Genomic DNA, 60,948 nt, shown 5'->3' on the forward strand with positions numbered 1-60,948 from the left:
CTGTTTGATTGAAGCAAAATTTCACTTTATTTTATATGAACAGTAAATTTACTGAAATTTCTTAGAATTATCTGTGTAATCTAATGTAAACTCAAAAGCTCCAATGATGTTTTTCCTCTTTTATGAAGCTCATATTTTCTTTTTCATACATAGCTCAGTCTGCAGCGTTGGTTAAATTCCTCAGACGAACCCAGGACTTGGAGAGATCATCAGTTCTGTTCAGCAGGCGACAATGCAAACCACGCTGAGTCTGTTCCTTTGATTTGTGGCTGTGAAACTGGCAGATACTCCTCATCCGGTACAGAGGTTTTATGATGAGGGCAGCAGGCATGTTCTAAAAGATGGAGCACCTCTTTGTTGACAACAATGTTCAGCAGAGAGTCTCTACTGAGCTCTAAGAATCGTAGTGGTGGAGGAGAAGTTACAGCTATGACAGAAAAACTGTTTACTCGCTGAATATTCCCTAAACATCTCATAAAATAGGCCTAAAATGATTTACTTTAATAAAATTTGTGCACGTATTTACTACAGAAATTACATCATGTTTCCATAATTTTCCCCAAGGCAAAGCCAAGACATATTACATTAACACATATTTTTTATGAATGATATTTATTTTTGTCTGCATAGGACTTGAAAAAAGTTCTCCAGTTTCTTTTTTGCGTGACAGTGAATATCCTCCTGTAAGGTACGATACCTGCTATTTTGCAACTGTTGCCAACCCTTTTCATATTATATCTTTCATTTTAATATATTGCTTACAAATATTTGTACTAAGTTATTAGGACTAGATTATGGTATTTAATATTTTCATCATGTAAAAATAAAAAGATACATTTTATAATATTTTTGTACATTTACTACCAAATAAAATACATTTCATATACAATAACATGTGCACAGTTTTTACATTTTATCACTATAATTTTATTTATTCGTTTATGCCCCTCCTAAAAATGTGTAAATGTTTTATTCTAACATAATAGGGAAAAAATGTTGAGACTCTAGTTGCCAGATGAGTTTTACTTCCATATGTTTTAATAAAAAGCCACAACCATATGTTGAAATCGGTTTGCTCATTTCCCACAAAGAAACTTTCCATTCACATAATGCCTTTTATGGAAATACAATTTTATTTTAGTTTTTTTCATTGTGCTGGTAGTTATCTTTAGTAAACTGGAGAAGCTGGGTTTTGGTCTCCCCGCGCAAACTCCATTTCCCATCGTCCCTCTGTGTCACATCACAACAAACGAGAGAGCGAGAGAGAGACAGCTGGGAGAGAAACCGACAGGCTGCGTGGAAAGAAGGACAGAAAAAGAGAGAGATTTTTCCCCCTCTTCTTACATGGAGCTTTTCGCCGCAGCAGAGCAGCTGAACTGACGAGGAAGAGTCCGCAGAAATGGCCAAAACGCAGGAGGTTGAGCGCATCGCCAAAAAGCTGGATAAAATGGTGCACAAGAAAAACACGGTAAGAGCACAAAGCAGTTGCTGCATCCGCGGAATGAGAGCAGCCATCAAGTGATGGGTCTACCTTTAACCGGAGAGGGAGGGAAGATTCTGGAAACGGGGACAGCGGCTTTTAACGCCGTTTATTCCCGGTCTATCGGAGAAAATGTTAAAGTTTCTGATAAAAACAAGCCGAGTTTTCTGCCTTTTTTAAAGTGGTTTGTTAGTTCTGAATCTCGGCAGCCATTGGTCAGAAAGTTGTCATTTAAATAAACACACGCACCTGGAATTAGTTACGTCATCACTTCAGTTGGTTTACGGTTTTATTTTTCTTACCCTGAATTAACGAATCAACTTGTGTTTGGTTATTGTGTCACTGCGTTGATAATATTGCTTTAAAAGTGTCATGACTAAAAAAAAACAAAAAAAAACACTAACTACTTAATTAAAATGATCAAATTAATGTTTATTAATTATTAAATTGATGCTCATTTCATGTGTTGAAACATGTTTGGCCCTATAAAGTTGCTTAAAGCTAATGCTGTCCGTTAAATTACTAACTTTAGGTTGCAGCTGCATTCAGTGTCTCCATTCATTTGGCTCAGACACAAGAAAACGGAATCAGCCGCTAAACCAGTGCTAATATTTTACATAAGTGCTCTCATGAACCTTTTTAAAAACTGTACTGTATCAAAATATTTGATTGTTTTATTCACCAGCAGGAAGAGCTCATGTGGGTAAATAAATCCAATATTGCTAAAACTGCATAGAACAGTAGAAGTAGAAATAATTAAAAATTCTTTGGTATAACTATGTTCTGTGTTTGGATAGAAAGCTGGTTATTCATCTTGGTAGGTTGGTGTTATATTTAGAGGCTAAGATGTGAACCTAAAGCTTTCCTTCTTTGAAGGACGGCGCTCTTGATTTACTGAGGGAACTGAAGAACATGAAGATGTCTCTGGAAACTCTGCAGGTCAGTCTGACCTTCGTGTTTTCCTCCTCATTCTGCGTCTTTCTGATGCACTTTCATCACTAGCAGGCGCTGGCTGTAGGTCCCAGGATGGTATTTCAGGATGTTTAGAGCTTCTTTTACCATCTTCCTGTCTGCTCTCATGGTCAGCTGACCAACCATGGCAAGTTAGTAGGTTTTTGTAGCATCTTATCTACTTGTCAGAAAACTTTTTGCAAGATGTAGCAATATGACCGATGACTTACCTGAACTTACCTGAAATTCTTGTGAAATGACATATATTCTCTGATGTCTTCCATCACAAAAGGAAAGGATTATTTTGTTGGGGTTTTTTGATCGTTGTTTGATTCTCTCGAACGTCTGAATTCAGTCAACCAGAGTTGGGATGTCGGTGAACGCGGTGAGGAAACAGAGTTCAGATGAGGAAGTTCAGACTCTGGCCAAAACTCTCATCAAGTCCTGGAAGAAACTCCTGGGTGAGCGCCGCCTCTCTGTGGACTAGTCAGTAACTAGTCAGTAACTAACTAGTTCACACATGAACGGTGATCCACCGGTTAGTTTTCCGCCCAGTTAGTGTTCAATGGATCATTTCTCAGACTCACGATTGTTTTGTTTTCCTGATTTAAGTAGTAGAGCGAAAAGTTTTAGATTTGAATCTCCAAAATTCACTTGAAGAAATGTTATTCTTGTGTTCATGTTGGTGGGGTGTGTGTGTGGGGTGTGTGTGTGTTTTCTGTCTGCAGATGGTGCAGAAGGGAAGCCTGATGAGAAGAAGAAGGAAGGCTCTCTTGTGAGGTCGACGTCTACCTCCAAGGACTCTGGCTCCACTGAGAAGAGGTTCTGACCAGCATGATGCTGCCTTTGGTTACAGTTATTCAGAGTTACTGTCTGTGGTGATGAAACTAAATTAAAGATTATATCTTATAGTTGTCTTAGTAGAGTCCTGAAAGTTGTCTCTGTTTCATAGCAGCCATGTTTTATCTCATCATCTCATTTCATAGCAGTGAGAAGTCTGTGGAGACCCCGACCGTCCCGCACCGGTTCACCTCGTTCCCCCCCACCCCCGTTACTACGGACAACGTGCGGACCAAGAGTCGAGAGCTGCTGGTGGCGGCTCTGCAGACCGGAGGTGAGAACATCTTTAATCTGAGTTAAACCTCGACTTTAATCCCTGAGTTATTTGCTACGTTGCTTAATTTCTTGTTACCTGCTCTCTTCCTAAATTGGTTAATTGGTTTTACTTGACCCCTCTCTAAAAATGTTTTTGTCAGTCCCTGATGAAATAATAATAATAATAAAAAACCATGTTGTGTGTTTCAGATGACTTCAAGGCCGCTGGAGTTGACTGTGAACATCTGGCAGCACAAATTGAGGAACATATCCTTCACATTTAATTCATATTATAGAACCAAAAATTAGAAATTTCTCCTTTTTATTCAGTTATTTTCTAATTAAACATGAGTGTTTATATGAGTGCCGTGCAGGATGGGGCAGTTCTGACTGAGCTGAACATAAATCTGACCCAAAATATGATAAAAGGTAGTTTTTATCAATCAGGACTTTGATTAGACCACAGTAACATTTTGAATCTTTAGTTTCTTAAGCCACAATAATTTTTTTTTTTTAGTAAAGTTGGATCCAGTGCTAAACCAAGTATGGTCCATCCTGTTTTGGGTGAATAATTCAGTTTGCAAGGAGCTGATATGTCTGGAACGACCAGCAGGGGGCACAAGTGGAGAGTTCATAAGTAGAGCGACTCCTGGTTTTCTAATCCTACATGCTGTGACTTCCTAATTGTGGAATAATGATATTTAACTCTCTACCTGAGACCTGCTGGGATGAGACTTGATGCTGAGATGATTTTAGTTTCTTTCCTTATTGATATTCTGTTGACACATGTTTAAACAGTCCAGACTGGAACTAAAAAAAATGATTTGCCTTTATAGAAGTGTTTCACTTTCTGCTAGTCAGTGCTGATACTTTTATTTAAATGTTTCTGAAGCATTTCTTTTTGATATCTGATTAATCTTATTGGTTCTCCCTGTAGTTGGTTTTCTGTTACTGGTTTCATACCAATCATCGATTATATCTGCAGAGGATCAATGGGGCTGAGCTTCCTTCCGTTCAGGAATTGTACAGACCTAGACCTAACATCTCAGCAGACCCCACACATTCTGGATACAAAGAGTTTAAATGCTGCAGACATCGTCCCCATTCCTTCTCAGTGTAGATGTGTTTTAGTCCTTGACAGCTAACTGTCCTCACGGATATTTCAGGAGTTCAAATCCACAGACATGAAATACAAGACGCGCCTGCGGAGCCGCATCTCCAACCTGAAGGACCAGAAGAACCCGGAGCTGAGACGCAACGTCCTGTGTGGGAGCATCGCACCTGAACGCATCGCCTCCATGACGGCTGAGGTGAGTCCGGCACACTGCAGACGCTGATGAGTTCAGTGTCAGCTGGTAACCGTGGGAGACGGCTGTTGTTGTGGGTGTGATTCCAGGAGATGGCGAGCGCAGAGCTGAAGCAGATCAGAGAGGCTCTGACCAAAGAGTCCATCAGAGAACACCAGCTGTCTAAGGTCGGCGGAACCGAGACAGACATGTTCATCTGCAGCAAGTGTCACGGCAAGAACTGCACGTACACGCAGGTACGGAACCAGAGTCCGCCCTGGAGGAACCCCAGGCTGCGTTCTGCTTTCATCCGTTGGTCCGGTTTGTTTCCAGGTCCAGACCCGCAGCGCCGACGAACCCATGACCACCTTCGTTCTGTGTAACGGCTGCGGCAACCGATGGAAGGTGAGGAGACGTTGGGTTTTCTCTTGCGGGTCGCTTCAACATCCTCTGAGGGCAGTTTGATGTTTTACCACAAGGTGGCAGCAGAGACTGAGCTCACGTTTCTTCCTCTTCACTCACCTTCATGTTTCTCTCTTTCATCTTTCTCTTCATGTCCTCTGTTCCTGTTCTTTCCTCAGACTTTTTCCATTGTTTCCCCCCACCGCCCCTCCTTCCTCCTTCTTCTTCAGTTTCATCGACTCGTCCTTCTCCCTCCTGCTTACGTCTCCGACCTCTTCACTTTCCCTTTCGCCCCCCCTCAGTCTCTCCACCTTTCCCTCCATATTAGTCCTTCCTTTCTTTTCCAGTCCTTCATCCCTCCCTTATTTAGCTGCTGGCTCTGGGTCGAGGTGAGCTGACTGATTTCACTCACTGATCCTCCGATAGAAATGATCAAAAAGCCGATTTTTAGGAATTGAAATAACCCACCAGCTGGATGTTAACGTTATAGTTGGACAGTTTGTCACAGTTTTTTCGGTGCATCTCTTAAGCGGTTGAGACTGCAAAGGTTGAGTTTCACTTCTGAGTCTCAGAACTTCACAGAACTGCTTCCTTTGAGTGAAATTGTTTTAATTAGTTCAGCGTATTAAATCTGAGATAATCACTCCTAACCTGCAGGCCATCAGCGTTATTCTAGTTCTACCTGAATGTTCTTAGACGACATGGAGTCTTCTGCAAGAAAATCAACATTTCTCAACATTTTCTATTACAAAATGAAGGCAAAAACATTAAGGAAATGTCATAACCCCATTAAATTAATGTGTATTAGAAAGATTTCTGTTCAGTGCCTGACATTTGCTATGTTATCACAAACTTCAGCACACAGTGAACCTCCAGTAAAATCTGCAACTATCCGAGACTTCCTCTCAAAACTCTAACTGCCTGTTTGAACAGTTCAAACACCAAATATAGTTTATATATATATAACTGTCTTAGCAGTTTCAAGAAAATGTAAAATTTTCTTGAAAAACTTCGGTAATTCGAGTTCCAAAAGTTGTAAATTTTGAGACTCAGAAATTGGTTGGCAGTAATTTTAGAACCGATGTCTCTGGTTTTATTGCATTTTGAAGAAACTTTAACTGCACCAACTTGTAGGTGCAGTTAATTAGGCGAACTCTAATCACCCCGTTTTCTCTTTCTCTTCACAGTTCTGTTGAAGATGTGTATATGTGTGTGTGTGGTTGTGTATATTATTGAGTAAAGAAACAGTCAGTAAATAATTAAATTTGAATTTGCAAAATATTTTTTATTTTGTAGTTTCTTTTTACAAATATAAGACTAACAGTTGTAATATACTAAGATGAAAATATTGAGAAGTTTCTGTTTGATTAGTTTTGTATGGAGCGAGCTTGAAGCACATTTACAGTTAGGCCTGGTAAAAGTGGTGATGATGATGATGATGATGATGATGCCTTTCTTTGCCTTGTTTTCCTGCCACGTATTTTTCTTCTCACACTTGTATTAAAGTTTCTTTTGGATTAACAACCAGCCCCTGATCTATTTTCTTTATTTGTTTGCTTTTATTGAAAGAGTGAACTGTTGGAACCGGTGGAATCCTGTTCCTTCCCAATTAATCAGATGAATCGATTATTGAATTAATTGTCAACTAATTTATTGATCAAATACTAATAATTAACTGGAGTCAGACTCCAATAAGGCCGTGTGATTAAAGAAAATAAGGCAGAGCAATAATTTAAGCCAAAACTGTTCAAATGTATATAAATTTTGCACTCAAGATAAAAAATACCTTGTTTGTAAATATGTTCTACCCAGAACTATAGTGGTAGTGTTAGCTTCACCTGGTTCAAATTATAAAAACAAATAATCTATTAAGCAACTTTTGCCTTAATTTTGGTTAATCCAAATTCTTCATAGGTTTTTTTTTTTTTTTTAGCTGCAGATGCATCCTTTGCTTCAAATGATCAGGCATTGGCTTAAGTAATTCTGTTATTTCATTTTAGGACATAAAATGTTTTCTGACTTTAAAAAAAAAAAACCTTCATGCATTTCTAGTGTGAAATAAGCTTAACTCGTTAAACAATAATTCTTCAGAACATCCCGGGTTTTTTTGTCCAATTAAATGCTAGAATAATCAGTTACTAAAATAATTGTTAGTTGCAGCTCTAGTCAAAAGAGTAGGAAAATATATACAATTTTAACCTTCAGAGCAATACTAATATCGGATATTAATATTGGCTCAGATTTTTGTATCGTTGCATTTCTACTTCTTTTCAGACATTTTAAACAGAGAGAGCCAATGTGTGGTGGATAATAATATATATAAGTTAAAGACCAAGTAAGAATCAAAATTCTAATAAACTGCTTGAATTTTTTTAAGAAAAGGCTGCAAGAGCTGCTCCATGCAGGTGTCAGAATATGATCAGTCCTTCAGAGGATACTGACTGTGACTGTAAAAAAAAAAAAAGAAAATATTAAAGTGACAGTTGAAATAAATCACGCTTCCAGGAGAAAGCCCAGTGACGCTGGCCGTTCCTCTCAGTGATGGCGGCGGTGGCGAGCGTGTTGACAGAGGAGATGAGAAGTGGTGAGAAAGCCGAGCGCAGAAAGTTCCTGCAGTGTTTGTTGTGGAAACAGCGCTGAGCTCTTCCCATACATGAGCATGAGAGGAGGAGGCGGAGGGAGGTGATGACTCTTCCAGGCTCAGGGCTCTGATGTTCCACGCTCTGCTCGCCATCTTCTGCCTGGATGGAAACGCGGCCGACGGCACGCAGTGGACGACACAAACCAACCCACAGCAACTGTTAGGCTGTTAAAGAACGGCTCGAATTGAAGAAACTCACAAATGAAGGTGACTTTTCCAACCATGTCTGAAGTCGAGTCGCAGCTGAAGGATGCTAATCCTTGTTTCTGGTAATAACTGGCAATACGTTTTCCCATCCACCTCTGCTGACCCTCCACAGGGTTCAGCAGGTACGGAAAACAAACGCTCTAAAACTTTTCCATGGCATCACCCCAAACAGCTTCAGCTTGTTCTTAGCTTATTGCATTTATTTAGCATAAATGCTGCCTCATTACTACTGATTAAAGTTGGTAATAAGGTATCAGGTATTGACTTAATCAAATCAAACATTTTGTCAGTTCTCTCCCAAAATAAGAAGCAAACTGGATTCCATTAATTTAGCAAGGAAAGCAGATGCACAGAAAAACCATTAGAAGTTTTGAATCTACGATCCTGTTCCTACAAATCAATCCGACCACTTTAGTTGTTTACTTAAAACAGTTTATGCTTAACTTATTGAGTAGGTCAAAGGAAAGTAGTTTTTGAAATATTTCTTTACACGGTGGGTACTTTCGAGCTGAAGCTTTTGGTCCACATAACAAAAAGTCCTGCTTTAGAGGCTATAATAACAGGTTATTAACTGTTTATAAAGTTAATCTTACTGTAAAGTGGCAGATGAATAACTCAGTGAAGGTAATTGTGATATTTTTTCTCAACAGTAGAGCAGTTGAGAAAAGCCTTCCAGCCACTCATATTGAAATGACTGAATAGATCAGCCATTTGCATTAAAATACCACTAGAGGGCCAATATTGCATCAGTGTGTGATTTTGACACCAACGGCTCTGGGTTTCCTCCTCCATAACTCGATAAACCTCAACTGTAAAAATTGTCTATCCTTCTGATGACATCATTTCTTATCCTGTCCAATCAGAATCCTACCGTTTCACCTTTTCCTTTTCAGCCATCTTTCTGTCAAAGATCACCAGCTGTCACTTTTTTTCTCCATCCTCTCCACCCTGCCTCTTCACGCCTGACCTGCTGATTCCGATTCTGTCCCATACCAATTTTTTGTGTCACTAAATATAGTCGCTAAATTGACAAAAGTGAGTTGACTAAATAGTGCGCGTCTGTTTCATGGCGGACCAAATGGAGATGGTGGCAGGTTTTCAGACCTTTGTAGAGGCAGATAAGATCGTTTTGACATCAGTATCAGCCCAGAGGTTGTATTTTGCATTTTTCCAGGCATATATTGGCTTTTTACAGCACAGTCAAGTACGATATGTTACCTTCAGTTGTTTTAAAAGGCGCCACATATCAAATATAACTTAAAACAAATTTGACACCTTAAAATTGGGTATCTGTCTCTTTAAGAAACTCCTGCTCTTTCCAGCATGTCATCACAGCTTTTTACAGCCGTTCATTAATGCTCTTAGGTGTAGTGCCTAAACTATCTTTTAGGCACCCCAAATGGTTGCTATGGGAGATTAAAGGATTTGTCAAACATGCATGAAAACATGAGGGAATCATATTATAACATGGTGTATAAAAGTTGGCTTTAAAAAGCACTGTCCCTTTAAACTCATCCACCTTCCGTACCTGCGCTCCTCCAGGACCTCTGCTAATGAGCTCAGATGATCTGATCAGTTTGCATGAGCAGAAATTAAAGCTTTAGGTTTTATTCCTAAGATATCAGCTGTAAAGCTTTTACTACTTGTTGAAGAAAAACAAAATCTGCCTCTAGTATTTTGATGTCTTATCCAGCCATTTTGCTGCTACTCCATACATGCATGCATGATGTTTGGACATTTGTGTATGTGTGACACACGCTTGAGAAATCCCAAACAATAGCAGCTCAGGTTACAGTGAACTGTGGGAAAGAAAACAGGCACACAAGCTGCAAAATGACAGTTTGATAGGTTGTGTGAAAGAAGGTATGTGCTGGTTTCCTTCAGGAGCGCAGTGTTAGCAGTATAAACACTGCTAACTCTGCTCAGTTCATGTTCACTTTCACTTCAAACACGACTCACTGAAATGGCACCTCAGGAAATGGACTACAGCGTTTTTTCTCTGCTGGAAATCTCAGAGACCAGTTTTAGATTTGCTTCTGGCCTAATTAATCTTGTCAGAACTGGTAAAGTGAATTTAAGCTGGTTGCTTTCTGGAAAGCAGCCATCTTTTATGCAGTCAACACAGGTTTAATAGGGTTGCGTTTGGGGACGCTGGGAATTCTAGTGTTCGTTATTCTTTCCCAAAAAGGTTTTTGTTCATTGGAGGAAACAGGAGTACCAGGAGAGAACGCAAACATGCACAGGGAGAGCCTGCAATCCAGAACCTTCTTGCTGCAAAGCAACATTTTTCCAACAGCGCCGCCATGGCAACAGCAAAATCACCAAAAATACCTGAAAAAGAATATCCACATTAAATCAACCGCTGCCCTTTAATCCAGTAGAACATGGCTTCCAAACTTTTTGTGATGTGGGACAAAATTCTTGAATCAAAAATACTGATGGGCCAATAAGACAAAACTAATTCAAGCAAATAAAGTTGCCCAATTTTTTTACAGTTAAATTGATTTTGCATGTTTGCTTTACTAAAATAATGGCATCCTGTTTTCATATCATTTTAGGCTCAGTTAAACAAATTTATTCTCAGTTATAAGAACAGGATTTGAGTCACTTTCTATCAAACCTACTCTATACAGTTAAACTGTAGAATGAAGTTGTGTCTACTTGTATTGCAAACTTCATTTAAAAAAAAAAAATCTCACAAGGAATTTTCAGGCCGTTTCCACACTTCTCCGTTTGGATCAGATGATGTTGCTTTGTTCAGTGATGTTGTGCTTTAACTGCTGCATCACTTTTAGAAACACAATGAATTCATCCTTTCCTTGAAAAAGCCGTAGTAAAAACTGAGAAGGAATCTGACTAGCATGACCAGTAAAACCAAAACGTCTTCTTCGTTGGAGACCAGAGTATTTTATGTTTGTTCTAAATAATCAGATTGAAATGTTTCTGTTTTATTAAAAACACCAATGCAGAACAAATGACACCGCTACTCACTGGATGCTCCAGGGTTTCCATTTATATCTGTACAATTAAATCACAGTTTTAACAAAATATAAAATAAATAACATTAACAATACTAAGGTAAATGCATTCTGAGTGACCAACCTGGTAAAAGACTCAGATAGCTCTCTTTTTTAATATTTAAATGGTCCGTCTGCCGTTACAGGCACCTACAAACGTTTGTTCTCCTCACACTACATTTCCCAAGAAGCACCGGGGTTATGCATACCATCTCATACAATAGTTACCTTGTTTTCATCTCTGTATGTTTTTTTATCAGCTCTTTTTCGTGAAGTTTTTTTTTTTTTTGCACCTGGGATTTTTTCTCCCACCCCTCTTTCTGAACTGACCAACCACAGATCAGCCCGCCTGCAGCCAATCAGGAGCAGACGTGCAAGTGGGCATCAGACAGTGGCGTGGTCAAAGGTGAGAGGTTACAGAGGTCAGCAGCAGCAGTGCCCAGGTAGGCCACCCTGGTGTGTGTGTGTGCGTATGAATGTGTGTATAAATATTTGAATTACTATGCTTACTGGGACTGTTCTGAAGTGTGTTTTGATTTTTGGGGGATTTTTAAAGTGCAGAACATTGAATCATCCTTGTTTGTTTTTGGCTAATTAGATCTACATGAGGGTTATTGTTCACATCTGTGAGATTTTTAGGCTGCAGTAATGTTATCCGCCAAAGGTTGCACAATAAACTGGCCACTTTTCTAGAAAAGACACAGAAAAGATGTGGATTTCTGCAGCTAATTAGCCAGAAACCTTCCCAGTCTGAACCAAACTGGTGTGTGTCCCAGTAATGCCTCTTGATTCTTCTTCTATACACACTGAGGATTGTACTGGAAGAACCTTTCTGCCATCTAACAGTTGGAGTTATTCTCAGCCATGTCTAATTTCTTTGACAAATTACACTCATAACTACAATCTACTTAACCTAGCATCTGCTTGACAGAAGAAAAAAAAACACAAAATTTTTTCTTTAATATAAATGCAACTAAATTCAGACTGGAAGATGTTATTCCTTGAGGCCACCATACTGAATTTTGAGACCAGGTTTGGAAAGAAATTAGACTTTAAGTTGTTTTCATTAGACACTGCAACACTAAATAAGCACATCATTTTTATATCACAAACCTTACATAATATCAGGCTGCAGATAGATTTAGCCTCCATGTCAGGGCCGTCCAAATGTTTCGTCACATTGACCAAAATCACTTGAGTCAAAAATATATAGAATTTTTAAAACAATTTAAAATAATTTTATGACCTTTTTTCCTGCTCAACAATAACCTAAACCTACAATAAATAAAGAAAACTTCCAATTTGTACATTTTTTCAGCTTCACTGGGACAAAAAAATGATTTTAGTCTTAGATCAAATTTGGCCATATTTAGATAAGTTTAATCAATTATCTAAACGCAGATTTTAGGGAACCAAAGTCTACATAACCAAGTCACTACATAAATGTGTTCCTATTTCCTATAAAGTCAAAGAGATTGCAAAAAGCATGGTTGTAAAAAGATGAATGCTTTCTATTTCATCAAACATTTTCCCTCATTGGAAGATTTTAATTTGTTTCTAATAATTTTGCCCTAATTCAAAGCAAAAAGTCTCAATTTGCATCAACCACCTGCACAAGTTAGCAGCCAAACTAATGTAATTTTTGAATTATATTTGGGGGCCACACCAAATCATCCCAGGGGCCACATATGGCCTCGGGCCGCACTTTGGACACCTCTGCTCCGTGTCTAATTTTTTCATGTTTACTAGATGGACTGAAAAGGTCCTTAGTTAATGTGCAAAGTTAGGATTCATAAAAAATAAAACACAAGAAGAGATTATGTCAACACTAATCATATGATCAAACTTTTGATCATATATGGGATGAATTAATCAATAAAGCTTAAAAACAGGCTTTCTTTAAAAACCAGACAGTTTTGCTGCCAGCTTCGAACTAAACTCTGCTGTTCCTGAAAACCGTTCAGGAAGTTGGTTTTGGTCTTGTGAGGAATATGAGTCAAGCGATCATCTGCTGCCTTCGCTTCCATTTCAACGGTAACACACTCACAGCTCCAGCAGGAAAACCTGAGTTTAGAGAGTGACCGTCCCTGAGAGGGAAACAGGAAACGCTCAGAGCAGACTTCTGTTTTTCTCCTCTTTAACTCCTCGGGGTTTTCTTCATCACTGGGAATTATTTAGTGAATTAACTCATGATTTCTGAACAATCCCTGTGCGCAGAGTGACTCAAATATGATCAGTGTGTGACTGTTGTCTGGACTCCAGTGTTTTATTGCGGTGGTGTGTGTGTGTGTGCGTGTGTGGGTGGGTGTGTGTGTGTGTGTGTGTGTGTGTTGGGTGGAGATCAGTACAGTTTCAGAGGAACTCTCCTCCGCTTGCAAAAAATATCATCATTCAGGTGAGGGATTCAGTAGGAGAAATAAAATGAAAAAAAAAAAAAATATATATATATATATATATATATAATAAAATTGTTTCATATAGAGTTTTCTCTTAAAAAATAGACTCGTCGTCTTTTTGTAAATCAGTAGTTGGAAGGAATGTCGTCCTTCCTTCATCCGTCTGTTTATGGCAGGTGGGAAACGATTGATCCAGAAAACTTTGTGGGTTTTTTGTTTTAGTGGGAGATGGAGCGAGCACCCTGTTATTCCAGTTGAACGGAGGAAAAACGACAGAAAGAACGGGGGAATGATTCAGCATCCGTCTTTTCCTTTCAGCTTTCCGTCCTTCGTCAGGAAGAGGTGACTGCAGGTTGAAAGTCTGGGACGTCCTCCTCTGATTGGCTCGTTACGGTGGCTGGAGTGTGTGAGGAAGGACGAATCCACCAAAGGTTCATGGCACAGACGAACGGTTTTCCTCTTGAAATGCATCAGACTCTCACAAAGTAGTCAAGTACATCTCCACATAACAGTAGATCCTAACTCATAAATACTTAAATATCCAGGAACACGTCCTTCTCCGGTTGCTCACAGCTGAGGAGGAGAGCAAAAAAAAAAAAGGAACAGAAAGAGGAAGAAACTAAATCTGCCTTCATGGATGGGCTTGACCTGTAAACACGAGTGAGGATCATTGAACTTGAATATTTCTGGCAATAAATGTTAACTGATTCTACTTTCCTTCACTTGGATGTGCAGAACATTTGTTTTATTCAAATTAATTTCAATTTTCAAGGCCTGAAAATGACCGGAAGGTGATGGTGGAGAAGAGAAGGGAAGGACGTCTTGGCAGTGATTCAAAGACTACGTGATTTGAACAGAGGAGTGTGTGACAGAGGAGGTGAAACGCTCCTGTCCGAGGAACACGAGGCAGCATAGAGGCGGACGAAGGGCTTCGGGGGGGAGGACTAGCACTCTGAGGAGGTGCGGGACCTGCCCAGAACCAGGGTCTTGTAAATATTGGAGGAGAGGAATCGTGGGTAGGAGTCCCTGTGCATCAGCGTGTAGATCTGCAGCTGGGCGTCTTCAAACGTGTGAGGCGTGGGGTCCTGCATCTTCCTGTTGATCACCTCTCGAACCCGGGCATCCAGACTAACCTTCAGTTCAGAGCAAACAGGAAACAAAGACGACAAAGATGTCATTAAAGGTCGTACAAAAAAAACCCATCTGTTCCAAACAATTTACAGTAATAAGATGAGAAAAACATATGATTGTTTAATATTGCACTGACCGTATCCACTAAATGAGTTTTGCCCACATGCTGACATGTTCTGTATGTGTACAGAATATGTTCTCTCAGCTTTGCATGTCTTACTGTTAGCTAAAACCCACAGTTACTTGAGACTGACTTTAAATCGTTTAAAATGCCTGTTTTGATTTATAAAACACCAAATATACCTTAACATGTTCAGTGGAAACCGTCTCAGCGCTACCACTGAAGCTAATATCTACGATCTTCATCTCAGCTCTTGGGCTACAGCCAATCAACAGCAAGGAAAATTAATGGTGCTCCTGGATTGGCTGCTTTGCCAGAACCAGCCAATAGAAAGTCAAGCAGCTGATCTTCAGCTTCCAAAGCTGCTTTCTTAAAAAATATTTTAGATACTTTAAAAATCTGCAAATTAAAATAAATAAATAAATTTGCAAAATATTTTTTTTGCTAATAATTTAGATATTAGCGCCAATATTTTAGATACTGAATTGTGATTATGTGGGGATTTACTGTAACGAGACTGGAAGAGTCTAGAAGAAACCTAAAGACAGCTGTGTTCTTATTCAACTGATGGTCAGATTTTATAATTGTATTCCTGTCATTTTATTAAATTATCCAGAAATGCAGAATAATAAAAACAGTGATTCAAAAATGCCTCGCTTTTTCCAATCTTCCTTTCTTAAATGTGCAAAAATAAATGATAAAAAAAAAATATTTTCCCGCTTCCAGAATTCTTGTTTCTTTTCTGCCTCATAGCAGAATCAATAGGTCACTAAAATTGCACCCGTCTGGCAACACGAAGTAGGCTAAAACCTCTCAAAAAGCAAAAATGTGTTCATGCATGCAAACCATCCAATCTGATGAATTTAAAGCGACTCAGGTTGGTTTAGAATAAATTATATAAAACCTGCATTCAGCATTTACTATGGTTATTCCTGTCTAATTTTAGCTTTTCATTTTGTGAAGCATTGATGTTTGGGAAGCTCAATAAAAGCAGAAGAAAATCTGGAAGAGCAAAAACTTCTTCATGTCCCTGTTTTTATCCAGCAACAGTTGACCCTATAGGCTGACATTTTGTACTCACTCAGATGTTTTATCATTAATCAGCTCTCATAGAGGCAGAAGTACAGTGAGAAGGCCTGAAACACACACACACACACACACACACCCACACACACGCACACAGAAGCCCTCTAGGCAGCACTAGATATTTATAGAAAGACAAGCTTTCTCTTATGCTTTCCCTCTGCTCTTATTTAGGGAAGACTATGTGTCCCTCTAACACACACACAACCCACAAATAGAGAGATAGGCATCGTACCAAGGTCAGATGTGCAGACAGACAGCCTGGCATGCATCTTCTGTGCCAAACTCGCATGGCTGGATGTCTCTCTATTTTAGTGTGTGTTGGTATGCGCGTGCGAACGCGCGTGTTTGTGCGTGTGTGTCTCTATAAAAAGGTTTTAGTGCCTGAAGGTGATGAGAGCAGCAATTTATAGCTTCCTGTAAACACACTGTACAAACACACGCTGTGTCATACATGTACACACGGACATGTCAACACATTGTGACGAGCCGGTTGACAGAACCAGACAAGAGAACCCCCGGGCTCACACATACACACACACCCACACCCACCCACACACACACACGTCTGTCTGTCTATATTCATATGGACTATGCATTTACTTCCATTCATTTTTCAGTTATTTCTAAAGTCTAACTTCGACCCTTACCGTAAAACACAACTTCTTCTGATGGGACCCAGGCTTTGGGCCCCATATGGCATTATGTGTCCTCGAAACAAAGTTTGCTGGAAAAATGGGCCTTACAAGTTAAGAAATGCTAACACACACACACACACACACGCAAACACACAGTACAAATGTGTTGAAGTGAAGAAAGCCTCCCTCCTCCCAGGCCTCCACTGAACAGAAGGGACATCTCTTCATCCAACAACCAATAATCACTGGGTCAATCAGCACAGAGAGCACTGAGCATGTGCAGAACATCTGGCACATCAAAGCCTGGACGTGTGAAGCAGCAGAGTGTTTCAGGAGTTCCCATTACTGCCGTTCAGTTTGGTGACACAGAAACTCTTAAACTCTTTGAACCTTTTGGAGTTTTTCAGGTCGTCAGAAGAAACTTTACCTCTTTTGGCGATAATATAGAAATATAGTCTTCGTAGATGGACCGAGCTTTTTCTTCTATGGCACTCTTGTTGATTTCTTGTTTGAGGTCTTCGCAGGCCAGCCAGAACAACATGTTCTCCTCGCTGTACTCGGTCCGCAGGAACTCCCGGAAAACGTTCCGACCTGCGGGGTTCCTCATCAGCTTGTCGAACGACTGAGACCACATCCGGATCTCCTCCACCGAGGGCTTGGGACTGTGGGACGAAGAGTGGAAAATATCTGTTTGTTTTGGTTTAAATAGAATTTTTTTTTTTTTTTTAAAGTAATGTTTTTGGTACCGCAGGGAGTCCTTGTGAAATACAATGAGGTCATGGAATTACGAGTTAAAAGAACAAAACAGAGGGAGAAATTAGAAACAATTAAAACTCATATTGTGTCATTAACAGCTGCACTTTCAACACACCAACACTTTATCAAGACAAACAGCTTGACTTACACATCCACAGAAAGAATATTCAGATACTGCATCTAGATTTATGCATGTTAAGAAAAATAAAAGAAAATTGTGCAGATAATAGCTGTGATGGAGCTTATCATCTAATGAAATAACTTTGAAGTGTTGCAGGTCAAAATGGCAATTTATCAGATATTTACATGCAGCGCCACAAATCTGTCAAATTTGGCCTTTAGTGATTTATTTGTTATTTTTTAGTCCTCAGTGATGATGCAACAAAACAAAAGTTATATGCATAAGACTGAAGTAATGGTACATTCTCTCACCCTCCAAAGGAGACTTGGTGAAAATCTAAAGAGTAAAGATTTTCATAATTTTGGGATTATTTATATTATAATTCAATAGAAACGACATAAGGTGAGAGAAGAAGAGATGCCCTCATTAAAATGTTAATTACCGATATTCTCTTGTGTAGATTCAGGACCTCCTTTTATGCTGCTTTATAAATAACTTCCTGAACTTTTTTATTATTTGACATGACAGAAATAGTCATAGAAACTAGTAATTGTTTTGTCTGTTTTCTTGCTTTTCTATAAATGTTGCAGGATTTATAGCCTTGAACTTGTTCTACGTCTATGTTTTGGCGTCGGAAGTAAAAAAGATTTGAGAATCACAGTTTCTTAGCAGTCATTCTAGCGCAGCGTACGTCTTTACTAACATTTACTGTTATATTAGTGAGCATCAACGCCTAAAATGCTCATTCAGAATCAGAGCTGTAATACAGGAAGTCATGTGTTGGCAACAGTTGCAAGGCAGTAGAAACTCAGGGATTTTTCAACTTCTTCTAAAACTGAGAAGTTCTGTATTTTCTTTGTTCTTCAAAACAACAAAAACTCCCACTGATGCTTTTTCACGGTGTCATACAAAAAGAAACAAAAAAAGTCAGTTGAACAAAATCAGTTTTTATATGTAATGCACTCTCACCAGGTTTCAAGTTTGGTTTCTATCTTGGTGTCCTGTGATATTCTCTTCCTCCTTCTCTTCCGTCTCTCCTCTTCATTCCTGACGGTGAGACTGACATGATAAAATGGCTTTCAGGCAGGAAACACACACACACACACACACACCCACACCCTCAACCACAGCTTACACAGATGTAATTGCTTGTAGAACTATAAACACATGTACAGTCACACACAATGTTGTATTATCCCTTTTAATGACAGCATCAGCCACAGTTATGTTAACGGCAGTAGTTACAAGTGTCTTTACTCTCACTGTGTGTGTAATTGAGAGTGAGCTATAAATAATTTGTGTACCTTTGGGAACTACTGAGCCATAATCACTGCATGGCTACTGTCTGACTGCTGGATCAAATCTTCATCAACTATTTGTCTTTATAATGAAATAGGTGTTGTTTCAAAATGTACTGTTAGTACATCATAGAAGATCAAGAGAAAACTTATAGAAGAGAAACTAACATAAAGCAACCTAGTTGTCCTCTTTGGTCAGTAATGATCACATTGGAAATGAAAACTAAATTATTTCTGCTTCGCTACTGAAAGACAATTCTCATCAGGATTTATATAGTACCAGAACTAAAGCAAAAAAACTTTTACCAAACTTTTCCTCCCAACATGATAAGAGGTGTGATGTGGTATCACTTTGCCTAAAACCTGCATCAGGATGCCTCCCCATAACATTCTTTTCAAACTCAGTGTAAAGACGCTGCTGTTGGTCGAGAAAATACCTGAAAACTTCCAACTCACTTGCCACATCTATGATTTCACAAAGTATGACAAGAGGCATCTTTATCTACCTTGAAGGGTTTTATGAAAGAGGCTTTAGAAACATGTAATAACATGCAAGCAGAGGACCGAAAGTCAAGCCCATCGTGGACTGGTTTATGACCGAAAAGCTACCAAATGTTCGCTATCCACTCAAACAAAACCTATCCACTCAATGCTTTTCCAGCCTGTGTGCCAGTTCAGTGCTTGGCTCAGAGGCTAAACGACAGATCAGTAAATAGTGAGTGTTAAAGTTCATAATATTTTTACATGATCTCAGCTAGCTGCTTGTGCTCGTGTTAGCTCTGTTTGCCCAGTTTACTTTGTATGCTAATGTTAGCACTGCTTGTGTTGTGATCTACAGTATATGGCTCAGTATGCTGTGCAACTATATGAGACAATGGGTCAGTTATGTTTGCACGCTACCTATCTGTATAAACATAAAACGTCAGATGTAATCTACTTCCCAATCTCAAACAAATAGGTTATAATTTACATTAGTTGTTTTTCTACTAGGGTTCATTTACGATGCGAAGGGAGAGAGACAAAATAAAAGAGCAAACCAACAACCAGAGCCTCCTACAGATAACATCTCTATTATATGTCACCGAATAACCATTTCAGTCAACTTGACTTCCTTTCTGTAAGTTTCTGATGCCAGTAGAGATTAAAGTAGATGAAGACCAGATGAAATCATCTCAAGAAGGACTCAGGAAACAATCGCTGTTTTCTAGGCAGCTATTGCAACCATGTTGCAATGCAGCAAAGCCACATCTGATTCAACCAACTTAAAGTGGTTACCTCTAAAGTTAGTGGAAATAAGGCACTCTGTAGGGAATTGATGTTGCAATTAAATAAATGCATAAATTGTGCAAAAAAAACCTTTTATCATAAAGTAATTTGCAAGTTTGTGTTTTATTTTGGAGGCCAGTTAGAGAGTGAAAAGGTTTTTTGAACAGTGCGATGCTTGCTGAAGTGTTGACATTTGTCTGATGGATGGGTGGATTTTTGAGGGTCTGTTTGCTCCTCAATTTACAGCTTTGTAACACAAAAGGTTTTTCCTTCAAAGGATCAGCTTGCTTTGAGACAAGCAGAGAATAATTGTTGATGTTTTCTTCTTTTTATTGCTACGCTTTCGTGCTACTATAAATCTGCATGCTAGTAATTCTAGTACTTAGAAAGTTCAAAACGGGAACTGGACTAGAAAGCTACAGTCACAGTGCACCTCTTAAAATAAATGTGCAAGTTCACAAAGTCTTTGTTTTGCATTTGCAACAAATGCATTATGAAAATCTGATCTGAATATAAACCTCTGAATCAGTTTCTCTGAAGTCTGACAGTTAAGTTTCTTGTTAAGAACTTTTTAAACAGCTTGTAAGCGCAGATTCTCGATTCTGCTGACAAATCCTGCTAAAGTTACAGACACGCTGCTAATGAGCTCATTTCACCAGTGATTAAGCAGTTTCCATTCCTGACTTGAAGCTGAGATAACAGGATCCATGCTTCTCTCTCCTACCTCAGTGTTTTATGACAGAAGCACATGTTGGTTTGTGTGTGTGAGCGGGTGTGTCTGTGTGTGTGTGTGTGTGTGTGCCTGCTCATTTCTTACCATGAACAGCTGCAGCAGCAGCACCAGCAGAAGCAGCAGGCATTGGGCCGCTGGGAATTCTGGGTAGTGGTCAAACCCCGGGCCTCTCCTGCCCCGCTCAGAGCTGAGGTCTCGCTGCGACCTCCGCCCATGGCCAGCTCACCACCCTCCTGCTCAGCTGGAATCGGACCTGTGTACTGCACAGAGACGGAGACCCAATGTAATGCTCACTTCTGTTACAGTAGCAACACCTCAGCGTTGAGCTGACTAAAATCTAAACATGAACTCAACTAAAAGTTGTTCAATTGTATTTTTAAAACAAATCTTCAGCAAATTTCACTTCAAGTTTTCAAAATCAGACAACTGGAGATCATTGATGCACATACTCCTGATCAAAGCAGACCTAGAAAGAAAAACTATTTGCGTTTTGTGATGGTGGTTGTAAGTAGAGGTTCAGTGTGCATAAAGAAGAAGCAACAGACAAATCAAAAAAAGCTAAAGCTCAGACTACACCCATAAAAGTCAAAAACTGAATAGTGAGTGGAACACACGGGAGGCTATTAGTTGTAGTTGTCTAAATGACGACGATATCAGCACCTTTGCTGAATCTGTGAAAAAAAGGTGTATAAAGTTACAAAGTGCTACATAAATCAGTCTTTCCTGTCCTTTTCTGTCAGTTAATCACCCTGCCATGACCCCATTGAGCTGCTTTTGCAACAAGAAATGGCATATCAGTGACTACTTGTGGTTTCATGGTCAGGATCTCTTGGGGGGAGGTGTGAACAGCAGAGTGTCTCATTAGGAAACCTCCACTTTATTTTCTTCGGCTCATTTGTTTACAGATGACATGATTCTGTTCAAGCCCTGATCTTCAGTGGTCATTAATGCAGTTCTCTGTAAAATCTAAATAAGTCAGGATAAGAGTCAGAGGCCACAGACTCCCCCTGGGAGTGTCCCCTGTACAAAGGGAGGGTGTACATTTCTTCTCTGACCTGGGAAACCTGGGGAACCCCCATGACAATCTGGTGAATGATGGAGCGAAGCATGGCTTTTCTTGCAGGTTGTGCTCATGTGCTTGCAAAAAGTATTAGCTCCATACAATATTTTTTTTTTTTGCAATAACTAGAACTGTTTTTCTGTTCTTGAATTTCTTCCGATTGGGGAGATCTGTCAGACAGGTTATATTTAATTTAACTAAATTCCACTGAGCGGTACTGCAGGAGTATTCAGGAGAGCGTTTCCACATCCAGTAGGGTTAAACCTAAATGGTAATGTTGCGTCATACTAGTGCAATGACAAATGTGACTAGCAAGTCTTGTGATTGTAGCAAACAGTTACATTTTCCTGTCCCCATATCAATGGACTGTGTTGTGTGACGCCAGTAGCTCCGCCTTAACCGTACCATACTGTTGTCCCATTGGCCGACAACTGAATGTAATACATAATAATTATGAATCATGAGTAAAAATGAGAAAAAAAACCCATTCTTAAAGTTTATGTTTCCTTACAGTTTGTACCATTATCTGCGGGTTTGCAAAAGGAATCCCTGCCCAGAAGCTAATGCTGTTTGAAGGAAGAAAAGTTTAGAAAGCCTTGCTTTGGAGACAAAACACAGGAGCTAAGTAAAAATTTAAAAAACAAAGAATGTGTAATACAATGCCCAAAAAATGATTCAGAACAAGACTTAAATAAGCCTAAATATAATAATTAAAATGTGAACCGAGGAAGTCTAAAGAAGATGAAAGATCAGAAGAATAACTGAATGACTTCAAGGCATTTCTTTGCAGTTTAACCTCCTTTAAAAGGTCTGAAACAATGCAAAGCTGCTAATCTACAATAACTTTGGGTTTAGACCAAAACAGCACTAAAATAATATTAATATGAACAACAGTTAATTGTATGTTTGTTTCCCTCATTTTCAACTCAAGCACTAGTGACTGGAAGGGGAAAGACGCAGTGATAAGTGAGGGCTGGTGAGTAAAGAGTGAGGGCAACACACAGACAGATAAAAGATGTTGGCAACGGGACCGGAGTCTAAAAGAGGAAGAAGAAAACAGGAGATTTTACAAACAGAGGACTGGAGAAACAAATGGGAGAAAGAGCAACATGATGTTACACAGAGGAAGTGAGAGAGTGGGTATGGAAACAGACGAGGCAATGTGATGCATCATGTGATTGAGCTGAGATCACACATACAAACACACAGATCCTAATGCATATGGATGGACTTTGGAATATGGACTCACTTGGTTTTGTTCAGATTTGAAATATTTGTTCAAAACAGGATAAAGTTTATCTCAAGTTAGACTGCAGGATGTAAGGATATCGATGTGCATCCTTTGCCACTTTCTACACACATTAGATGAGGACAAAGCAACTGTGTCTGATTTTTACTTCTATGTCATTCTTGCTCCCATCAGCAGACTCTGTTCTCTTTGCAGAAGGTAAACCAGAACCAATCACAGCAGCAGCTGGTGTGAGTTACTGTGAAAATGTACATGATACTTCTTCCAAAAGGTTTCAGACATCATAGGTTAAATAAAGAGAATCATCAATATTAGATACAAGTTAATAATAGTGGAACAACAACAATATATCAAAGGAAGTGCAGTCTTTCCTTTTCCCCTGAAAGTTCCCAAGATGCTCCAGGTTAAAGTAAAACAGGAACCTTCGGTCTGGTCGGGATGTTGTTACCTTTCAGGTTTTTAAGCCTCTGGCACCAAAATGAAACTCCTTCGCATGAAATTAGTGGTAACAAGATCTCAAACTGTTAAATCTTCAAACTTTTCTCTTTGAGGTGACTGCTATCTCGTGATCTTTTGTGGCTGTTCCTGATGAAGTTGTAATTGAAGATTCTTCAACTATACTTAAATCATTCTTTCGGCAGAATTTTGGATTTCAACACACAAGCAATGTGCAAATAGAAAACAACCAATGGATAAATGTCTAGGCAACGCTGAGCATCACTACAACAACAGTGCACACTGTCAATAGCAACAGGTAAATGTTGTACTGCTGACTATGCATAGTTTAAGTACTCTCAAACATCTGAAGAGATAAAAAGGTTTGTTGATCAGTTTGAGTTTGTGGCAAAATCTATACAAAATGCAGAATAAATGTTTTTATGGAGTATGAATTTGATGGGAACAGTTTTCATTAAAGTAAAATTAAAATCCTGTCTTATCTTGTTCTCCTGAACTCAATATTGTGGCTCATTTTGTCTTGTGAGTTTTAGGTATAGTTACCCCTCTAGAAATAATTACATTAAAAATAAGGTCAGAGGTGCAGCATTTAACAGACAGAAGATGCGTGGGCAGGCAGGAAGTGTTGGCTGGTTTAGACTAGCAGGGTTTCCTGAAACCCAGATATGAAGTTATTTCACGTCAACATGTACAGTCGAAACCAGATGTTCACACGTTGTATGGAAAGACCTGTAGCATTTTTCAACTGTCTGAAGATTAAATCAAAGTAAAATTATTCTATTTTGGGTCAGTTTGTACCAACACTATGATTCTATGGACCAATCATAGTGTTGGTACTTTTGGGCTTCTGTGCAGAATTTAAAACTGTTGAGCATGATGTGATATGTTGATTTCTTCAAGCCAATATGTAACTTTCAATGGAGCCAAGAGAAATCACATGAGGGGTACCACAAGGTTCAGTCCTGGGGCCCCTCTCAGTATCTACATACTCCTGCTAGCCCAGATTGCAACCAGTAAAAAAACGCAGAGCAGGAGCGATCAAGAGTCTGCATACAGTTTCAGCTATAACAGCTAGAAACTAGTGATCAGACCTGAACCTTCAGAGACACAGAGATAATTACAAAATCAGTCTTCTGAAGAACATTAGGTATATGTTGTTTAATGATGGCAGGGTTGTTCATTTGAAGACTTCCAACTGCAGCATGTAGACAAATATTTTATGCAATCTGGGCAAAAGCAACATCAGAGCACAAAGTCTACAAAATATGAAGGAGCAACATTCACCTCAGCCCATCTGGACATTTGGATTCATGTGTACACCTTCTACAGGTAGATGAGGAAAGGTTTGTGCTGCAGCCATTGTGAAGATAAATAAAGACGGTGAAGCAAGGTCCGTACAACGATCACGACACGTCACAAAATAAACAGCTTCTGTTTTTAGTTTTTTAGTTTCTGTTTAAAAGAAGACGACCAATGGTGGAGTTGCTGACAAATGCAGAGTCTGTGTGAGTTTACTCGCTGCAGAAACACACACAGGCAGGCATAAAAGTCAAACATAATCAGTCATGTTTAGGTACACACACACACAAAGTTTACCTGATATGTCAGAGAAAAGATAGGGCACTCCCTTACCTTCAGTTATCACCCACCCCATCTTATGTAACACAGAGATATCGTGTTGCTGCCTCTGTGTGTGTGAGTGTTTTTGTCAGCGAGTGTCTGAAGCAGAATGAGGGCAGGACTGTACAAAAAGTAGGTAAATTTATCTCTTGGAAAGTGACTGACTGGAGAAACACTGATTAGAAGGTTTTAAATGCCAGAAAGATGATATAAGGGTGAAAAATGTCTGTGATGAAAATGATGAAGAGAAACAAAAACTAAGTAAAGAGATGAAAAATGAAAGAAAACAAAATCCAATGTAATCAGAGGCATCACTTCCTCTTTTACTCCATGCGGATTTTTAGAGTGAGTGTATTTAAAGGGATCTGGGTTGCCGTGTTAATCTGATTAAACTAGGTGACATTTAAATTAGATGAAGATAATTTACATATGTGCACCAAGAGGTAACTAAAAGGACAGATAATGACTTAATTAAAGGCACAGAATACCTATAAGTGAAGAGAAGAGCAGCTGTGTCTTGTGAGCGGTCTTGTTTTAAAAAGTGAAGTATGAGGAAAAGTGGTGAAACGAAGTGGTGAAACGTCCTGCCGCAGGAATGAACTGATGTATGACTGATATGAACAGTGAAAAAACAGTTTATATCTGCAATAAGTCGGGCATAAAACCAACAAAACTGTTTTGGTTGTAGTGGCAAAGGGGTAAGATTACCAGCTGAGGCATCATTTAGCAAACAAGCATTTCAAGTTCTTCCAAAGTTTAATGTAAACAAAAAAAACTAAATGAAAGATTAGCTACTCAATACAGCAAATCTAAGCAACGCAATGAAATCCGAGTGATCTATTACCAACCAACACAGGAATTTACTGAATGTATCTCACCAAACTTAAATAATATGATCTTCAGTAGAATAGGTGGGTATAGACAATGCCCACTTATTCGTGAAGGAATTGGTTTTATTTTAAAATTATTTTATTGCACTAGAAGTGTTATTAAAATTCTTTCCATAATGAAGCAGTCCTAGTGACGAGTAAAATGTAAAATTGGAATTTTGCCGTTGGGATTAAGAAGATTTCAGATTCTAGATCAAGGTTTTGCCGTAGACAATGCTGCACTTAGAACCTTCAACAAATGGCTGAATGAAGGAAACCCAACACACTGCTGCCAGAAGCGTCGCCCCAGTCTTGATACTCTGGAAAGTTTTCATCCAGAATATCTTTGTAAATTGCTGCGTTGGGTTCCCGGTCTCCTCCCTCTTCTCGCTGACCGCTCGGTTTAGATGGTCGGCCAGCTCCAGAAAAACTCCTACTGGTTCCAAACTTCCTCCGTTTACCAACGATGGAGGCCACTGAGCTCATTGGGACCTTCGGAGCAGCAGAAATATGTCTGTGTCCTTCCCCAAATGTGTGCAAAACACTTTTTTTCCACATCATCATCATGTGGTATTTGTGTATAGAATTTTGAGGAGAGATTAATTCAATGCAGCTTGGAATAAGGCTGTAGTGCCACAAAATGTGGAAAAAGTGAAGCGCTGTGAATACTTTCTGGATGCTCTGTACGCGTTATGTAGGGAGGAGATGCACACCATCGTTTATAGTGTCTACAAATAGACTTGATGGGAAAATCTGAGGGCACCCTCATTTTGTCTGTCTTTTTTTTTTGATAGCATTCCGCATTTGTTTGTGAATGACACACAGTCGAATCCGGATGGGAACTATTTTGACTGCAAGGCAAACGACACTACAACAGAAAAACCTTTGTCCTAGAACATGAACTGATGCTTCCTCCATAATCTTTTGGTCCAAATTCCATCTTTTTCATATTTTTCTTACATTTCTCCAGATATTTTCAGCCCCTGAACTCATTTAAATGTTGGGTGTGAACCAATTTAGCATTTAGATGTGGTCTACTGTCCTATATTAATGGGAAAGTCATATCTGGTATATATTTTCAAAAATATCTGACTTAGTTTAGAAAACAACAACAACAAATAAGCTCATACATGGTGAAAGCTATACAGTAATCACCTTAGTGTTGGTGAACTGGCACACCTCCTGTCCCTCCATGCTTTGGCAGCACAGATGGATTCGCATACCAAGCCAATAAAGCAATATGAAATTCAGATGAAGAGCGAGACGGACAGCCGGAGCCTTTTTTTGGTACAGCGTGTCCATCCGTCCACCAGCTCACACACGTTCCACACACAGCTGCAGCTAACAGCAGGCTTTAAGTAATGAAGCGCTCATTTTCAGTATTAATCTGAGAGATTACGCATCTATAATCTCTCCACCTGATCGCCAGCAGTCCACTGAGTGTCTGAGTGACGACTCACGATCACAGATCAAAAGACAGTTGAAAGAGAAAATGTTTGATTTCTTTGACAGTCCTTTTTTTTTTAATGTTGGAAAAAGCAGGAGAGGAAAACATGATGAAAGTTTCCTACAATTATCACCCACTATGTTAGCAGTAAAAATACATTCACATAGCTCAAGAAAGTTTGAGCTCATTCAATCAAAGCAAAAATGCTTTTGTCAAGTTAGCAAAAAAAAACTAACAGCACATAGGTTTCTATTAAACCTATGGAAGTACAAACAGCTGGTATCCACTAATACTTGAGAGCTCAGAAATGCTTCAAACTGCTTAGTTTAACAGTTCAAACACCAAATATTCCTCCAGTCGCACTGCCATCAAGTATTTCAGCTTCTCAAGCTGCACTTTCTGATATCGTATTTTTGATATGCCCCAAAACAACAAAAACAAATCTGTCCACAGACAAATCCTTGAATACAGAACCAGGAATAGGCAAGTGACCACTGTTTGCAAATATCAGTGGACATGAAGTAAAAAACGTAGATCTGAAATTGATAAAATTAATCAAAATCCATTCCTTTATGCATAAAAACTACTGTAAAATAACTGTTTTCACACCTTAATCATTTATTTTGGTTCAAATCAGTTAACAAGTTTGTATCTTTTAACTTTTTCCAGAAGTTTGGTTTCTATTCACACCAAGAAAACCAAGTGAACCTGCAGCTACAAACCAGGTGAAAACATTCAGTCCACTTATTAATCAGAAGCTAAGCTAGAAGAAAACACCGAGTTTCATTACATCATGTAGTATTTCATTTCTTACCTTCACAGTTTTAGCTTAATGAATCCTAAGTTAAGGTGTTGCACTTTTTGCTTCAGACATATTGGAATAGGGTGACCGTTTTCATCTGCTAGATCAGGGGTCTGCAAATTTAGGCTCTGTGCATCACCCAATATATTAAATATAGTACAACTATTTACATGCAGTTCTTATTTGAACCAAAATCCTGCATCTTTCTCATAACGATAAGCTGGTCTCCATTTGGTTTTCTAAACCGTTGTTGCGTTCTTATAAAAGAACGTTGTGTTCTTATAAAAGAACGCAACATAAGTAAGCTTTTATAAGTAATTCTGCTTATAAAAGCTGTCTGGATTTTCCTAAATGACAAAAACAAGAGATTATGAAGATTTTCTTTTCTTTTTAAAGAAAAATCTGTAATGAATCATAATTAATCAATACTAAATGCCTATGATGAGAATTGAAGCTTCCATCACCAGGACTTGGCCAGTTTTGAGGCTGCAGTTGGTATAACTGCTTCTTTGCAAATTTATGATTTTTTGAAATAAATTACATGTAAACATTTTTAATGTTTATTGCTATGAAAAACCTGAATCATAAAAATGTTAAGAAATCTAATTTTATAATGAATTCTGTTTAATGTGCAATCACTTAACATTATTGTTATGCTATTTGGGTGAATTGATTGTCAGTAACCAGGGAGACTGGCTGCTTTCTAGACATGAAAGCCATTTAAAGTAACCGATAGCTGCTGCCCAGGATCATTCTATTCTGGTTCAGTCAGAATTTCACAGTTTTTGTTGTTTTTCCAGAGAGCGCAGGTTTCAGGGAGTCGGAGCCAAATGCAGCGAAGTGAAGAGGAACAAATAGTTGAAGGAACTGAACTTCTCCAACCTCCTGCCCTGACATGTTGGGCTCTGATAGAGCTCTGCTAATGTCCCATTAAAACACACACACACGCACACTCACACGTGCTGAGCTGCTTTTCTGCTTGATCTATCCTCTTCATTTTTCACTGAAAACTTCCCACAGACCACCTTGCTTTCCCACTTTTCAACAGTCACACAGTGAAGCAGACGCGCAGTAAGTGGCTCCATAAATCCAGCTTAGCACTGCATCGAGGTGACACACTTCATGTTTTTCACCACAAACCAAATCACCCTCCACATTCAATTCGAGCCCTTATAAGGAGAAGTCTGTTTAAGGACTAAATGCACACAATTAATATTCAGTTTGTCACACGTGAGAAACTTAGAATCCGTTAACGTGGGGCAACATGCACACAGTCCCTCCAGACTACAACTACCAACAAGCCAGAACAAAACAAGGCTCTTTGGCTCCTTTGACAAAAAATACATTTAAAAAAATGTCCAGCTTTAAAAGGAGATTTTCAAACAAGTTGCTGTCAGAGCCAAAAGATGCCATTTGGTCATAGGAAGTTCAAGTTTCACAATCTGGTGGTAATTTCCTGGATGGAACGATCAACTTTAACATTAAAACCACATGATGTTTGTCATGGACAACATATGAGATTTTTTTTTCTTTTCCTGAACAATTCAGATACCTTGGAAAATCTGTGACCCAACTGAAGAAAGCAGAACCAAGCAGAGAGAATCTGATGGAACGTGTTAATATGTTTAATGTATCAGCCTTAAATACGAAGCTGCAAGGATTAATGAATCAGAAACCGAGAACGTTGTCCAATTTAAATATTAATAATGATATAATTTCAAAGTATATCACAATAATAATAAAGCCAGATGAGAGGTTCTACAATTAATTGCATCCTGGTGGCACAATTTTCGATCCATCAGTGCACCAACTCTATCTGCTGAGCTACGAGGTCAAAAACTTCAGCGGTAAAGCTCACCAGAGAGACGATTCAAGCCTGGACCAGCAAGGGTTTACTGAATGACAGAGCGAACAGATGTCTCTTTTTGTGATGTCTGCTCTTTCCCCGGTGCTGATTCTGTGCGACGACATGCCTCACCCTCCAGCAGAGAAGGAAGAGACGAGAGGCGGCCCGGAGCAACAGGAAAAGACGGGGAGGGATGAAGACACCGAGGCAGGAAACAGTCAGAGGCGTTGTGACACACAGGGCTTCTTGGTTTCTTCACGAAACTTGATGAATCAGACTGGGTGTCCACAGAAACACCCACACACACCCACCCACCCCCACACACACACACACACACCCCAGCAGCCAGCACCATGTGGGCCGAGCTAAGCTTCGTTTGCATCAATAAAAGCAAATCAGTAAAAAAAAAAAAAAGTCAGCGTTTACATTCCAGCTCCATCTGAACTTCTAGACTAGACTTGTTAATGTTGGTTCCTTTCACAACCACAGAATAATTTACAACCTGCCTTATCTTCACGCTAAAGAAAACTCTGGAATCCATGGAACATGTTGGAAAGATTTTCAACAAATATGACCAGGTGTTAGGTTTCATGTGAAGCAGTTAACACCTCCAAAACTAGAAATGATCGATTGTCTTAAATCTCTACTCCATTGTCCACATCTTTATTGCTTAAGATGCTGGCAGGTGTGGATATTTAAAGCTGATAAATGAAACTGTTAAATATTCTTCTAAATCACTGACTGACACTTTTCTGAGAGTGTGTAAAGAAAAGGAACATCCTCTCAGCTGAACCAGCTGACAAAAATGATAAACTGCAAGTGACTCAAGTATTTTTATAAATATGCCAAAACTGTGCAAACAAGTTGTTTTACAAGCCAATATTCAAACTGTGGAATCTGCAGCTTCACTGTGACTTCCTACTAAATGAACATGAAGTTAAAATTCACATCATCAAATTTAATGTCATGTTAAACAGTGATCCAACTGGTGTCACAATGTAGACACTAGGTGGCGCTTTACAAGAAACCGACAGCATTTACTTAATGTCTTGTGATGCAGGGTAATTTAACATTTGTTACACTCTGGTAGAGCAGCACAATATGTCAATTCACACATGCTGACACTATTATAGACACTTATGGCTTGCCATATACACCCAACTTCACTGAGCACATATCCCTGCAAATGTGGTGTCAGTGGGTGCGTTTCTATTAACTATAGAATTGCACAAATTAATTTTATAAAAATAAATTTGCTTACTGGAAACTTTCTAAAAAAAACAACTAGTTTTTGTACAAGCATGATGTGATTTTCGGCCATATTGAAGTAGATGTTACGTAAAACTGCAATGGAAACACTTTTAGTGATGGATATTTAAAAAGCAGCAATTAGAAAAAAGAGAGAATGTATAGATAATACACATGCAAACCTTTTTATTGCAATTGAATTGAGATTTCACACGTTAAATCAACTCATCTGAAGAAAACAGGAGCAAGAAAAGGAAGAGGTGAAGTAGATTTACCAGTACATCCGCCATGCCGTGAGTGTGGGCAGTCTGTTAGCGTGCGAGTCGTCAGGGATGTTAGCAGGCTAGGACACATGCATGTCATCCCCCCTTCTTCCTTGGACCTCTCCTTTACAAACACACCCACCCACACCCACACACACGCACAAACACCCCCCCCCCCCCCCCACACACACACAAATGAGTCCACAGACATGCATTCGCACAAAATAGCCAAACACAAGCGCACACCATGCAAATGTATTGTAAAATAAAAAAAATTACCACAAAAGTTCCACACATGAAGGAGCACGCCCACACACCCACACACACACACACACACGCCCACACCCCCCGCCCCCACGCACACCACAGCAACAGATGTAGCAGCCACATCATGCACCAGAACCCCAATGATAAGAACATGGGTGTCCACCGGCAACAGCACACCCCCACACACACACACACACACACCCACACACAGAAACAAAGGAAGAGAAGAAAAAGGCCACAGTGAATGTGTGTCCCAACTCAAATATGGTCAATTAATCACAATAAGATTTCATTTCAGCAAAACTTTTGGTTTACAAAACAAAAAAAAGAAGTCATGACTCTCCTATACATCCCAAACCTGTCCTCTTGGTTTTTCTGACTATTCTTTTCTTCCAGATACCAAGTCAAGGATCCATCAGGTATTGTGCTTGCATTCCACTTTTGCTAAGTATAAAAACAAGAAAATCTGTTTTTACTAATAAAAATGTGGGAACTGTATTGTATGTTTATAAAGACCATTTGGTGAAAATGTAGCAGCAATTCTTGTGTCTTTGCACATTTCTAATTATTCTGTTAAAAAGAAAGACAGACATTAAGGAGTTTTGTCTTTATACACAATATTTTGTCACTAGTGGCCTTCATCATTAGTAGTTGGACAGGGTAGAGAAAGGAAGGGAAGGCATGCAGTGAGTGGTCCAGGTCTGGGAATCGAAACCATAATCCATAGTGGATTATGTGTTCGGAGCTAATCTTCAACTTTTTAAGAATTTTTAACATGAAGTTCCAGTTTATTTTTCTAAACCAAGGCTCAAAAATCAGGAATTTTGGCAATCAAAGAAAAAAGAAACATGTATATGGTCATTAATCAGTTTATGGTGATCACACACACAATGTGTCCATCAAATATGCATGATTTAAAATCATTTTGGTCATCATGAATTGGAGAAGGTTTTTTTCCTATAAAGCAGAATAAAGCTGGAGTTTGAAAGCAGCTGCCCTTTAGATAGTTCAGCTTTAAAATCCCACATTGAAACCATGAGACAGAGATTAGTAGCAAGGCTGTTGCTCATCAAGCCAATTAGCTTGAATACAGAAAGCTAATGATGCTAAGAAGTTATTTAGAGAGAAAAAGAAAGGCTCTCAATGCAGATTTCCTGAGCTGAGATTTACTGCAAGACATTTTTAATTGTTCTTGTAAATTCAGGACTTTTTAAAAACTTTTCCTGAGTGATCTCAGTGCATTTCACCCGGTTCTGAATAACAGGTGGAGAAGTTTGCTCTCATGTTTTCTTCTTAATTGCTGCTTAGGCAAGAAAAGAAGATTAAACACAACTAAAAAATAGGTGATGTCTAAAAACCAATTATGTACAGAATAGAAACTAAAACTAAAGGAGACAATGACTGACACAGACAAGGTGTGGAAAAGAGAAAAGCAGGAAATATTTGTGTGAATTAAGATTACTGATCCTACAGCAGTCATGGTCGTCCTCTGCGTCTGTTTCAGACTCGCAGAAAAACACGTTTCTCTGAAAATTCTACCACACAATTTTAGAGAACACCAAATAATGTTCCCAGCCTTGTCTATGACAGCGCCGAGTTGTATTAACAGCAACAGACAAATAACATCTTAAACTGTTCAAATTTACACCTTACAAAATTTACAAATATAAAAAAAATATTAAACAATTTTAACACTTCTAGGTAAATTTTAAGCATCATTAAGTTTCAAAGGTTAATCGTCATAGATCCAATGCTGGAATTAAAAATGCCAAGTTCCTGACAAATTGAAGAATTTATAGTTTTGCTTTAAAAAAAAAAAAAAATAAGGGCCTCAAATGCATCTTGTACTGTATGTAGCTAAATTTGGGGATTAAAAAAACAAAAAAAAACCAGGAGTGAAATCTAAATGTAGTACGCTGACTGCCATTTATGTTTTAATACAATCATAAGACTGTAAATGAGTAAGAATTGACCAATTTTCTGTGGAGAAACATGCATAAATATTAAAAATAATTCAAACTGGTACAGTGGACCCCAGGATTCGCAGTGGTTAAGAACCACAACCAAATACTTCAGACTCCCTCCAAAAATGTGCATAAGTGCCTAGATTAATAGTTCAAGCACCAAATATACTGTAAAATCAATTAATACAGCTGAAAAACTGCCACAGAAACCAACATCCAGGGCTTTCCTTCCTGCTGTTGTGGGTATAACCAATCAGCTGGAAGGAAAATGAATGACACTCCTGGATTGGCTGCTTAGCAAGCGCCAGCCAATCGCATGACAAGAAGCATTGTTCAAAGGTATTTCAGCTTTTCCTTTTATGGTTAATGTTTGTTACATTTCTCAGTAAGACTAAACGTGAACTCCAGTGCAGGTTTGGATTCTCAATCTTGCCTCCAAAGAGTCAAACTTTCTCAATGTCCTTTACAGTGACATTGTTTGAAACTTAAAGTTTTTCTTTGGACTTTGACCACTCTTCATTAATTTTCAGTCCAGTAATTGGCCACTGACAGATTGACTGCAGATATGAATCTCTGCTGTCTTCAAATAACACAAATTTAGCAGAAGCATGATATAAAATGCATCTTTAGGCTGTTTTTTTAACAGTGACTTACAAACTATAACACAATTTCTCCTCCTGTGTCCAACCTTTCATTTGTTTTTAAGTTTTTATGGTAAAGACTTCACTCTTAGGAACTGCTGCCTATAGGCCTGGTGCTTCTTATTTTGATGACTTGCTGCACATTAAGGACTTTTGTAAATGATTTCATTTACAAAAGTCATTGTAGTAAAAATATCTATTCAGAAAGTACTAAAAAAAAAAAGCAGAAAAAAATTCTACCTCAAAGGAGCCTGTAGATCAGGGGTGATCAAGTCCAGCCCTCAAGAGCTACCATCCTGCAACTTTCAGACGCTTCCCTGCTCCAACACACCTGAATCAAATCAATGGCTCATTAGCAGGTCTGTTCAGAGGCGGTAATGACCTACAAGTTGTTTGCCAACCTGCCATAAAACAAAAAGAAGAAGAAGAAGAGGTCTGTTCAGAGCTGATCCTGGTCTGTTGGAGTAAAGATGCATCTAAATGTTGCAGGACAGAAGCTCTTGAGGACTGAGCTTGAGCACCCTTGCTGTAGATCACAGGTGTCAAACTCCAGTCTTCAAGGGCCGCTGTCCTGCAGTTTTTAGATGTGCCACAGGTACAAAACACTGGAATGAAATGGCTTAATTACCTCTTCCTCCTGTAGATAAGTTCTCCAGAGCCTTGCTAATGACCTAATTATTCTATGCAGGTGGTGCAGCAGAGGCACATCTAAAATTTGCAGGACACTTGAGGACTGGAGTTTGACACCCCTGATGTAAATCTACCGATTGAGACTTTGAATTGAAGTTCAAGGTCAGTGCTGGTTTGAGAGTTTTGAACAGTTTTGTGCATCACTACTAACAAGCAGACAAAAACATTAGGACCAATAAGAACTGCAAATCAGGAGGAGAATGCAAGAAAGAGATGAAGAGGGAAGGAGATGACCAACTTGAGAAAGAGGAAGTAGGTAACAGACAAAATGAAGAAAGAGCCAGGAAGAGGAAGTGTGAACCAACTGGCAAGAACAAGAAGAAAAATACTTTGAGTCTTCCTGAAGTCACTGAAGACATGCACCACAGAGTGACAAAGAGGTGCTTTAATAATAGTAATAAATACAACCTACTTTGTTCTGAAAAAGTCAAAGTGACTAACAACCTTAACTTTTACATTTGTAAACAAATTTCATTTTACTTTTTAATAATTCCCTCGCAGTTTTTGGACTGTGTTTGTAATCTGACTCTGCCACAGGAAGGAGCCGGAGAAACACGGATTTCTGAGGATAAAGGGACATGGCTGCTGACATTCGATAGCCAGGAGTTCCTCCTGCACAGACCCACCAATCTGAAAGAGATGTACTTCCAACTCACTCTGTCAGGTCTTCCTCTGTTCTTTAACCCAAAATTCATCTCCTTGTTCACCCAAACACGCTTAGTATTACTTTATTAATGATCTTAGATTAGATCAGCTGTAAAATCTGATTTATTTGCTCAGATTAAACATATTTTAACACAACAGCACATTCGTTTCTGCTTTCTGTCTCTTCCTGTTGAGAAGAAACCAATTAAAGGCTTTAACCTTATATGGCTATAAATAGGCTTAAAACAAGAATCCTACAAATTCCTAGAGATGAGGTATTCCACATGTTTTGTCAGTTTGGGCCTTAACATGCTTTAAAGGACATTGAAGTTCCCATAATTAGCCACAAACACAAAAATAGCATGGTTTGTGACTGAAGTTTAGTTTTCTCTAAGAAAATGCACTAATTCACAGACCAGGTCAACTTTCTGACCTGTAATCTGTTGCAACCAGGAAACGTTGCAGTTCTAAAAGCTTCTCCTAGTAGAAAAAGAACATGTCCAATAACTTCTTTAGGAAATGTTGTACATATTTAGACGATGCAGGAAGGTGATAATAAATGTGGCATGTCTATGGATAAATATTGTAAATGGAGAGAATACAACTACAGTGGATCCCTCGTTAACAAATGAATAAGACCTGCAAACACTCGAGGCCCCCATTAAAAAGGTTCAGAACTGCCTAATTTAACAGGTAAAACACCAAACATAACTAAATATCTATTAATGTGCATAGTGGAAAAGGTCTACTATACTATGAAAACTCTATGGTCTTCCTTATCTCTGCTGTTTGTGGCCAATCAGCATCAAGGAAAATAAGAAGTGCTTAACAAGCAGAAGCCAATAGTGTGCTAAGTAGCAGTCTGCCAAGGTATCTGAGTTTTCCAAGTTTCTTTTTGAATATTTTAGATATGCTGCATGAAAAAAATCTGCAAGTACAAAATTTTTCACTAATACTGAACTACAAATAGACGAGGGGACTATAAACATGTAATATTGCATTTGTACAGTTCAACTTTTATCATTTCTATTTGAAAATGCAAACAGAAACCTCACAGCATCTGCAGTGCTTGACTGCATTTAACCTATGGAGGCTCTCACCAATCTCCACCTAAAGATTCAATATGGCTGCCGCAGGAATAATGTGTAGTGATGGTTGCAGGAAAAACTGTGTATGAACTTAAATCCAACACATTTACAGTCCTGCACAACATCTACCAGTGAACATGCTGTTACAATGTTCAATAGTAGCTCATAAATTGGTACAAAAATGTGCATGTCCCTACTGACTTTCCCAACTTCCAACTGGAACATATTTATGGTTGGGGTGACGTCATTCCCAGATCAGAGGTAAACACCACGCATCACAAGTCTTGTTATGAGTTATGAGTGTCTATTGCACTTCTGAAAACTTTGCATAGAAACCTTTGTTCTGCTCATTGCTTAAGGAAGTGTGAAAACAACATCTATCAGCAGGGGGCGACTTTAAGATATTTCAATGTTATTAGTTCTTAATTCTTCTCAAGAAGACAGATTAATGAAAACTATGTTAAATACAATGTTTTAAGCACATATTAGACAAGAGTAGACTAGTAAGTAAAATTATGTGTGAGATATTAACATTTTTATCATGATTTTTAATTAAAAATAAATAAAGATAAACAAACTGATGTACAGTGGTTTTAGTATGTAGTTATAAAAAGGTTAGATGTGCTTCTACTGCATTTTCAGTGTAATTTTGGTTCATCATCAGCCCTAAAAAAAGAAGTGGCCATTAAAATTCTTTCTACATTAACGCTGGCCAACTGCAGTCAACAAGAGTCAGGGTCGAGAATGTTTTAGATGTTACCCTGGCTCAGCAAAACTGAATCAAATGAAGGGTTTATTACCAGGCCGCAGCAGAAGTCAATGAAAAGCTGAAGAGCTAATTTAGCCATTAATCCAACTGTAGGAGCAGGGACATCTAAAACGGCTCTTAAAGGTTGGAGAAGGACGCACGTAGTCTAAACGGTCAGTCCAAATCCAACAGTACGTAATTCTGCTTTCATAGCGCCTTACATTTTTACTGCGTTCCCAAAGGTGAAGTGTAGCTCCACACCATGAAGGGCACCACCATGTTTTACTCTAGACTACAGTTACTGTTAGACTCGCCTATCCTCTGTTAAAAAATGTTGTGATCACTTAATATTTGCTCGAACAGGTATGAAATGGAAATGCATAGGTAGAAAATACATATGCAAATTAGCAAGGGGCAAATTGACTCATTGACCGATTAGAAAGAAACTACATCAAAGCCAGTTTTAAAGTCTAACCAAGTCTAGACTGGTAGTAGGACCCACTGTATTGTGAAAAAGTCACTCCCTGGATATGATGGTATGCCAGACATTATGGGATAAAAAAACTTACATTTTGTCTTGTCAGTCCACAGAATATTTCCTCAAAAGTCTTGCAGATCATTTATATAGGACTTTTAAATCTACAGTACACCTTTGTGTTCTTTTTGAGCCGCAATGCGTCGCCTTACATCTGTCTCATGGATGCCATTTTCGTAAAGTCTTTTCTTAGCTCTGAATCATGAACACAAACCTAAAGGAGTGAAGGCTGTAGGGTTTTGGATGTTGCTCTGAGTTACTTTAGCACCTCCTGGGTGAGTCGGCGCACTTTTGGAGTAATTTAGGTTGGCCGGTCATTCCTGGGAACATTCACCACCATTCAGTGTTTTCTGACCTTTATGATCCTTTCGAAACCAATGGATAAACAACTTGTTTCTCATCCATTCTTCAATATTTTTAGATTGAGGCATGACGTGTTGCTTTAAGAGACCTTTAATGTCGTCAGAAAGGTATTAATTTTAGTGCTTTCTTGAATCTGGCAGTAACCAAACGTCGGTGTGGCTAGTGAAATTGAACTAAGCCTGACATAAATTTGGTTAAGTTACTGTTTGGTCCACTTTAATCCAAACCTAGTTTGTCTATTCAGAATGTCTGGCTTTGAATTGTGCACAAGCTGTGAATTGTGCATTCACAGCTTTAGGGAAGCTGTGAATGCAAAAAAAAAAGCAAACTCTGGTCGGCCTACAAACCTACAGTACAGACCAAAAGTTTGGACACACCTTCTCATTGAATTCAATGAGAAAGTGTGTCCAAACTTTTGGTCTGTACTGTAGGTCTCAGTTCAGTTGAAGTGAATTCTGATTAACATGCATATGTGAACGCCAGCCAGACTGGAGATAGCACCAAAAGCAGGAAGCGGACCACAGCGTATGGCATTCTGGGTAAATACAACCAAAATCAACGGGCAAGTAGCGCTAGCTTAAGAAATAGCTTGTGGTCTTTTACCAAAGACAAAAGAGAAATCTGACAAACACTAAAATATTACACCACTTTGTTTTTATTTACACTTCCTGCAGAAGGGAGCTGTGCCGAGTGTGTTCTTCAGTGGTTGTTGGTGCAGCCTGTGGTGGTGCAGCGCCACCACCACAGGCTGGGGGCAGGTTTTTTAAAGGGTTTTGTTCACTTGACACAGTGTAGTGTGAAAGTGAACCACACCAACTGAAAATGTAACAAATGTTGCAATTTGAAAACACCCTCAAATGTTTTCACATAGCGCCAGATCTCCTCTTACATCATCATATGAAAACCTATTTACTAAGAATATATTTGTCTAATGACACATTTTGTTTGATGATCTGAAACATTGCAGAGAAAGTAAACAGAAAAAAACGGATGCACATTCTTTTTCAGGAAGATGTTATGGAGACAAAAAGGTGGCAGCCACACGTGAACACACTGTCCTTTTATGAGCCAGTCACCTACAACACATACTAATGTCTCCTGAGGACAGGAAAAAAAGCTCACTTTATGGTGCAACAATTAACTCATCCGATTGACGTTTCTCTTTTTTGATACTTATTGTCTTACTGTTACGCGCAAAACCTTTTGAAAGTTCATTAAAATGAATGAAAACTGGTGCACAAATATAGTTAGAGTGCATGACAGTAACTTTAACGCAGAAAAGTTGATCTATAGTTTTCTAATGTTTCTCAGAAACTAATCGAAAAGACGTGACAAGTGACAGAATGTCATAAAACTGATGGAGAACCAAAGTGCCATTGGTGCTTTTTCCTAATGAGCTGCTCGTGTTACATGATACAGAAATAAAAGCCGTCAAAGAAGAGGTGAGAGACTGGACGGCCCCCAGCAGGAGTCCTGGAGTCAAGTGTCATTAAGAAAAGCGTTTAAATTAGGCGGGAAAGGCCGAAGAGAGAGACTTCTGTCGCCTCTTTCACTTCATCTTTACCTCCACAGACTAACTACTGCAGAAAGCGAGGAGGTGAGAGAGGGAGGAAAGGACGTAGCGGGTTGGGGGAATGAGGGAAGGAATCAAGGAGACCGACCTTTCCCTTTCCACCGCGCAGCGACGAGCGAGGAGAAGCCCCGCCGCGGAGCCCTCAGAGCGGCCAGGTTAAACTGGAACCAGCGCCCCCTTCCACTCTTCCACTCCTCCACCCCACTTCCCGTGTTCCAGCCCGTTCCACGAGCCGAGCAGATACTCACAATCTTGGCATTAATCAGGTCCGGAGGGCGGTATCCGCTGCGCTTTCGGAGACACATCCGCGTGAGGTTTTTTTTTTTTTTCTTCCTCAGCCGCCCCGTACCACCAGGTTTGGTGCGGTTATTTTATTATTTAATTAATTTTATTTATTTATTTATTTATTTTTTTCAAATAGCCTGACTCAGTCGCTGAATCGGAAGAAGAAGGAGACCTCCTCCTCCTCCTCCCCCTTCTGCTGCTCTCCTCCTGCTCGGGTTTTTCCCAGAGAGAGAGAGAGTGCGATAGAGAGACACCCGCGGAGAGTGCGCGTGCGAGAGAGGGAGCGAGATCACCGCCCCGGTGGACACGGGCGGCAGAGCGCATGCGCCGAGCCATACGTCCTTCCCAGCAGGGGACCCGGGGTTTTCTTTAGTAAAGCTACTTTAAGCGTGTTTTCTAGATACGTATTTCCCTCATAAGCACTGTAGACATAATTTATATTTTCCAAAACTTATCTAAAAAAAGTTTCAATAACTAAATCTTTGTTTCACAAAAGCATATTTACTTGCAAAACACATAAATGCGCTTTATTTTTTATTACAAATGCTTGAATACGTACCAAAAATATAAGATAGTAATAGGATTTCGCCTTAGCTTTCTACTTATTGTTTTTTTTTAAAGTTATGTTTTCAGTGCATTGTGCTGTGGGAGGTAACACCAAATATGTGTAGAAAAATGGCCTATTCTTTTTTTAAAATTATTCTTAAGGCATATCTTTATATTCAAAACATAATGCAGCTTGAGAAGCTGAAATATCATGGCACAATGCTGCTTGACATGGTATAGGCTGGCATTTAAAAAGCAGCCAATCAAGGAGCACCATCCATGTCACTGATATGAACGAATGCAACCATGACAGAGCCACTACCGTGTTTTACAACTGGCTGCAGACACTTGCTGTTAGAACTCTCCTTGTTGTTGCAGCGGTTTCCACAGTTGAGCTCATAACCCCACAGAGTCTGAAACACAGTCTGACATCAGGTCAGATTAGAAAGTGAATGCTGTAATAATCTTTATTTAAACATATAAAACCTCACTGATGTTTTCAAGAGGCAGGTGGTAAGATAGCAGCAATGTTTACAAGTATCAGCATTTACATTCAAGCAGTGACATTAATTAATTTAGCTTTGAAAGCATCAGAGCATGAACACTAATAGCATGTGCGGTTGTGCCTTAATTTATTTGGCTTATTTGGGGTGAGAAGCTATTCTCAGATCCTCTGTTGGGTTTTGTCTAGATTTTTCTTGTCACTTTCTTTATGAAATGACATTAGAATTGCTTTTATACAAAGTCTATCTCATTTTAATTGTGACAAAATGTCGTTTCACAGACATTTTTACAAATATACTGCACACTTTGCACATTTTATATATGTTGGTCTTGACAAATAATTGCATTTAGTGCAGAACAATGTAAAGTATTATAAAATCTATCAATTCGGCATGTCCTGTTGTTTCTAGATGCTAGAAATGCAAAATTTTCAACAGGCTTTGTGTGAAGCGCCTAAAATATGATTTAATTTAACTTTAGAAAGTCTTTTATGCCCCAATGATACCTAAGCTGTCAAATGGGGATAAACATATTCCTTTGACAGATATTAAGAAGAAACATGTTGAATGTACAAATACTTGTAATATTTTTTTTACATTAAAATACTACTGACACTAATAAAATATTGTGCTAACGAGACCATGTTACTCTGTAATTTAATCTCTTCATACTTTCACATATTACTTTGGAAGACAGTCATATCAGTTACACACTAGAACCAGTATGACCTTTTCCGTCGGTCCGTCCGTCTGTTGTGTCGCAGCTTCATGGAGTTGATTTTGTCCTTTCTGTCCCGCCTCCTGCTCTCAGTGAGATTATTCAGAGACTTCATCTGAGGCCAGTCTGATCCTCATATTCATTCCTGGATTTGCAACATTACAATGATCTTTACATCTACAACAAGCACAACAATGATCATTTCCAAAAGAGCATTGGCTGCAGGAAGATATTTTGACATGTTACTATAACACCTAATGATATAAAAGGAGTAATGGAAGCATGAAGTGTTGCTTCCTTCTGACTCTGAATCTGCAGCAGAAAATTTACGTCTCTCTCTTGATGCAGCTGGAATCTCTGGAAAAGAAAGATGCTGTTTATGTCTTACAAATCTTTGCTTAGTGTTTATACTAAATGTGAAATAAAATTACATTTATAAACACCTCTTTAGTGTTACAGATTAAGAATTGCATTTTTTTTTCTTTAGTTTTTAGACTGAAAAATGATGTGCAGGGATACATTGAAACAGTAGGGGGCACCACATACCACGGAGAGAAATAAAGAGGAAGACAAGAGCAAACAGTCATACAGATGAAAGCATATTTTAAAACAGAACAAGGACAAATTTGATCAGTTTTTTTTGTCTTAACAGCTGATATTACATACCATAAGTTAGGTTAGGTTATGATTTATGTTCACAAAGTCTCACCTTGTAAATTATAAAATCTTTTCATGTTAGTTAGCAGTCAGATTCAAGTCAGTTTCTTTATGTGAAAGTGTAGATAACTTTGTTTGCTAAAATCTTGCACATGCATAATGTTTTTAATGAATCACATTTCTGAGAAGTTTCTGTGAGGTCCTTGAATCTGCCTGCAGAGGTTTTGGTCAGAAAGAAACAAAACTTTGTCACGTAGGAAGCATTTGGCTGTAACAACTTGCAGTTGTTTTTCTAATGCAGCCTGACTCAGACTGTTCAGGCTGGCCTTTTTTATTTCAGCGACAGACTCTTATCAGATTGACCTTTGATCCATGATATAAGTCTGAGTCACATCTAGTGGCACACATTTCCTCTGACACAGGTGTGCTCTCAGCTATCAAGTACATTGTTGTTCCTAAAAATGGCCTTTACTTTACATATGGATAGTTTAGAAAGATTACCCAGAATATCTCAAGTGCACCAACAAAAAAAGTATGGGGTTCTCTAGTGGACAGAAAATAATAAAAGGTAACGTTATAATTTAGCAACTGTGCCAAAATTGTGAAGACTTCACACTTTTTCTGCGAAATTATTTTTATTTTCTGTTTTAACGCCTTACTGGACTGAAGCTACTACTTGTCGAATGCCCTGTGTTTTTCTCTGAGGCACCGCTGGGGGGCACTAAAGCTGCATGTTGACACACTGCACTGATGGGGTGCAAATTGTCAATTTTTGAAGGAGATATTGACCAACAGATGCAATCAGGATTCTTTTGCATCATCTACATCCAAGTTCTGATTTCTCATCAAAAGGCAGCACATCTGTGCCCATGCTGTTTGCTTTTTCTAATTTGCTCCCTCTGTTGCATTAAGAAAGTCTCATTGGATCAGTGCTGTTTTGTCTAAAGATCACTGTGATTCAGTTTCCCTCTGTTGGAATTGCCACCTAACTGCAGCCTGGACAGGCAGATTAGATGTGGTGGGGGAGTCAGGACTCAAAACTGGATGAGACCGGTTGATCTTCACAGCTGTGCTTAATTCCTCTCTTACGCACAAATGAACCGATTCATCAAGAGCAGCAAGAAAACTGTTTTGGTGAAAACATTTGCAGATTTGTGCAAGATTAGAAATAAAAGCATCAAGCGGGCCGGATTAAATTTTTCATGCAGAAGAAAGATGCATATTTGATGAAAACAAACCCAAATGAAAGAGTCTCTGTATCATCAGATGTTTGAGAAGATTTGTTGAAATGAAAAGTCCTGTCATGTGACTGCTGGTTTGTAACATTCACACTGCCGGCTTCAGTTTCTTATGTTTTTTGAAGTCATCCTCACTTGTTAATGAGCACAACATGTGTCAATACGTCAGTAATAAAATATAAATTCAGAAGTTGAAATTGACATTTGGTTAAGGCGTCTCTTCTCTTCTCTTGCCTTTCACCACAGGCGTGAGGATGTTGTCAGGTCGAGGAGGAAGTGAAACCTCTGCCCATATTTGCGAAAGAGGAAGCACAAACACACACCCACGCATGACTAAGAATTATACCACCACATGCACTGATTGCAATCAACACCAAAAAGCACAAACTTGCATATTACTATCTGTCTTTGCTGCTCATATTTTCTTGACCTCATATTCCTTTTGACTTTCCTACAAATATCAATACAAGTAGGCATTTTATTTACATTTCGTGTGACAGACAAGCTAGCATATAACTGTGAAATGGAAGGAAAAGGATAAATGGTTTTCAAAAATCTTTTATTTTAACAGTAAGACTTGAGCCATACATTCCCATTCAGTAGAAACACCTTAATGTTTAGACAGATTGGTTGCAGAGTTTCTGTGAATGACTTTTTTCTAGTCTAAAAACTGATTCCCACTTTGATTTAGGTCTGAACTGCTGGGCCATTCAGAGACAGAGGTGGAAATTAAGTAATCAGAGGAAAAGTGGTACAGCTGTGGCAGGTAGAAAGCAGAGAGAGAAATAATTAACACAGAAGAAGCTGAAGTAAGATAAAAAAAAAACAGAAATCAAGGAGAAAAGACAAACAGATCCAACAGAGCCAAATCCCAAAGCACAAAGTACAGAAAACAAGAATAACCTGAGAAACTGAGTACAAAGGAATGAAATGTATGGCAACACCATTCTAGCAATAATCCATGACAAATGGCTAGAGCTAATGAACATAAACAAACAAGGAAATACATAAAACGCCAACAGAAAAAGCCCCAAAACAGATTTACCTTTGATCTGTAATTTGTCAAAATTGTGAGCCATTGTTTAAGGAGGAGCCTGGAGCGATTCATCACTGAGAAAAACCCAATTCTGGAGTCACTGGTAGTGAAAACATCATAGCAGCAAAGCATCACCTGCAGCCGTCATGGAAAACAGCAAATATTTCAGTATTTAGCTATAATTTTAGAATGAAAAATGTCCTCTATAAAATAAAGATTGGGTCCTTATGAACATTTTTTTACTTTCCTACCCTCTGTACTTTTTCTGTGTCGTCTTCAATCTCTCTCTTCAAACAAAATTATGTACACTCTGAAAACTTTTACACATTTTCTGACAACCACAAAGGTCCAAATAGAACACTTTTATTATCATTTTATGGGAAAAACCAACAGAACATAATGTAAGTTACAAATAAAAATCACTTTACTCTTTACTCGTTTGACTGTTTCGATTGCTTTTTCAAATCAATCATGATCAATCAAACTAGGCCTTTCGATAAAAATCCCACATGTAAAGCCAAAGTGAAAACTGATTTCTGCAAATAATGACAAATAAAAATATGTAACCTAATAATACTATTACATTTCCCTCTACAGGGATATGGATCTGGTCAAAGTTGATGAGAAAATGGAGATAGGAGAAAACCAGTTAGATGTATCAAAAGACTTCAGAGTGGAGCAGAAATTAACGTTTTTAAAGTCAACCAGATCTACAAAAAACAGTTTGGATCAAAGTGCATCCAGTGCAAATCTAATGCAGTTGAGCATCTGTGTTAAAACCACAAAGATTGATGTTCAGAGATGCTCTATGTCTATTTTTAATGAGCCTGGGAGATTTTGACCGAGAACGAACCTGCAGCTGTAGCTTCAGTGAAGGATGTTTCTACAAAGTATTGACAGGAAGAGGTTGATTAAATTGTTTTATTATAAAAAAATATCAGAAAACACTGAATCATTTCCTTCCACTTCAAAGTTCTGCACTACTTTTCTGATGGTCAAAAACAAAACATACTAATGAGAAAAGTGAACATGTGAAAAAAATGTGAAATAAATATTATCCTCCTTTGGAAAAACAGATCTTTCCTGTTATCTGGAATAGCTTCAGATGCATCACAGAATCTTTTTAATGAGACTCCTTGTTGTGCCAAATCCCCTGACGGAGGATTGTAAAATTTGTTGTAGTTTGCTGGTTTCCTTAGGGAAGCACCATTTAACAAACTGGTTTCAGTCATAGTTGAATTGGATTAAAGTGGAGCCCATCTGTTATTGTATTGAATGTAACTATGACTGTGACTGAAATTAAACCATTTTTTGTTTTTCCTACTTTGTTTTTATGTAAATTGCCTTTAGCTGTCACTTTGTTTTGATTCAATGCTACAAGATTAAATTAACTTTGATTCAAAGTCAATTTCACTGACTTTGATTCTCTAAATTTTCTCTAAGCTGAGTTTGAATAATCTAAAATATTTTGAAAACTCAGCATTCTCGGTGTGGAAAATGCTCCCCGTTCTGTATAGAAAATGGGTAGCAGTTCTGTATGGAGCAGAATAGTGCATTTTGCATTTGCAGTGGTTGTGTGAGGTACCTATGAGCAGTCAGTGTCTTACCAGCAGTAGAAGTGGTTCAGCATATCCAGAGTCTGGAGTTCTGACCAATAAATTAAGTTAACTGGCTCCTAGGACTGAGTTTACCACATTTTTGGCCATCAGAAATAAATAAACTTCAAACAATTCTTTGTGTTTCTGAGGATTTTGACATTTGTTTGATATATTAAATAAATATGTGTGACATATTTAGTCTTTCTGATCGGCCATAATGCACAGTCCAAGTATGAAAAGCATGAAATTACTATGCTGCACTGACAGGGGGCAGTGCTGAGCCCCAGAGTCACAAAGGCCAACAAGCATTCTTCTTCTGCGCATCAAAAATACTCAAAACAATCAGAAAAATACAAAAATTCATTCAGACTAGAACCATTACAGGACGACTCTCCTCCTTGGTGATCAACTCCATCAAAGCAAAAAAAATGTTTATAACAGACTGATGGATATGTTCATGGAGAAGAAGACCAGATGCACAGACTTCATATTCAAATAAAATTAAGAACATGCACAATTTTTAATTTGCTTTAACTGTACATGACAAAGCAGAGTGACGTGTAAAGCATACTCTAAGCCACTTTGACCGCAGCTTTGCAGAACAGACACAGATGAAATCCTCTATATGCTTTATCTTGTAGAATCTCCTCAGAGAAGCAGATAAACTCTCAGACGCTTTGCACACAACGGGTGCAGGATTGCACAAGGCGTCTTTGGGTCAAACAGATGAAACATTTAAAAACTCTCACATGCTTTCTTGTCTTATCCAAAACTTTTTTTTTCTCAGTTTGAAGAGTGGATAAATGATTTTATACTACACTATTACATATATAAAGGACATTTAGGTGTTGTAAATCTGATAAATGGCTTACTGCATTGTATTTCATTTGCTTTATCTTGTTTATTTTATGCCTTTGTTTTTAACCTCTGTTTTTAAACTCTTACTCTTTATTTTGCTGTAAAGCTTTTTGAATTGTCCGTACAAATAAATTTGCCTTGATTTGCTTAAATGTTCATTTGTTGTTCATATTTTACTCTTGTCGTCACTTTTTCACCCAGTTACCCCAAATGCCACCATGCAGTTGAGGTTTTTAATTAAAAATGTGACGTTCTGCTCAGAGCGGCATGGCTTGAGGTGTTAGTTGTGCTGAATAATATTTACATGGCTTATTTCACATACTGTGAGCTGATTCTTAACTTGGTTTCTGATTCTCAGCTTTTCATTCTGGCTAAATTAAAAAATAATTGATGTGTTTTTGAAGAGTGTGGGAGAAATGTGATCATCTAGCTTGAAATCTTCCAGACCTATTTCCCATCTTACATGAATAACTCTTAAAGAGAATCTCTGAAAGACATTGGAGCCCCGCCCCAGCAGCTGAGCTGGCTGTGTTCTTGTGCACACACATTTGCCAGCTTTCTTACACACACACACAAACAGTTGCATATCCATATGCTGTACAAAAAACACCCTTCCTGACATTAAATAGGACTAAACTATAAAGCTTAACTAAGCAATAAGTCAACAATTTTTTGCAGATAAAGTGTATAAATTGGTCCTTAATGATGCTATCTTTATGCTGCTGTGTAAGTTGTGATATTTTCATGTAAATTTGTTTAATTCTGCAATATTTGACCTAAAACTTTGTTAGTGTTGCCCTCCTCGGGTTGTAGGGTGGCTACTGAAGTTGAATTTTTCTATTTGTTAAAATGATAAAACATGGTTGATGTCTGTGTCACACAATCCTGTTGGTGTATTAAACCATGTCGTTCAGACATACGCCCCCTGGTGGTGTGTCAGGAGCTGGAATTGCCAGAATGGTTGGCAATTGCTTCACATGTTGTCACCAAAGCTTCCAACTACATAGAAAGTTGCTAGATTTGTCGCCAGTTGATTTATTGAAAAAATAAATCATAGAGGCGTGTGGAAAATGTGGTTGGTTTGTGGAGGTGTGAACGATCGAACTCCGATGCGGAACAAACAAATGAACTCTGGTCTGTCTAAAAAACCGCGGTCTGGGTTCAATTAAAGTGAACTCTGGTTTGGTTCAAATGCATATGTGAACGCCAAGTGGACTGGAGTCCGCTCCAAAGGCAGGAAGAGGACAACAACGCAAGGCATCATGGGTAAATACAACCAAAACAAACACCCAAGTCTAGCGCTAGTGGGAGAAATGGCTCGTGGTTTTTTAATAAAGACTAAAGAGAAATCCTACAACCGCTAAAATCTGACGCCACTCCATTTTTGTTTACATTTCATGAAGAAGGTAGTTGCGCTCAGTGTCTTCTTCAGAGGTTTTTATGTTGTTTCCTTCAGTAGTCTTTGGTGCAGCGCCACCACAGGCGAGGAGGTGAACAGATTTTTTTAAGTCTTAGGATCTTTTCACTCAGTGAAAACTTTTCACAGTGTGAAAACAAACTGCAGCAGCTGAAAATGTAACCAATGTTCCAAATTTAGTCCTCAGTTAAAGCTAGTACTTGACTCTCCAGTATGAAAATGCCCTGATTGATAAAGACAAAAAAACAAGAGAAATACTCTCCACATTAAAACCAGCTTTGATAATGGCAGCAAGAACACAGAGGAGGACAGAAGGATTAAAATTTATGTTTCCAGGAAATTACCCTTGAAAGGTCATGTAGATGTTTTCTTTTTCCGAGCCACTTTTGCTTTTCATCACATCGTGTTCCATCACACCATGTTCTGAGTTCCTTCTGCTCCAAGAACAGTTGGTGTGTTTGTCATGTTGTACCAAATTAAAGCACGCTCCCAGTTGAGAGGTGGTAGACCTCCACAATGTTTTAGTCAGACAGGAGAAATAATGTGACACTTTAAGCTGCTGCATTCAGCCCAGATTATTCTTTCTGCAAGGCCAAATGTGAGACGTTATCCAGCTGCTGGTGGCAGCACAGCTGCAGCCGCTCACAGCAACAAGCAGAGCCTTGGCTGGAAATGCTCTGATTCAGCTGCTGCAGGTTCCATCAGAGTCATTGTCCTCAGCGATGTCCAGCTGTTTTAAAGTGATGGGCTTCTGTCAGAGACATGACTAATGAAGGAACTTCAGCGAAAAATCAAACCATGTAGATGTAAAACCCACTTAAAGCTCAGCATGTTTGGCTTTTTATGAACAAGAGAAGAAAAACAAATTGTATTGTTCCTCAAAGAACAAGCCTGCATCGCTCGCTGACTCATCTGTGCCAGGATTTCTGTCATCAGTTACCCAGTCAAGCAAGTACAGTCAGAGTTTCGATTTTTCTCTCCCCATTTTCAGTTTGGTTTCACACAGTGTGTGTTTGAGGCTGAAACATCCTGTTGGTTGTTGGTGGAAAACACAGACTGAGCCAATCTGGACAGGATCAACATCCCCAACAGAAATGAAACGACCCAGCGTCCCCCACGGAGACTAATCCAGTCTGAAAGGAGCCTGTAATTTGTCACAAAATGACAGATCAGATATCTCTGCCTCTGCAGACGAATCCATGGAGAAGGCCGTAGCTCGGTCCACCATTCCCAGAGAGCGGCAACGTCCAGCAGAAAAGTGATGCTTACCTTCATTAAGGAGGAAATTATTTTGATAGAAGGAGTAAAGGTAAGGTGCTCGGGTTGATTTAAGTGGCAGCAGCAAACAACAAGAAGTTAAGAGGTCAGCACATCAGACACAAACATCCTCATATTTAAATCTAAATGCTTTCTTATATCTGATACATGCAAAAAGCAACCACAAATAAAACCTTATTCATTTAATATACTTCAACATGAGAGCACTATACTGAGAGCAGTGGTCATCGTCTTTAGATGGGAAGAAATAAAGCTTTTAATTCAACCCACTTTATCTGCAGTGCATCATTCATTTACAATATAATTCAAAGTGCTTTATGGAAAAAATTAAACACAATAAAATATGTTCACGACAAGAAATACATTAAGAAAAAAAAAGGCTGAATCCTGTCCTGGCAGCTTAGAATGATGGCTCAGTAGGAGGATTTGATTGTATATGTGAACAAGAAAATGTCCCACTTACACCTTGGCTTCATTAGAGGGGCCAAGCATTATGTACAATCAAGTAAGAAAAATGCAGTATGTATCAAAAATAGCTCAAAAGAAATTTGACTTAACAATTTGACGCTTTGAAATTGGTCTCTGTCCCTTTAAGAAGCTTCTCTTTTCCGACGCTCTGCCTTCAGCAGGTCATCTCAACAACGATCCTTTATTTTACCTTTTACAATCGTTTCTGGAGTGTTGGACTGAGAAGTATGTAGCATATTTGTAAAGATAATATACTGCAATATATATCAATGTAAATGGTTAATGAATAAAATTCCTCAGAATTAAGATACGACTCATGAAGTTTGCAGTTGCGAGTGCCTTATATTTATAGTGAGGAAAACTATATACATATTTACAACATCAGTGAAAACATCCAAATGACCATTTAAAATGCGCAAAGGAGAAAAAGAAAACAACAAAAAAAACAAATTAATTAATCCTAGAGTTCCATAATTAATGAACCCTTCAGTTCATCCACCCCAAGCTAGGGTTGGTTAGAGGTCCCAAGCAAGTTAACTATAAAGTGCTTGGTGCAGTGCAGGTGATGGGCTGACAAAAGTCAGATCAGGGTGGGGACAAAATTGTTCGCTGGCTCCAAGGAGCCTCCTACCAGCCTGGCAGGAGAAGCAGAAGTCTTTGCACAACAAAAGTGCTTCCTCTTGGGCTCTAGGCCTGGACCTTCAGCTCGCCACCAAAACCTGACCAGACCTGCAGTTTATATCTCACACAAACAAGTTTTTTTCCATCTCATCTCGGCTCACAGTAGTTGGCTCCTGCAGCTCTGCTCCTCCCATTCTTTTATACTTTCCCGTTCCAGCTAACATACCCAACAGATAGGCTACCCTAATACTCAACAGCGATTGGCTGTGTAGTAGTCTGTGTAGAGAATCGCTGGTATTATATTAGAACTATCGCTAAAATTTACACCCGGGTTACAAGTAGCTCCTATGATGAGCTCAGCAGTTTCATGAGGTGTTTACTAATTGCTGCAGCCGCTAGTCTGGAGGAACTGAGACGCAGGGGTGCTAACATGATGAAATGCCCAAAAAAGTCAATTTTATATAACACCTCACCTTTAAATCAATAACAGCACAACAAGGTGCAGACAACAGGTGAGCAAATAATACACAGGAGTAAATAATACAGGACGAAAATGAAAATACAAGGAGAATATGCTTTTACAGCAGGAACGAACTAACTCAAGTTTAATTGATCAACATTTCTGATAACCTTCCAAACTGCTCAGTGTTTAAATGCATGATGGACCTCTGCTCCTCCGTGTTCCCTCCTGTCCGTCACACCTGAGCATGTTAGCCAGAGCCGCCTCAGCTTGGTGGGTCGCGCTAAGCTAAGTGCTATCAGTGTGACTCAAACCAAATCAATGAGCATGTGTGCGAGTTTGTGTGCATTGGGTTTCAGCTTTAATTTGGGATCCTCCATCCTCCATTATCTTCTCCAGCCTCTGTCTCAGGAGAGGAACAAGTGTGTGTGTGAAGTTACAGCGGCTGGCAGGGAAAGTTAATTACAAAGATAGACTAAACCTAGATTGACAGAGCAGTCTGCTGCACAAAGTGGAAGCACTTATTGCTCGTCTAGACAGAGTCTTTGTGTAGCATGTGTTAATGCAGAGGTCGAAGCAGCACCCCCAGATCCAACTTATCACAGCTAAACAGCTGTTTTATAAAGAGCTGTTGAAATAATAATACAGTGAGTGTGCACTTGAGACCGTTCACTGGCTTCTCCGAAGTGAAAAATACAGAACTGAACTGTAAGAAATGCTGAATGATTGAGAGATGCCGTGTAATGACTTCAATCATCCAGGTGAGGCTGTTCCAGACATCCACCGTCTGGACCTCTGATTGTTGGGATTGAGATTTAACAGCATTCTGTTTATTCTGTTAAATAAACAGATGATTCTTGCAGCCAATTAAGAGAAAGTTTGGTGAGAAACCAACCAATGGATGACAGTAACAGGCACAGTTGCGTCCATCTATGGAGTCGGGATTCTGACTCTGATTTAATCATCTAATTCCAGATCCAGTTATACATCAATGATTACATACATGTTTCATTTTGAAATCCTGGTGAAAGTTTGAGAAAATAAATCAATGCTGAGGTAAAGCAACTGTGCTGGTGGCAACTGTATGCTTTATCCTCAAACAGAGAAAAAAAACAGAGACAGCATGTATTTTCCATCCGGTAGAAATCATTTACATTTGGAATATCTTGCAGAAGGCTCAGCTGGAGAAGATACTACCATGGTCATGCATTGAATACGCTCCGCAGAAAGAGTTATTCGAAAGAGGAAGTCAACACCTGACTCCCTGGTTGGTGGCAAGACCAGTCTGGGTAAAATATTCTGTCAGAACATGTTCATCACACCGTCTGTAATCCTGTCAGTCTGTCTCCATCTCGCACCCAGCAGGAGCCCGGGTCGTACTCACACCCTGTTGTGTGACGGGATAATGATACGCCGTGACAGATTCTGTGTGTTTGTGAGGCTGTGTTTCCCAAAGAGGAAGGAAAAACTGTCAAAACACTTTATAGTTTAGCCTGCGAGCAGTTTGGAGGCCCCTTGGCTTAATTTAGTTGTGTTTTTATTGATCTGTGTGGCGAAGAAAACAGTTGAAGGTCAGAACAGTAATGCTGGAGTAGATAGAAAAAATTATGCAACAAAGACAAAAGATAGAAGAGTACAGCGCTATCTGGACTTTGACTACACCACTAACACATACACAGAAAACAGAATATTTTTTTCTAAACGTTTTGAGGAACATGGAAATGTTTTTTGGTATTTATGTGTCTTTTTGATTTCTAAATCATGAACATTCGTCCTGACTCAGGCAAGAGACATTTCATTTACCATTCTGGGTTTCTTTGACTTCCTGGATGAATATCATTCATCCACTCTTTGGTAGGCTAATCACTTCTGAAAAGGTTCACCACATTTCTATGTTTTCTCCATTTGTGGTTTACTGGAGTCTCAAAGCCTTAGAAATTGCTTGGCGATCCTTTTCCAAACTGATCAAAGTCACTGATTTGTTTTTTATCGACTCTTTATGTTAGGCCATGATGTGTTGCTTTTTGAGATATTTCAGCCTACTTCATGTTGTCAGACAGATACTGTTAAAACGATGTCTTGATTCTATAGATCTGGAAGTGATTGTGTGTCTTAATGATAATCAGAAAGCTTTAAAAACCCAAACAGAAGAAATCTGGGGAAGTGTTTTTTAATGACACTCATAGTGGAAATCATTTGACATTTGACCTTCTGTCCCACTCTTTTCTCACTTCATGATCTAACTTGTCTTTTTCCCACATTAAGTCTAAACATTTTCAATATTTTCATTCACTTTTATCCCTATTCCTTCCTGTGTTTTCACTGTCTCATAACCATTATATTCATCTGCTGTCTTTATCTCATTACTTCTTCCACTCTTGTCTCCATCTCTGACCCTTGACCCTTTGACCCTGTTTTTCTCCCTTTGTTTTGCTGCTTTATTTTTTGCTGCATGATCAAAATTGTATATCTTTATACTCCATAAATGCGCATTGATTTACAACTGTGAGCGCTCTCCATGTATCTTGTGGTCATTGTTTTTTCTGCTCTTTTAGGGAAGGTCTCTGTTGAAGAGAGTTTAGGTTGAATGGTTACTTTGAACTGTCTTTAGCAATGAAGGTGTGTGTGTCTTTATGTTGACCTTTGATGGACTGGTGACCTGCCCATGGTGTAGTTCACTTCTCACCCAGTGTCCACTGGAGACAGGCAGATAAGTGGGTTTAGAAAATGGATAAGAATCAGAATATTGACATTTAGCTGCATCCTGTGGTGGCCATTAAACAAAATCACTTTGCACAACTACAAATTAAGAAAACACAGCAAGATTAACAAAACAGAAGAGATATGTCCCACTGGGAAACTTATGACATCGCTGATTGGACGATTTCACTTTCGGCTTTAGAACCAGAAATCATTTTGGCTTTATTTGTTGAAAATATAAACATTATCAGTGATGCAAACGTAGCGACCGCTATCCAAGAACATTTTGAGTCGAGACATACTATGAAACTAGGTTTTGATCTTTTTCATAGAGCTCAGACTGTTTTCCTGCTTGTCTAAACGATGAGGGAGAGAATTTTCAGAATAATTCCTGGTTCTGAAACCAAAAGTGTTCTCGTCCAATCAGAGATGTCTGCAGTTTCCCACTGTGACCTACCTCTTCCGTTTTGATAATGTTGCTGTGTTCTCTTAATTTCTAATTATACAATTAGTAGTTGTCTTTAGGGATTTGCTGAAATGGTTTGCACTATAGCATTCCTCTTTAGAATGCTTCAAAAACTTTAAAGTTTAAACTTTAATGTTCAGAAAATGAGGTCTGAAAGGTTTTGCAGGTAAAAATACCTCTGCATAACAGAAAAAAATAGATCTGAACCCCAAAAAGATGACCGTGACATCAGTCTGGTGTGACCAGAACATTCGCCCTTCATTCCATCTGGCTACCAAGGACACACAGCTATGCTCTGTGTGTGTGTGGGTGTGAAAGGGCGAGTGTGTGGCTGAAAGCCTCTGTTTATTTGCTCGTCTAATTTGCAGTCTATGTGAGATTGCATGCGTCATTAGCACAAGCTATAGCGGCTTGTGTGTCTGTGTTCAAACCTGTGATTGAGAGCAAGCCGACGGTGTGACTGAGGGGAATACCAAGCAGGGCTGCGGAGAGCGCCGTGACTGACAGCAGACGATAAGGGCAAGTGGACGTAGAGACTGCGGCGAGGCGGAGAGACCAGCAGGACAAACAGGAACATGATAGGACAGCTAATGAGATGGATGAGGGAAGTGGGGATTGTTGACTTATGAAGGAGCCGCAGGTCTGGAGCTTGTAAACATAAAACAGGATCTTATTGAAGCTTAAATGTGATCGGACACTTATATGTTTTTTATTTGCTGTTTCTGTAATAAATACACAGTTTAAAGCTCCATTTAGCCTTATTTACAGTTTCTGATTCACACATTCATACAGAAATTCTTATGCAGTTGCAAACATGATGTGCTAAAAGCCTCCACAGAAAATCAGCAAGAATCTCACACAGAAAAAATCGGAGAATTCCACCTTTAATGTGATTAGTTCATTCAGTGTCAAAAACAATCCATTTATTTGACTAAATTAACAGCGGGTAAAATTGTTCTTACATATAAAAAAAATCAAGTAATTTATGTCTAAGGTTTATTGTACATATTTTTTAATTGATTTAAATTTAGTTTCTAAAAACTCCTAATTAGTAACTCATGATGTTCTGTTTCTGTTTTTGTTAAAGAGGCAAATGATTCTGGTGAACCTGACAGATTTGTCCAGCTAGCAGCCACCGTGTCTTAAAGGTGTCAGTACGGCCTAGTTCAAGGACCAGAGCAGATAAAAAGGAAGCAAGACATGGGAATAACTTCAGATTTAGTCCATTTAACAAAAAACAAGCAATTTTGCTCCTATCTTGCTATCTGTATGTGATTCTTCCTTCTCGGGTAGAAAAAATTATTTTTTCCCCCGGATTTGATTTATTTGTACACTTTTTGTTTAACAGTGGGCCGTTTTTTTAACAGCCAAATAATTTTACTGGCATGGCTACCTTTTTGTGGTAAGATAACAGTATTTATTTGAGTGTCTTCCTTTATTTTATGATTTTTGTCTGAAAACTTGTTACCTTCCTTTGGCTCTTCATCTGTCTTTTCCCATTCTCTTCATCCTTATACACAAATAATTATTCCCTATGGAAAAGAAAATGTGCTATAAGAGAATCAAAGAGAAACCGAATATCTGGTAAATTGAATGAAAATGCAAGAAATGGTTATGTTTACTGTTTGCAAGATTGTCACAGATTAAGCAAAACAATCAGTGTTTTTCTCTAAAGAAAGACGTTTTAAGAAAGTTCAAAATAAATGCAATATTGGAAGCAATAAAAGGAGAAGTATTATACGACTCATTGCTGCACATCAAAGAGAAACAGATCAATGTTTTCTTCTGCAGAGCAGATGAGTTCAGCTTTCTGAAATGTTTAAAAACCATGCTGCCTTTACGACTCACAGACACAAGTCAGAAAACAGAATCAGAAATCTTCCATCAGCAAACAGCAATGATGTTCATACAGTCAACCAATCTTGTTTATTTGTGCAGCATATTTCAGCAACAAGGCAGCTCAAAGTGCTCCACATCAGAGAAACAACAAAAATACAAAGTCACACAAGACAGAAAACCAGTTGCTCAATATTTTATTTATTATGGTTCAAAAGCAACTCTAAACAAATTAGTTTTTTTTGTCTAAATTTAACTCTGTGTTTCAGCTGCTTTGCAGTTTTCTGGAAGTTTGTTCCAGATTTGTGGTGCATAGAAGTTGAATGCTGCTTCTCCATGTTTGGTTCTGGTTCTGGAGCTGCAGAGCAGAACCAGAACCAGAAGACCTGAGAGACAAAAAGTAAGAAAAATATGATTCTGAATAATCTAGCTTACAAAAGCAGAAGGGAAAGTAATTTAAAAAATTTCCTTTTTTGTTTCCACAGGGAATAAAATAACATTTTTATTTTTCATATTAAAGCTGCATAAGTTAAAAAAAAGTTACATTAATTCTAAAAAGATGAGCTTTTTCAATGTCATCATTCTTCAGAATAAATTAGCCAGAGATATGAAAAACCAAAATGATCTGGAGTTATGCATATTTATGTGCTGTGACCCATAACTGCACAAACTCACTGATGGACAGGATGTTGTCCCTGTAGCAACGTCTTTGAGATATTGAAAGACTCTCAATGTCGCCGCCATCTTGGAGGAATTCATAGGACAGGCAGAAATGGATGAGAGTTTTTAATTTCAGCACATCAAAGCCCAAGTCTCGTTTTTCTTCGTACATCAAAGTCATTGGAATCAGAGGGAATGAGCACAAAACCACATGCTTTTCAGCACATACTGTACATGTGAAGTCATGTAGCCCTCAATTTCATGACACGCAAGCTCACCAGGCAGAGGGAGAAATCTCTACAAAAATGTTCTAAAGAAGCATAAACTGCAGCTCATACAGGAACAGAGAAAAGATGTGCCCTCTAGTAGATCTAGTCTGTTTCTATGTTCTTGATCACCAAACAAATTTTATTATCACATCAACATTTTTCCCTAAATCTAATTACTAGTTTTGCCCTTTTTGGTCGGAACAAAATGGTACAGTGTCAAAAAATAAATGTTTTTATTTACTATGGAGGAGTTTTAACATGCAGATTTGTTTTAATTCAGCCACATCAGAGATTTTTTCAACACAAAGTTTAAGATCATGCCACAGAATTTCAGTCACATGTAAATCCTAACTTTAAGGAAGCCACTCCAAAACCTTGATTGTAGTTTTTTGGTGCTTTTTAGAAGTAGACTTCCTGCTGTACTTGAATCATTATCCTGCTTGTTGACCCAAGTATCCTTAACGTTGAGGTCACATACTGATGGCTGGACATTTTTCATCAGGATTATCTCTCAGGCTGCATTCACACCAGCCCTGTTTAGTCCACTTTCATCAAACTCTAGTTTCTTTGTCTAAAAAGTCCGGTTTCGTTTGGCCAGGTGTGAATGTGTAATCAAACTCTGATGCGAACCAACCAGATGTTAACTCTGTTCCACCTGAAAACTTCGGTCTCCGTTTGGTTAAACTGAACTTTGGTGCGGATAGGAAAATGCTCCAAAAGAAGAAAGTTGACTTAGCGAAGGGCATTCTGGGTAAATACAATCAGAACAAACATGAGAGTCAAATTCTAGCGTAAGAAATATCTGGCGGTCTTTTAATAAAGACAAATGAGAAATCCCACAACTGCTAAAATCTGACGCTACACCATTTTGCTTTATGTTTTGTGAAGAAAGAAGTGTTGCTCAGTGTCTTCTTCACAGGTTTTTATGTTGTTTCCTTTAATGGGCTTTTTTGTGCAGCGCCCCCACATGCGAGACAATGAACATGTTTTCCAAAGTGTTCGGTTGGTTTGACACAGTGCAGCGTGAAAGAGAACTTCAGCAGCTGGGAATTGAACAAATGTTGTAATTTTGGTCCAAAATCAAACCAAGTCTACAGGAAGTAGAAACACCTTCAGAGAACAGAGCCGATGACTAATTGTCCAAATCCTGAATCAGCAAAGCAAAGACCATTTCACTGCTACAAGGTGTAAAGTGACCTTCCAAAGAAATCTATTGTTATTCAGTCCAAGGAATATTTTACCAAAAGTCTTGGGGCTTATTGAGTTTGCTTTATTCTTTTGGACAAATGTTTAGTCCAGACTATTTGTTGTATTTATTCAGGAGGGGTTTTGCTAAGGAACCCAATAACTGTGTTTCCATGAACAACACAATTGCAAAAAGTGGAATTATGAATTTAAAAAAATATCTCACCATGTTTGATAAAATCTTTTTGCATTAGAATGAGGTGATTTATTAGCCAGATCAAAATTGGTGTTTTTCACCAAACTACAATGGAAACACTCTTTTGTCTGTTTTCGTCCAGTCTGTCTCTGTCTCTGTTTCTACTGAATCATGAACCGTATCCTGATCTGAACTCAGGTCAGAGTGCTTTAGATGCTGCTCAAGGTTCTGTTATGACCTCCTGGATAAATCGATTATCTGTTTGAGTAATTCTCCCTCCTGGGAGGGTTCATGTTGTCTCTATTTGTGGATGAAGGCTCACTCTGTGGTTAGCTGGAATCCTGAGGACTTAGAAAAGGTTTTGTGATCCTTTCCAAACTGAAATTTGTTGAAAACTTTATTTACTTACTTTTCACAACACTTTCTTTTAGCTGTTCTTTAATGATGTAAAGTATTAATATAGACGAGCTGTGACAAATCAGCTGATACTTTTTAATAAAATCCATCACTAAAAACAAGTAAGCATAGCTCCAGTCTGTGCATAATGAAGGAGTGTGGGGGTGTGTGTGTGTTTTATGGCCTTAAGCCAATTTCTGACATCAATACACATCTAAATTGGTTCATCCATTTTTATTATTAGGCAGAATCCTACCCACAGACACACACCTTCTGTAGTTTACACAAAATTGTCCTTATTTGGTTTTTCATTTAACATCAGTAAGAGGCTGACTTGGTGGCACAAGGTGGAAGCAATCATGTCATCTTAAATGACTTGGACTTGGATCATGTATGGTTTCATTTATGTCATAATTAACCCACAGCTTTAGATTGATGAAAGAATTGGTTTGCATCCTGCAGGAAGTAGACAACTGTGATTCAGTTTGAACATGAAATACTTCAAAATATTGTAAAAATAAAAAAGTTGGACAGTAGCACAAAGACTTTGTGTGTGTGTGTGGGGGTGTGTGTGTGTGTGTGTGTGTGTGAACTGCTAAAACTGGACATAAACGATCCACCCAGCTCACCTTCAGCTGATCCGTTTTAATTTTTTTCTGTTTTGAACAGTAATTAGTCCCAGCAGCTACAGCTTTTCAGCCCCTCTAAGGCTTCAGAGATGAACTTCTGACCTCACAGGTTTGTGGGTCATTGCAGTTATTAAAATTCAGTTTGTCATGCGATGCATTAACAGTAAAAACTCTAATCTAGCTGTCTCTGCTTTCCATCTTACCAGGCTTTACAGCTACAGAAGATAAATCCATGCATGGTTGAAAAATACATCAGCGCTTCATAATGCCAGTTAGATTCCATCTCAGATTATTTAATAATTTAAGAGTGTGTTCTCTGACGCTTTAAAAACCAACATTTACTGAACAGGCTACTGTATGTAATGTCCCAATAACTACTCAGATCAGGAAAGTTGTCCACTTATTACAATATTTCTACAATAGTAAAGATTTCTACATGAAATATAAATTTCTTTCTTCTTGCTGATATCCAGTTTTTCTTTAGGTTTTTGAGAATCTCTGCAGAAAACCAGAATTGGGTTTTTATTCTGGATTCAGTTTTGTGCCAATATGAATGTGCTCCTATGTTTTAAATAGGCCGTTGGTTCTATTGCGTTTGAAATAACATTGACTTGAAATTAAATCTCACAACTCGAGAGTGAAAATAAATTACAATTTAAACTTTGTTCTTCAAACTATTTCGAACTGAAACTAATTTAATATGAGCTTTGAGTCAATGAAAAAACTAACATCTGTGTTCTCTAACTGCGTTTCCTTTTAATAAACTGATACATATTACAAGTAACTGATAAATAGTGAAACTATAGCTTTACAGTTTGAATATATCAACTAAATATGTGATACCTATCTTAAACCCAATCATAAAGCTTGTCAGATCATGGGTAGATTTTGATGTTTTTGTTAAATTACAGTATTTTTTGGAATCACATTAC

General features: G+C 38.6%; 2 protein-coding genes and 1 long non-coding RNA gene across 13 annotated transcripts; 2 read left to right on the top strand and 1 right to left on the bottom strand.

The window, feature by feature from the left end:
- The first annotated feature begins 1,238 nt into the window (after positions 1-1,238).
- On the top strand, positions 1,239-6,740 carry tcea2 (transcription elongation factor A (SII), 2). Of its 5 annotated transcripts, none has more exons than XM_032559947.1 (10): positions 1,239-1,468; positions 2,357-2,419; positions 2,787-2,892; positions 3,160-3,253; positions 3,421-3,545; positions 3,737-3,793; positions 4,682-4,836; positions 4,923-5,069; positions 5,146-5,217; positions 5,394-6,738. In XM_032559947.1, exons 1-10 carry the CDS (start codon positions 1,400-1,402, stop codon positions 5,610-5,612), a joined length of 1,107 nt encoding a protein of 368 aa, XP_032415838.1. In that variant the 5' UTR covers positions 1,239-1,399; the 3' UTR covers positions 5,613-6,738. The 5 variants fall into 5 exon arrangements, with proteins under 5 accessions (XP_032415838.1, XP_032415829.1, XP_032415858.1 ...); XM_032559938.1 differs by having other exon boundaries at positions 1,242-1,468; positions 3,418-3,545; XM_032559974.1 differs by having other exon boundaries at positions 1,244-1,468; positions 3,418-3,545; positions 6,402-6,740.
- Positions 6,741-11,055: 4,315 nt separating this feature from the next.
- rgs19 (regulator of G protein signaling 19) lies at positions 11,056-40,460 on the bottom strand. Of its 7 annotated transcripts, XM_032560029.1 has the most exons (7): positions 40,085-40,188; positions 31,495-31,606; positions 29,984-30,104; positions 20,707-20,882; positions 18,295-18,384; positions 16,876-17,110; positions 11,056-14,608 (listed from the first exon to the last, which is right to left on the bottom strand). In XM_032560029.1, the coding sequence occupies exons 4-7, from the start codon at positions 20,835-20,837 to the stop codon at positions 14,420-14,422; spliced, it is 645 nt and encodes a 214-aa protein (XP_032415920.1). In that variant the 5' UTR covers positions 20,838-20,882; positions 29,984-30,104; positions 31,495-31,606; positions 40,085-40,188; the 3' UTR covers positions 11,056-14,419. The 7 variants fall into 7 exon arrangements, with proteins under 7 accessions (XP_032415920.1, XP_032415912.1, XP_032415898.1 ...); XM_032560021.1 differs by lacking the exons at positions 29,984-30,104; positions 40,085-40,188 and adding an exon at positions 40,245-40,421 and having other exon boundaries at positions 31,495-31,603; XM_032560007.1 differs by lacking the exons at positions 29,984-30,104; positions 40,085-40,188 and adding an exon at positions 40,245-40,421.
- LOC116718268 (uncharacterized) lies at positions 40,190-41,970 on the top strand. Its single transcript, XR_004338907.1, has 2 exons — positions 40,190-40,305; positions 40,418-41,970. It is a non-coding gene; the product is annotated as an uncharacterized LOC116718268 (long non-coding RNA).
- The last annotated feature ends 18,978 nt before the right edge of the window (positions 41,971-60,948 follow it).

The sequence above is a fragment of the Xiphophorus hellerii genome, chromosome 1 (assembly GCF_003331165.1).
Source record: "Xiphophorus hellerii strain 12219 chromosome 1, Xiphophorus_hellerii-4.1, whole genome shotgun sequence".
NCBI classification, from domain to species: domain Eukaryota; kingdom Metazoa; phylum Chordata; class Actinopteri; order Cyprinodontiformes; family Poeciliidae; genus Xiphophorus; species Xiphophorus hellerii.

Bases quoted from the DNA above. Each gene is read 5' to 3' on its own strand.
- rgs19 (XM_032559989.1), bottom strand. From the start codon at position 40,301: ATGTGTCTCCGAAAGCGCAGCGGATACCGCCCTCCGGACCTGATTAAT. The intron at 20,883-40,244 runs GTGAGTATCTGC...GTCTCTGTGCAG, and splicing joins ACCTGATTAATGCCAAGATT to TACACAGGTCCGATTCCAGC. The intron at 14,609-16,875 runs GTAAAGTTTCTT...TCTGAACTGAAG, and splicing joins CTATATTATCGCCAAAAGAG to GTTAGTCTGGATGCCCGGGT.
- tcea2 (XM_032559938.1), top strand. From the start codon at position 1,400: ATGGCCAAAACGCAGGAGGTTGAGCGCATCGCCAAAAAGCTGGATAAA. The intron at 3,254-3,417 runs GTTCTGACCAGC...CTCATTTCATAG, and splicing joins TCTGGCTCCACTGAGAAGAG to CAGTGAGAAGTCTGTGGAGA. The intron at 4,837-4,922 runs GTGAGTCCGGCA...GTGTGATTCCAG, and splicing joins TCGCCTCCATGACGGCTGAG to GAGATGGCGAGCGCAGAGCT.